Source organism: Dryas octopetala, chromosome 6 (assembly GCF_963921425.1).
Source record: "Dryas octopetala chromosome 6, drDryOcto1.1, whole genome shotgun sequence".
Taxonomy (NCBI): domain Eukaryota; kingdom Viridiplantae; phylum Streptophyta; class Magnoliopsida; order Rosales; family Rosaceae; genus Dryas; species Dryas octopetala.
Genome location: NC_141371.1, coordinates 21,614,080 through 21,686,168, shown reverse-complemented (window position 1 = coordinate 21,686,168; position 72,089 = coordinate 21,614,080). Strand labels below are relative to the sequence as shown.

Below are 72,089 nucleotides of genomic sequence, written 5' to 3'. Positions count from 1 at the left end.
TAAAACCACAACAAGTAACAGATGGATAAGAAAATGATGAAAAATAAAAGTCATGATAAAAACAAAATGAATGTGATAAGGCATTTTGAGACCAGCCTGAGAAGCATGATGAAAATAAGCAAAAATTAGAAACCCCTAATGATCCCCGATGGGCTTGATATATCCATTGAGATATTAGGAATTTTATTTTTGAGAAAAATATTCAAACTTACTTTCAGATCGGCTTGGCATGCACGATGAGAGTTTTAGTTTGAGGGTATATTTTCCATTTAGAAATTTCATGTCGAACGTTAGGACTGTAGTAAGTCGCTTCGGCTCGGCCAAGGGTTTTTATAGACCTGATAAGTCTGTACTGTGTCGAGTATCGGGCCGAATATGGCACGCCTGCTCGGCGTAGGAGTTTATAGACCTGATGAATCTGTACTGTGTCGAGCATTGAGCCGAATATGGCACGCCAGCTCGGGACAAGAGTTTATAGACCGGATGAGTCTGTACTGTGTCGAGTATCGGGCCGAATATGGCACGCCAGCTCGGCACATGAGTTTATAGACCTGATGAGTCTGTACTATGTCGAGCATCGGGCTGAATATGACACGCTAGCTCGGTACAGGAGTTTATAGACCTGATGAGTTTGTAAGTTTGTTATTTTTTTTTTTGAAGGAGAGACTTAGATCTATTTTTTTTGTTTGGGGTGTATAGGGGTAGAGTCCCCAGTGTCTGCTTCAAAAATGAGAAGAAGATGGGTACAAAGGGGTGTTCATTTTTTCATTGATTGGAAAAAATGATAGGTCGGACAGTCCCTGATCCTAGCCACATTTAGTGGTAATAAATCTTCAAGTGTTCAGCATTCCAGCTATGCTTGAGGGGTTTCCCTTCCAGAGTGGCTAAGTTGTAGGTGCCAGGCTTGACTATGCCTGTGATCCTGTAGGGTCCGGTTCAGTTAGGATCGAATGAGCTCTCCTGGATGGCCAGAGGGTTCTTCTTCATGATGAGGTCGCCCAGTCTGAAACTTCTTGGTCTGACCCTTTTGTTGTAGTATTTGGCTACCTTCTGTTGGTAGGCAGCTCGGCAGAGACTGGCATTGGTTCGCCTTTCTTCGATTAGGTCCAGGCCGAGCGGAAGTCCGGTGTCGTTCGCCTCTGGGTTGTATGTGCCGGTCCCGAATGAAGGAGTCCCCATTTCGACCGGAATAACAGCATCGACACCGAATGCCAATGTGTAGGGTGTTTCCTTTGTAGAAGTGCGGTAGGAAGTTCAGTAGGACCATAACACTTCTGGTAAGAGTTCTAGCCAGTCCCCCTTAGCATTATCAAGTTTGGACTTCAAGGTCTTCTTCATTATCTTGTTGACTGCTTCGACCTGTCCGTTTGATTACGGATGGTAAGGTGCGGCGAAGCGTAAGTTGATGATCAGACGTGAACAAAAACTCCTGAATTTTTTGCAGTCGAACTGTTTGCCATTGTCCGCGATGATGGTGTGTGGGATGCCGAACCGACATATGATGTTCTTCCACACAAAAGTCTCCATCCGTTCGGCTGTAGTGGTAGCTAGGGGTTCAGCTTCGACCCATTTGGTGAAGTAGTCGACTGCTACTACGGCCATGGTGACTTGCCCCTTTACCTTCGGCATTGGGCCGATTAGATCCAGTCCCCACTGCGCGAACAGCCAGGGGCTGGATATAGAGGTCAGCAATTGAGGAGGCTGATGGGAGATCACGGCGAACTGTTGGCATTTGAGACAAGTGCGAGACAGATGATCCGCATCCTTGTTCAGCGTAGGCCAAAAGTAACCCTGTCTGATCGTCTTGTAGGCGAGGGCTCTTCCTCCAGAGTGGTTCCTAGGTGGATCTCTTTTAGCACATCCTGACCTTCTTGAGGGGTTACGCACCATAAGTAAGGTAGAGAGAAGCTCCTCTTGTAAAGCTGACCATCGATAATGCTGAACCGAGCCGATCTCGTTTTGATGAGACGTGCCTTGTCCTTTTCCGGGGGAAGAATCCCGGAGACCAAGTAGTCGGTGATCGGCGTCATCCAGTTCGGTTCGGCGTTGGTATGCATGACGGCGACCTCTTCTTCGGAGGTACTAGGTCTGTCCAGTATTTCGACTGGGACATTCCTGGCCGATCCGGTATCTGTAGATGAGGCCAGACGTGCTAGAGCGTCGGCTCTGCAGTTTTCTGCCCTCGGGATTTGGGATACCTTGTATTCTCGAAATTTCCTGAGCAGTGACCGGGTTTTCTCGAGATAAGCCGTCATGCTTGGTTCTCGAGTCTCGTATTCTCCTAAAATTTGGTTGACAACGAGTTGGGAGTCGCTGAAGATGTTCAGTTCAGATGCTCCAAGCTTCCTTACCAGTCTGAACCCGGCGATGAGTGCCTCATACTCTGCTTTATTGTTGGAGGCTTGAAATCTGAAGTGAAGAGCGTACTCCATTACGACTTGTTCTGGGGAGATCAAAACAAGTCCGGCCCCGCTTCCCATAGCGTTGGAAGATCTGTCCACGTACAAGGTCCAAGTGAGGAGGTCAGCTTGAGTACGAACACCGTTCGCGTTTGGATAAGAGGGCTGATGGCTGATTGCTAAAGAAAAATTGTGGGGACGCGGTGGGGATGACGGCGGTGCCGAGCGGATCTTTCGTTGTGATTGTAGATTCACAGATGAAGTCTGACATGGCTTGGCCCTTGATGGCCATTCTGGGACGATAAGTGATGTCAAACTCACCGAGCTCGATCGACCATTTGATGAGCCGACCTGACATCTCAGGCTTTGCCAGAATCTGTCTGAGTGGTTGGTCAGTCAAAACGATGATCGAATGGGCCTGGAAGTACGACCTTAGTTTTCGAGCCGAGCTGACCAGGGTGAGGGCCATTTTCTCGAACTTGGGATATCTGGTTTCGGTGCCGACGAGAGCTCGGCTCGTGTAGAAGACTAGTTGTTGTACCCCGTCGGCCTCTCTTACTAGAACCGAGCTGAGCGCCGAGTCAAAGACAGACAGGTAAAGAAAAAGTTCTTCACCTTCCTTGGGTTTGGATAAGATGGGAGGTTCCCCCATGTGTCTCTTCAGATCTTGAAAGGCCTGCTCGCATTGGGAGGTCCATTCTATGCTCTTCCCTGCTCCCTTCAAAGCTTTGAAGAAAGGGAGGCACCGGTCTGTCAACTTTGATATGAACCGGTTCAGGGCTGCGACTCTTCTAGTCAGAATCTAGATTTCCTTGCGTGTCTTTGGGGACTTCATGTTAATTAAGGTCTGGATCTTCTCTGGATTGGCCTCGATCCCCCGTTGGCTGACCAGGTACCCAAGGAATTTGCCTGACCGAACCCCAAAAACACATTTGGCTAGGTTCAGTCGCATCTGATACTCTATTAGGACTCCGAACATGTCTGAGAGGTCCTTGACGTGTTCCTCCGCCTTGATGCTTTTGACCAGCATGTCGTCCACATGGACCTCCACCGATTTGCCTATGGACAATCTGAACATGTGGTTGACCAGCCTTTGATAGGTGGCTCCGGCGTTTTTGAGACCAAAGGGCATGACCTTGTAGCAGTACATGCCGCGATCGGTTATGAAGGATGTGTTCTCCTGATTAGGTTTGTGCATGAGGATCTGATTATACCCAGAATAGGCGTCACTACACCAAAATTGAGCTTTCACGGCGTGCAATTTACGGCGTGCACTTGCTGATCACCGTAAATAATTATGTTTTACAGCGTGCTTGGGTAGCGCGCCGTGTATTTTATTTCTATGTATCAATTTACGGCATGTATTAACCACATGCCATAATGGCATATAAATCATGGCAAACATATTTTGCGTCGTTAAATGTGAGACAATTTACGACGTGCATTTTTATTATTAATGGCGTGCATACTTTATGCCATAATTAAAACTGATTTTTTTATTTTACCCGCGAAACCAAAAAAAGAATGAAAAATTCCCTCGCGTATTTTCATTTTGGCTCTTCAGTTTCTGGAACTTCACAACACTCACTCCCTCTTTCTCTGTCTCTCTGTCCCTTTGTCTCTCCTACTCTTTCTCTCTCGCTCTCTCTCGCCAAAACACTCGATCAGTCTATCCATTCTCTCTCTCTCTCTCTCTCTCTCTCTCTCTCTCTCTCTCTCTCTCTCTCTCTGTGGATCCTCCCTCTTTACTTTTCTGGGCGTTGGTGCTGGATTTTTTTTAAGAAACACCCAAATGGTGTAAGGTACTAGTATTCCCCTTTTGTAATTTGCTCATTCTCTACTTTACTTAACTAATTTCATTTTCTACTCACCTAATTTTATGGGTTATGAGTTATATTTTCTTATTCAAATTTTATACATTTTATGGGTTTTCTATTTTTTCAATTTATGGGGTTAATGGGTCGTTTATGTTTTGCCAATTTAATGGGTTCTATTGCCTTTTGGAAATCAAGATAACCAATCTTGATCCCTTTCAATATTTCAGGAATGTAATATATTGGGTAGCTTATTTGTTGAAAACCTTGGTTTCAATTTCAGGTTGGCAATGATAAAAATGCGAAATTGACACTTGCTTTGGTTAGTTATGATGCGGAAGTGAAGGTATGTTTGAAACAGGCCCATGTGTTGTGTTAAAAACTTTAACTTGATGTTAATATATTATACATATATCCTGAAGTGTAGAGTTCTCTTGTTTTCTTTCCAATGTTATGCAAATAATCATGATAAGTTTTTGTTTTCTTAAAGCAGTCTTTGAAAACGACATAAACTCTAAATGTAATGTACACTTTCACGAACCAGAATGTATCTGCAACCATTTTATAATATTGAAGATACTGTAACTGCTAAAGCTCATAAACGTAGAAAATTGGTTTACTGGTGTTTGCTACAGAACATTTGACTAATATTTGCTTAATTTGTTTCTTGCTACAACTTAAAAATTAAGTAGTTTTGAAATCTGTACAGTATATGTTTCCTATGTTTGATGAATTGAAAGCTTTCTCATTTCCCTTCAGCATTTTCCTCATTTCATGATACACTAAAATTCGATTGAGGCCGTGCAAAGTTTGTTAGCAATTTATTGTCGTGTAGAAAAAATTTTGTTTTCTGGTGTGACCGTGTGATGCAGAAACTTTGCAAGTACTGAACCATATCTATAACCATGTCTATAATTCCTGAGTTCTGGGAGTATTGAACCATTAGGTAGCAAGTACATTAGCTTTAAGGGGAAAATGTCTTATCTTTTTATCCATCAAAGTAAAACTGAGTTCTATACCAAAAGAAAAAACAGAGGTTAAAAATTTGCACATTTTTCATTGTTATAATTGTTCTTTTAATTAAAATTCAATGTTTATTGCAGAGGGCTATGGAAAACGTTTTTTCCTCAAGCTTTGTTTGCAAAACTATTGAGCTTGCAAGACAGGTAGGCACACCTTTGCTACTTTGTTCATGTCAACTGAAGATATAGTAAAAACTAGAACATTAAAGTAAAAATCTAGCACTAAAATAAAAAAGAAAATACAATATATTTGTACTTCTCTGATTTCTCCCACACTTCAATATGAGAATCTAGAGATAAACAGAAACTGCATTTTCTAATTTCAACTTCAATTATATTACCTTCATTTACATTACCTTTTTTATTGCTTGGTAGGCTTGAAAGAGTATATGAATGATAGAATTGGATTTCTTATGTATGTGTGGATTATATTCATTTGCTTTATGGAGTGAATACATACATAGCTGTGTGTGCATTTATACATGTATTGGTTTGCTGCACTACTTTATATTGTTTTCCTTGTGTGTTTTTTTTTTTTTTTTTGTGTAAGAATCATTTAATTCTTTTATTGACAAATATATTGTATAATTTTAAATTGGAAAGGTGTCTAGACATTAATTAGAGAGCAACACCAAGGAAAGACAGAGACCATGGATAAAGAATGGGTAAACTATGCAAGGTTAGTTTTAAGGCCCTACCTATACATATTTAGATAGTTTATATGCATGTAGTACTTATTAAAAATAAGATTTTTTTTTTCCTTTAGAAATTCTAAAGTGTATCGTGATGGAGCACGAAGGTTTGTTGATGTTGTAACAACCCGATCCAAATTTTCACTAGAAATTTAAATTTTTATTTAACTATGTTTTTATGAGGTTTATAAAAGATGTTGGATTGTATTTTAAAGATTTTGAGATTTATTTGGAAAATAAAAAGAGTTTTGATTTAAAGTTTTGATTTATTTATTTTTTTGTTTTAATTTAAGCATGACCAAAAGTTGACTTTTAAAATGAATGGGTTTTCGATTTTGACTTTGGGTCCGTTAGATAGGTTTTGATCCCACGATTTCATAGACACGTAGCACGCTTCGATCTGAGTTACGGTTTGAAAGATATAGGCGTTTAAAGTGAGGGGCAATGTTGTAAATTTATAAAAGTGGGTTTTAAAAATCAGATTTTCTCTCTCTCTAGATTTTTCTAGAAATTTCTCTCTCTAGAACTCTCTCTCCCTCTATTTATTCTCTCTCCCCGCACTCTCTCTCTCGGTTTTCCCTCTCCTCCGCACCCTCTCCCCTGCGCGCACCACCCAGCCACCCCCACTCACCATCACCGGCCAGCCCCTGGCTCCGGCAAACACCCCCCAGCGCCGACCAGCTTCCCCGAGCCTATTCTCTCTCTCCTCGTGTTTTCTCTCTCTCCCCTTTCTCTGTGCGCACCCAACCTCTGCACCCAGCCACCCAAAACCCATGCCGCCGGCCATTCCGGCCACCTAAGACCTCCGGCGAGCCTTCCCGACGCCGACCATCTCTCCTGGCCACTCCTCCAGCCAACCCAGCCACCCCCTGCGCGCGGTTGCTGTCAGAAGAGCTCCACTGGCCGCCGGCTTCTCTCCCAACCAGTTTTCCGGCGCCAATCACCTCCATACCAGGTGGGTTTTCCTCCATTTTTCTGGGCTTTAATTCTCCTTACTCTGTCTTGACCAATTTGAGCATTTGGAAATTGGATTTTTGGAGGATTGAAGGGCCATTTCGGGTTCCTATGTAGATTTCAAATTGATGGCTTTTCTCTTTGTTTTCTGAGATGATTTACATCCCTAAAGTACCCATTGGTCATTTAGAACCTGAAATTTAGAATAATTTAGAGACATTTGAGTTTTGGGAAGTTTGATTTACAAGTTGGAACCCATTTCGGGTTTGCTGAGGATTGGCTCAGTCTTGGGGTAATTTTGGTGTGGTTTGGACAATCTCATGTTTAGGAAACCCGAAATTGGATGTTAGATGTGAATGTATATGAAGATTGAGAAATTTTTGTATATTTAGTTAATTTTTGGGCTTGAAACAGCCACATTGGGCAGCAACCTCTATGGTTTCGAAACCCCCACTGATAATTCATAATTTTAGAGTATTTATGATAATTGGTTGATTGGGTTATCATTAATAGTCATAGTGATTGTGGTTAGGTCGAACCGGGAAACCTTAGGGGCGTTTGTGGAAGTGTTATTGGTCAATTCGTGTAGATCGTAAACCAATCGCGTAGGAACGAAGTCGAGTGGGACGTTAGACTCCACACACATATCCTTTAAAGGGCGTAGAACCGAGACTAATCTCTGTTTTTGTTGTTCATTTTATAGGCGAGACGACCGTGGCTCATGACGATCCGGCGGAGGATCGAAGCTAGGGCTATCACTGTGAGTGGACTAGCTTTTAATCTTTCTAAAATGTTTTATATGTTGATGATTAAATTCCATTACTTAGCTATATTGAGTTTAAATTTAAGCTAAAGGATTTTAAGTTAAAATTTGGTTTTTAAATTCTTCTTTCTTAAATTTAAAATTGATATTTATGGTTTTTGCATTTCAAAGTTTCATGGATTTATGAATTTAGATATTTTGAGTTGAACAAATGTATATTCGATGAGTTTGGTTTTGTTAAGAAGAGTTTTGGAAGAAAAATGAAAGGATTGAGATTTGAATTATGTGTTTGTAAGTTATCGGTTTTCAAACCACCTTTGCAGTACCCTCCAGGTTATCAGATTTAATAGGTCTTTGGGACCCATCACGGCACACACATAGGCTTTGGGCCGTGTGTTGGGATGCTTCGCCCTTTGGGGGCTGCTCTGCGTGCACGTACGACAGAATTTGTGGCTCTGCATGCGTATGACAGATTCTCGGCTCTGCGCATGTATGACAGATTATTTATGGCTCTGCATGCGTATGACAGATCCTCGGCTCTGCGCATGTATGACAGATTCTATGGGTATCTGACTGGTGTGTGTTTTTAACTGTTAAGTATTTTAAGTGATGAGTTTATGGCAGCAAAAGGTTTTTAAGTAAGACGGTTTCAGTTGAACAGTTTATTGATTTTCAATATGTTGAGAATGTTTGAGAAGAAAGTTTTCAGCTCAAGTTATTTATTTATAAATTGACAATATCGATTTCAGTTTGAGAACTTGGACTTTCAAAGTTTGATTTTCAGCTCTAGATTTTATTATTTCACTGAGAAATGGTTTTAAAAACTGGGGGATTTCAAAGGACATTCTAAGGTTTTAGAGTTAAACGTGTGTAAAAGGGTTTTCTGAAAAGATATTAAATCTTTGATTTTCATTTCCATTTGACTGTCCACTCACTGAGCCTATCTCACCGTTTTCTCGTTTTGTCTTCAATTGTCCCCCAGGTAGTAGCATTGGTGGAGGTCGAGCCAAACGCGTCGAGGCATAGCATCCATTTTTCATTCCTGGACCCTGTAGGCGCCATGTTTATTTTTGTAAAAACTTATTGTAAATGATTAGTGGCTCTGATAACAACTCCTAAGGTTTAAGTGGGTCCGAGACCCTTTATTTGCTTGTGGTAGAGGTGGCTGAAAGATTTAGAAGTGCTTTTTAACATGTTTGAAATTTCTGGGTTAGTCCATTTTCAGGGGAGGTTCTGCCGAATTTTCGGTAGGATTTTCAGCTGATTTTGGATTCCCACAGGACCTCTCCGGATTTGAGGGTGGAATCCGGGGGCGGTCCTGTCAGATGTGGTCCAAGCGAGTAAGGGGAATCCAGCAAAGATCCAATGTCCTTGCAGTCGTTGTATAAACCTCCAATACCAGCATTTTAATATAGTATATGAGCATTTGGTCATGAATGAGATGGATTCTACATACACTACATGGGTGTTTCATGGAGAAAATCCAAGTTCATCTGTACAAGAGAGAACTGATGAATTGCCAGAGACATATAGAATGTATAGGGATGCATTCTACCAAGATGATGATGATGATGATATTGCAGAACCACCACAAGAAAGAAGAGAGCCAAATTTTGAAAATTTAGTGGAGGATGCAGAACTTCCTTTATATACAGATTCTACTTACACAAGGATGTCTGCGCGCAACTGTTGTTTTATATAAGTATAAAGCTAGATATAGTCTAACTGACAAAGCTTTTGATGAGCTTCTTGAGATTTTTGGTGATATGCTACCACGTGATAATAGGCTTCCAGATTCCTTGTATTTAACAAAAAAATTACTCAAGACATTTGATTTAGGCTATGAAAAGATACACGCATGTGTAAATGACTGTTGTTTATTTAGAAAAGAGTTTGAGCACATGGAGACATGTCCGAAATGTGGTTGTTCCCGATGGAAAATGAATGACCGAACAAAAAAATTATACATTAGAGTCCCTGCAAAGGTCTTGCGGTACTTTCCAATCATACCGAGATTTAGGAGAATGTTTAAGTCACCGGAAATGGCAGAACAATTAACATGGCATTACACTCATAGAAGTCAGGATGGAAAAATGAGGCATCCAGTAGACTCGTTGGCATGGAATATAATTGATAATAAGTGGCCCTTTTTTGCTTCAGATCCACGTAACCTCAAGCTTGGCCTTTCTTTTGATGGATTCAATCCGTTTGGTGATCTTAGTTCAAGATATAGTTGTTGGCCAGTGATTTTGGTTACTTATAATCTTCAGCCATCTCTATGCATGTCCAAGGAAAATTTAATGTTGACTTTACTTATCCCAGGGCCAAAGCAACCTGGAAATGATATAGATATATACTTGGAACCACTTATAGAAGATTTAAAAGAATTATGGATCAACGGTGTAAGTGTTTATGATGCATTCAGTAAGTCCACATTTAATTTGAAAGCTGTATTTATGTGGACAATAAATGACTTCCCTGCTTATGGGAATTTATCTGGATACTCCACAGAGGGTGAAAAAGCATGTCCAGTATGTGGTGTTGACACATGTTCAAAATGGTTGAATTGTAGTAAAAAATTTGCATATATGGGTCACAGAAGGTTTCTTCCACACAATCACCCATTTCGGGTTAAAAAAGATTGGTTTGATGGAACTAAAGAACATGGACGGAAGCCTAGAATATTAACAGGTTCAGATATTCATCAGTTTGTCGAGAATTTTGAAAATGATTGGGGAAAGTCGAAGAATAAGAGAAACAAAAAGAGGAAGAAAGATAGAAGTCCTATTTGGCCATGGAAGAAGAAGTCGATTTTCTTTGAGTTACCATATTGGGAGGTTTGTCGCTTTCCCCTTTTTTTTACTAGCCTCTCCGCACTCGCGAGAGCGAGTGCGAAGCGGCTCTTTCTATTGCGCATACGTTAATTTTGGGGCATACATTCTATTTATTAATGTGCACCTTTGAAGTTTTTTTTGTTTCTAGTGTGAGAATGTTTCATTTTTTTTTTTGTAGATTGGCATCAAACTTTTTACGCATACACCGTTGATTTATTACAATAGTTGTTGTTATGAGTCTAAGTATCGGGTTCATCTAAAGTAATACATGCGAGATGCCGGATTTTCCCTTCTAACCAAATTGTCGTCGCACTTTGTAGTAAATGTTATCACTTTTTGAGGCATGGATTAACTGAGAATGCAATTACTATATTTATTGAAATAGTTCTCAAAATATATGTGCAAATGAGCAATAAAGTTGTAGGGAAAACCACCCTAATCCATATGATTAGGTTGCTTATAAGAGACACGTCATACGTTATCGGGTTGGAGCAAAACTTCTTTGTACACCACATTTTTGGTAAAATTGCCACTTTCACCGGCTATTGAGCCTTTGTTTACAATTGATGATTACACTTGAGTATTATATAATTTTAATTTTACTTTTCATGCTTAAAAAATTATAACTAAAGAAGAAGAATAATAAAAATGCTACTTAATTGTGTAAACAATTATGAACTTATTTTAAATAAGAACCCTAAAAATGTATAAATATTAGTTAAGCGTACAAAAAATATCAGGGGATGACTGATCTCTATTACTGGTGTCCGCCTCAATTCGATCATCACAAATATTATCAACCATTGGTCACTTTCCTCGAGATGCCTCACACCGTCGAGTCAAATAATTGTGAGATTGTGAAGAACTCAATGATTGTGAAAAAATAAAGATGTGTGAAAAAATTAGGGTTCATTTTATTTTCAAGGAAAATTATCAGTTAAGTTTTTTATATCATGGTGCACTTTAAAATTAGCATAACGACAACCATGTTGATTGACTACAATCCCAAATATTTATGGTGGGCTGCGCTCAGAGAAGGAAATGATATATAAAATATATTACATTATTCAGCTTAAATTTTATTTCCTTGTAGCACCTTCAAAGTTAGCACTGCCACGTATTCTCTACTCGATCAATGCCTCTTTTTTTATTTTAGAAACAGTGATTTACAGAGTTAGAGCAACGTAACACATTAGCAATTTTCAGGTTGCCATCTCCCCTTGGTATAAACACTAAAAGTCCCCTAAATAAATATATGAACATCCCCATTATTGCTCAAATTTATCCCCAAATTATATGTAACAACATCATACTAACACTTGCCTCATTTGAAATTGTTAAGAGAGAGATATAGAGCATTCATTCTAATAAGTTTCTCAATTTTTTTTAGCAAACCAAAAAGCTCATTACCAAGAAAGAAGCATACCAATTCTAAGTTCAAAAAAATCATGCACAACTTGATGAGCAATGCCAAAACAACCTCTCTTTTTTTTTTTTTTTTTTTTTTTTTCAATTAACGCTAGGAATTTAAATACTCTAATTTCACAATCTAAAGAATCATATAGTCTTCTCTAGCTGTTGGTCCTATTGCTTACTTCTGTTTTGCTTGCTTTTGTTCTTCAATACATTATTTCTCTTCGTAAATATGTAATGGGCCAAAAGAGATTATTGCTTTGGTTACTCAAAGTCTCAAATTACATGCAAAAGAGATTATGAACAAATTACAATATGGCCAGACATATATAGTGGCTCACAAACAGATAGAGGAGTATGATGCCTTTAAAAAATTAAATAAAATAAAAATGAATTTGGGAAGCTGTTTCAAAGTGATGAAACTGTGAGAAACTATATGTTGTCTCACAAACAGTAGTGCACAGATCTATTCTAAGAGATTACACAGTTATATGACAAAATTAAATGAAAGAAAAAATATGTAAACAAATAGAACCGTACAATCAAAGGAGCCACATTATATAGCTAGAGATCGATTTTAATCATTGTTGAAACTTTTTATAACATTATTACATAGACAGCAACTTGATAGGGATTAGGGATTACGTAAAGATATCATGCTGCAATATGTAAGAATCTCTCTTCACCTTTTTGTTTTCTTTTATTGTTTTCATGATTTCTAACCAAGACTTTCATTTAGTCTTTAGGTTTCATAAACAAAAAGTAAAATGCAGAACAGTAATTTATTATGTAACAGATACGAAATCCAAAATTTTAGTCTTTATAACCCAAATCCACATATACCCTAAAACCCAATTTTCAATTCTCTTCCACTATTTCTCTCATTTTGTAGGGAAACAAACAGAAAGTTAAAAGGGGGTAATTCTCATACCTCATGTTGCTGCAGACAGTAAGGCATGAAAGTGAAAGAAGGGCTATGATTGTAAGGTCTAGAACCGCAAATGCGGCAGAGCTTTGCGTAGGATTTTGGGTACACGACGCCCTCCTCGACTGCCATGTCAAAAACAGAATCTGTAGTTAAAGCAAAATATGAGAATTCCAAGATTACTCAAGAAACTACATTTTGTTCTCCTCTTCCATCAATTGCGTTCCAAATTTTATGAACAAAATCCAAAACATACCAAAGCTAAAATCCAACAAACAGAAAGTTTTTGGTAATTCAAAATTTTTCAATTCTCTTCCACTATTTCTCTCATTTTGTAGGGAAACAAACAAAATGCTTAAAAGGGGTCATTCTCATACCTTAAAGTGAAAGGAGGGGCATGATTGTAAGGTTCAGAATCGAGATCGAGGCAGAGCTTACTGGACACCCTTGTAATACAGAAGCAAAAAATATAACCTATAGTTAGATATATATATATGGGGATTTCAAGAGAATTCATGAGGTGAGCAGTTTCCACAGAATTCTCATGAATAAAAACAAATCATATATAGCTAAAAGTATACAAATAAAACATATTGATGATGAAAATAGTACTTATAATATCAATGCAAGTAGATTATTAAATGAAATTTGATAATATCAAAGTGAAACCCCATCAATACTTTTTCCGCCCCACACATACTTTTTCATCAACCAAATAGATGGTGCTATTTACTTAATTTGCTCAAACCCACACTTCTCCAAAGTTCCACCAAATATACAAATGGAACTTAATAGATGTGTACAAAAGGTTAACATAAATACACCAGATCAACATAAACCCATATGTGCATATGCCCATATGCATAAACAGGAATAACTTAAAATGGTAATTAAAAATTGAAAAGTGATACATGTCACAACAACAACTTAAAATGGTAATTAAAAATTGAAAAGTGATACATGTCACAACAACAACTTAAAATGGTAATTAAAAATTTAAAAGTGATACATATATGTCATAATTGATTTCACGTGCACTTTCCTCACCAACCAAACAGAATAGTGGGTTCGCCCAAAAAAAGAAAAAAAGAAAACAGATCCCAGAAAATTCAAAAAGAAAACAAAGCAAAGCAAAAAATTAGAACTATTCAACACACCCTATACAATGAAATTCTTATAAACGGCAATTCTCATTTTGATTTGTTTCCCTTTTCCTCACTTTCTCATCAACCGATTACAACCATATAATAAACTCCTGTAAAAATTGAAAAAAAAAAAAAAAAAAGGAAGGTCTGCAACCATGAATTGAAGTACTAAAAGAAAGAGATGGAATTAAATGATCCATAGCCTAGAACCCCAGGACACACATGAAAAATATGTAAAATAAATTCAAAACTGAAACTTTAGTCTCAAAGACAATAATGTAAAATTAAAAAGGAAAAAGACAAAAATGATAGTAAATTACCAATTTAGAGGCATATGTTACTCTACTCTGGCAAGCGACTCTTAATTGTCTATGATCTCAAATATTGAATTAAAATGAAAAAAATAAAAAGAGTGATGAGGAAGAAACAAATTAAAATGAAACATATATCAAATAGGAAAAACATTACCAAACACATTACATAACTTAAATATGTTGAAACCATCATGAGATGAATGATTACCTAATAGTAAGCCAGACTTAAGAAAATCTACTTCTTCTGTTTTATTGTTCTTTTTCTCCTGTATTTGTTTGCATTTGGCTTTGGACTGGGTTTCTTCCCTTCTCTGCCTTTGCCTCTGGGCTTAATGAATTCAGATTCGACCAAAAAAAAAAGCCAGACTTCAGAACCCTAAATTGTAACAAAAAAAAAAAAGCTTGGGAATACGTCGAGCATTCTAATTAGTCTATAATTTAATTAAATAAAAGAATCATGGAATTAATAAATTGAAATAATATAAAAAGGAAGTTGGAGACAGAAAGAAACTTACAGGGAAAATTGGATTTTCCCTAATCAAAGGTGGAAAGAACCTTGAATCCTTTACTTTTGAGCTTCACTCAAAAATGGATGAAGGTGAGGTCTTGGTGGAGAGAATAAATTCAGGGAAGTGGAGTGGGAGTGCAATACGTTAACGTGAGGAGAAGAAAACTGCCATATGCTAACCTGGACGTTGTTTTTCTTTTAAATTTTTAATTTTAACTAATTGTTTGTTTGACCGTTTTACCCTTGTTTATTAAGGTAATCTCTGTTTTAATACTCTGAAGCACAATATGGTGTTTATTATTCCGCAAGAGACAATAACGTTGTTTATTTTCTTTGATGCTGATCCAAATACTAACTCATCCTAATATAGGCATGAGTTACACCAGCTTGCAGTAAAATAGCTCACTTCTAACGTTAACAAGCGTCTGATTAGGAGAGATAACCCACTAATTAGCCCACTAACCAACTTATCCTAATAGTACTAACCCACTTATCCAAGACTTAATCAAACACTAATTTAAAGATTACAAATTATTTAACGTAAAAAGATATAAAGCTAATTGGCCTTTTTACATGTCAATTGGCCTTTTTACATGCAAATTGAATGATTCAGATAAAATAAAAAGATATAAAGCTAATTAATAATTGTTAAAACATGATTTCAAAAAAATATATATATATATGTAGTTCATATATGGTTCCTCTTTTTTAGGAGCATGTTCTCTTTTTACTTTTCATTTTGGTTTTTCAATTTTTTAATTAGTTGTTTGTTTTACCATTGTACCCTCTATTGATAACATTTGTTTAGATTGACATTTGAATATAAGCATGGGCATTTTTTGGTATTTTCAAAATTTCACCTAGCAACCCTGTTTGCTTTATATATATAGATTAAATTTTAAAAATACTTCATAGTTTTTGTTGTTGAAGTTTAGATAACTTTGGATAATATTGCAGACATTACTATTACGCCACAATTTGGACATGATGCATGTGGAGAAAAATATTTGTGAGAGCATTATTGGTACTCTCTTGAATATGAAAGGCAAGACAAAAGATAGCTTAAATTCTCGTAAAGATTTGGAAGAGATGGGTATAAGAAAAGAACTACATCCAAAAAATGATGGGGCTGGTTTTCTTTGTGCAATTGCATCATATGTCTTATCCAAAAAAGAGAAACAAGTTTTCTGTAAAACGCTATTAAATTTGACATTACCAGATGGTTATAGCTCCAACATTTCAAATCGTGTGTCATTGCAAGATTGCAAGATTTTAAGTCTCAAGTCTCATGATTGTCATGTCCTAATACAACAAGTGTTGTCAGTAGCATTAAGAGGACTTTTGCCAAAGGGACCAAGGGTTGCAATATTCAGATTATGTGCATTTTTCAATGAAGTATGTCAAAGGGTGATTGATAAAAATAAATTAGAAATACTTGAAGATGATGTTGCAGAGACTTTGTGCATGTTTGAAAGGTTTTCTCCTCCATCCTTCTTTGACATTATGGTTCATTTAGTCATTCACCTTGGACAAGAAGCTAGGATTGGTGGCCCTGTTCATTTTCGTTGGATGTACTCATTTGAAAGGTGACATTCGCAATGTACTTTATTAATTATAACCGAAGTTAATATTAATTATAATTTTTAGTATGACTTTTTCTTGTGATTTAGGTTTATGAAGGTACTAAAAAGCTATGTTAAAAATCGTTCAAGACCTGAGGGATGCATAGCTGAAAAATATTTAGCTGAAGAGATCACACGGTTTTGTAGTGGGTACATGAAACAAGCAGCTGGAATAGGTGTTCAACATAGACGCAATGAGGATTTTGAAGATGAAAAAATAGTAGAAGGACGCCCAATTGGTTATGGAAAGTTGAAGACAATGAATTCTGACATGCTAGAAATTGCTCATTGTTATGTTTTGTTCAATATTTCAGAAGTAAAACCATACAAAGAGTAAGTAAAATTAACATTTGTGGCAGTGAGTTGTATTGGTTTATATTGCTGTTACTCACACTCTAAATTTCCTGTACAGCATGCATTTAGAGGAACTTAAGCGTTCAGATATGCGTCTTTTGAAAAATGAAAGCCTTTTACAAAAGAGACATAGAGATACTTTCAGTGCATGGCTATCAAATAAAGTGAAAAAAAGTGGTAGTAGTGAAATGTCACATATGCTGAGGTGGATTGCATGTGGGCCTCTGAACTATGTTGAATCATTTTCTGGTTATATTGTTAATGGAAATCGATTTCACACAAGGAATGCTGAGAAAAGCACACAGAATAGTGAGGTTTCCATTGAAGCAGATACAATGTGTCGAGCAAGTGCAAGAGACACTTCACATGTTCTTGGAAAAATACCGTACTTTGGTGTTATAAATGAAATTATTTTGCTAAACTATAGCCATTATAAATTCCCTATCTTTCATTGTGATTGGGCAAATATAAGAAATGGTGTCAAGGTTGAAGATGGGTTTACATTGGTTAATCTCCACCAAGGGCAACATCAATTTGAGAAAGATCCATTTATATTGGCGTCACAAGCAAAGCAAGTGTTTTACTCAAGAGAGAATGATACGTCCAACTGGTATGTTGTACTAAAGGCACCACCAAGAGGTTTTTATGAGTTTGAAAATGCTGATGAGAATGATTACACGCCATCTGCACCAGTAGATGTCTCTCAACTTGACCTAAACCTTGATGATGAAGATTATGTTAGACATGATTGTGAGGACATGACTTATAATTCGGTAATTATAATCGTGAATTATTGGTCAATTGGTTTCATTTGCATATATTATTGTTTTACAAATTTTTGTTTATATACCTCTAATAATTTTTGTTTGCTTAACAGAGTGATAATGAAGAGTGACACTAGTAACAGAGCGTGAATGAGCTACTTCCTATAGCTTTCTTTCTGGGTTCCCTGTAGCTTTCTTTCATTTGTATATATACTTCCCTGTAGCTTTCTTTCATTTGCATATATACCTCTAATAATTTTTGTTTATATCACATTTGCCATTGCTAATTGGACCTACATTGTGCACTGCAGGTCAGACTTGTTTAAGGTCTTAAGTAATGGCTGGGGAAGTAAGCTTCGACCTATTTCTCATTTAATATGTCATATACATTTCAAATTATGTTTTTTAAAAACAATTTTTTTATTTGTTGTGCTTGTTATTCTTATAAACTTTTTTATTTGTTGGGCTTGTTATTCTTATAAATTTTTTTTTGTATGTTCTATGAAGTCTTCAAAAAAAGGAGCTAAGAGAGGGAAAAAGCAACAGTTAGCTGCTATAGTTGCAGCCATGCAACAAGTGAATGAACCCTTACGAATATCAGGTGGAGGGTCTAATTCTCCACTAAGGGTTTCACCTAATGAAGTACCTAATTCAAGATGAATCTAACCCTGAAATATCAAAGAAAAAGCCTAGCGGAAAGACAAAAATGGTGAATCTTAGCAAAGAAAAAGCAAAAACGTCTCGTCTTATAGTGGAGTTCAATTATTCTGGCCAACCATATAGAGGTGATGTAGCAAAATTTGCTTCATTCCTTGGTACCACAGCAAGAGAGCTACTGCCAGTGACATTGGAGAATTGGAAGGACCTTTCACAAGAATTTAGAAATCAAATATGGGAGCACATCACGGTATTGTAGAGAAATATATTTCCCACATACACATTGAATAATTTATCTATAATTTCACTATAATTTTACTTTGTATACATCACTACAACAAAAATGTCGATAGATATCAGTCCACGACTGATATCTATTTGGGTAGCCGTCTGATATAGCGCGTCGTGATATCTAATGTTCACATTTTAGATATCAGTTTTAAACTGATATGTAAACATTGTTTATATATCATTTTTGATATTATTTCTGATATCTATAAAATCCGAATATCAATAGTTCTGATCAATACATATCGTATTTGAGATAGAATATGATATAAAACCATGATATCAATATCAGGTTTGAGGTAGAATATGATTTAAAATCTTGATATAAATATCAGGTATATGATAAAATCTAATATGTAATCTCGATATCAATATCAGGTATGGAACATACTTTGATATCTAAATATTGTTTATATATCAGGTCTGAGAGAGAATCTGATATCAAAATGATATAACATTTCAGTTTTTAGACCAAAACTGATATTGTTTATTATTTCAAGTTTTAAAAAAAAATTTGAAATGTATGATATATATTAGTTTTTTTTTTCACCTAAAAAGAATATCAATGAATTAAATATACAATTGTGCCTGTAATTTGAAATGGCCTGAAATTTGTGCAAGTATAAAATCTTTCATTCCCATTTATTTCATATTTTAAGCACCAATAACATTCAAAGTACCCAAAAAGGGATTACAATATAATATCCAAAAAGTAGTTCTATAGTTAAGGAAATACATAAAGAATTACTAAGGTATGACTGATGGTACTAATTTGAAGATACAAAAGATGACAACTTCATCTCCATAGTGGAGTAGAATCATTCACATCTTAAAGTTGTGTTGATTGAGACTAAATATACATAAACTCTTCTCATGAACACTAGACCTGCAAAAGCATAATGCAACGGTCTTCAATATTATTGGCTAATATACTGAACAAATGGTCCAAGATTTATGAACAAAATCACAACAATACACACAAGGAAAGAATCTATTCCCAATGTTGTACATAAAAAATAAAAAAGTTGGTAGTGATGAATATAAGGCAATTAAAGGCAAACTGCAAAGGCAACCTGCGCCCAATTAAAGGCAAAAGCAAAGACAATTTTCCCAAGTATCAAAATAAGAGATATCTTCCAAGTGTTAGTAACTGAGCAAAGCATCACCACCAAATCAGAAAAAGAACCAGTTCATAACAAAATAACAAAATGCAATAGCCAGACCAAAGAACTCAATAATGAAAACAACAATGCAATTTCAAAACCTCCAAAATTGATGAACTGGCATCCAAACTCAAATAAAATCATAACCATATAAGCAAGCAGCTCAAAACTAAAATAAAATCCTCACCTTGTCTGGAAATCATTAACCAACTAGAAATAAAATCCAGAAAACAACCCAAAAATCAAGATAGAAAAAAAAAATAAACAGCATATGAAATAAACCAACATATGAACTGACCAAAAGCAGGTAAGACACAAGTATATTGAACCCAAAAAAAAAAAAAAACAATTGGACATGAATAACTAAATGGTCTATATACGAGGGATAAGCATAACATGGTTGAACTTGTAAGAATGGTTGGGAAATTAATATTGAAATGCTGATACAATATTCCTACAATATACCATAAGGACTCGTGTCATAATTAAGGGCAGTCTACTCAACTGACACTAAAAAACCATATAACCAACAAAATTAAAGAAATACAAAAAGCTAGAAGAAAAAGGCTGTAAAACTTTAACATACCTTGGGCGTACAGACTCTGCAATATACTTGGTCATGTATGTGTAGACAGCCCTACTTAGACAATATATCTGGTATACATACCTACGAAGACAATATATACATGAGAAACACTTAAAAAATGTAAAACAGAGCAGCTAAGTTGTGCCGAGCAAATCAATCCACAACCAAGCTCAGCAAGTGTCTTGTCCTTAAAAATAGAGTCTGGATGTCTATTGAGTCCTTCAAAAAAAGTGAAGGACCAATCTTCTAGAACAAAAAAGCTAGGGATCATCATTGTCAATTTCTTCCTAACCTGGTAACCAGTAGCCCAAGAACATGGTCAAACCAGCTAATATAACAAGAAACTCGACTATTAGTGACTAATACCACTAGGCCTTTTGTCATTAAGTTCCATCATTAAATTCTTGGTAGTTCATCATTAGTGTTCTAATACATAAGTGTTTCAAACTCAAAAAAGAGTCTGGCAACCTTGGGTCAAGGACAAACAATGGCATCCATATATACCTTCAAGTTTTACTGATGTCATTCAAGTCCTTACATTTGTAAGCTATCTTAAATTCAACATTTGTTAAACCATATTAAAGTAATTCACCATCACAATATTTGATATTGAGGATGTTAATAGTGCAAGGGAACAGTTACTACCAAGACATCTAGACATATCAAATTAATCTACTATGGCATATGTTGTCATCTGAAGTCCCTAACAAATACTTGGTTCACTTGTTTAATTAATTATAAAACTTCTTTGTGATGTAAATGGAGGATGTATGTGCAGATTGGTGAACTTCAAGAAATCATAATACTGATAATGTTAATATGTTAATCAATTTATTTTAGGGGAACCTCAACTATTTGCAAACATCCATAAGAAAAATTCTTCATTTACAGACAAATTGAATAGCCCTGAGTTTGTCCAAAAGGCAAAGTAATATATATTACCTGTATCAAATTAACCGCTTTCTTAATTGACTGCCCATCCAAATAAACTCAAACCAATTAACAAGAACAAAAGGAGGTGTAATAGGATTTGCAAGATCCATGAAAACCTAAAAGAAGGAAAAATTCAGAAACCAAATTATCCTTTTTACATCTGAGAAAAACTGCAGCACTTAATCAAATTATTAGTTTCGTTCTTTGCAATAAGAAATAGATTATATAAAGCACCTACTGAGTAAACAATCAAATCAAGTTAAGAGCAGGAACTACACCTATTGAAAAATTTCTATAAGTAGATAGACAAACCATGTTACAATTATCTCACATCAGTAAACCATAAACATCTAATTCCCATAGTATGCTTTAGAAAGCCAATTAGTGTTGTCTTTCACATCTTTGTAACTAGCCTTGCCTGACAGCAAAGTACTGCAAATAAATGCATTGAAGTGTAAGCATAATATATTTAGTGGATCAAATAACCAAATATGTCAAATAGATTAACTAAAAAATGTAAGAAAATTACCTATACATCTAAAGCCAGTGGCTGCCAATATCTAAGGCAAGCAATTAATTAGAGAATAACTAAGCCAGGTCTGCATTAATATGCAAGAAAACTTACCTGACTGAGCATTCGGGGAGCAAAGCTCTGTTTCCATCAGTGCTATCCACTACAAATATAAGACCTTGGTGGAAGCCATATGTATACACACCACATAAGTATTAAGTACCCATTTATCAATAACAAGACAGAGAAGAAAATATTTTCCATTCATAATTGGGGCATATATCAACATCTCATTGTGTTCACACACATTCATGTACATGCTTTTGATCGAAATTCATCACCAGCGAGTGAGTTACCACTTGTACATGTCTAGTAATTATCTGAAGATTCCAAGGAAAAGAAAGAAAGAAAGAATTCAGATGATGGTTACCACTTTTGCTTTTTCTTTCTTTTTTACTGCATAAACAAAGAATCTGACTTATAGAAATTGATGCAGAATAATTATGCGAGGAAATGTAGTTGTATGTAAAAACCATGTCACTTAGTATATTCTTTGTTAGTCTGCTCCTTAAGTTGTTGCAATAATCAAATAAACTTTGTTTCTAAAGAAGACTGAGAATTAGAAGACTAATAGAACACAGTTAAAACAACTAGGAAATAGGTAAGTCAAGGTAAATCTCGTGCATCATCAGTAACCCAAAACCTTTGCAAATATATATAGAGGTAGGATTCTAGTAAAAAAAAAACATCCAGAATGGTTATGAAAAGTAATATCACATTCTTTTAAAAGCAAATTAAATGGTATTCTGCTATCTGTCTAACCAAAAGCAAGATATAATATCATCTACATCATTCTCCAACCACAAGGAATATCCTCTCACAGCTATGAGGAGGCAAAGATAGAGCACATTCATTGCCTGCCTCTAGCTTTCCTTAGATTGAAAACATTGATCATAAGCAATTGTATAAAAAGCAGAAATCTGATAGACTCACCAGGAAAATCAGATGACCCACATCCTTTTCTCTTTCATGGTGAAAATTTTATGAATAAAAGACTGGATCAAATGGGTAACACAAAATCCCATTAATTAACAAAATTTGATTAAAAAATAGGTTATATTTTGTTTGCTATAAGATAAAGATTTAGAGAGGTAGAATAATCCAATTTCGTAAAAAGATATTAATTAAGAACAAAACCCCTACCCAAACCATAACCCATCATTGACAAAGTCACAAAACCCCAATTCCCAAATATAAAAAAAATCCTAACTCCCAAAATTTCAGAGACAGTAAGCTAAGCCACCAATCAGAAATATAGATAAATGAATAAGCTAAAATCAGTAATTGAAGACCCTAAATCAAACCCCTAACCCGTGAGTCATTGAATCCCCAAATAAAAACCCTAACCCTAAATCCCTAATTTGAAATTTCAGAGATGAGACATGCCTTTTGATTTTGGGAGAGATGAGAGTGAGAGATGAGATCGAGAGTGAGATCGAGCCTCGTGGGTGTGGGTGTGGGTGGTCTCGAGACTGGGAGAGAGGCGAGATCTAGACTTCGACAGTGAGATCGAGAGAGATCGCGACTGGGTACTGGCTGGGTGTTTCTGGAAATGGGAGATCGCGACTCGCGAGTGAGTAAGTGAGAGCTGAGAGTAAGAGTACGTCTTTGACTTGACTCATATATGCTGTGATGATGAGAGAGAGGAGGGAGAGAGGAAGCTTTTGGGAGTGGTCCTGTCGCCATCGGTCGCCGGACGAGAGAGTTCTCGCCGGAGAAGAAGATCGGTGGGAGAGGGAAGAGAGAGATCGCGGAGAGAGCTAGATCGAGAAGAGAGAAATGTGAGAGTCAGGAGAGAGAAAAAATTTAAGTAGGAAAAAAAAAACATATCAGGTGTGTTTGAGTGTTGGGACAAAAAAATTATAAATGGTTTGTTAAGATATCAGTTAACAGTTTAGACTGATCTCTTTATAAATTTTTTTAAAAAGGAAAATATTATATATCAGGTGATAAAAACCATGTGATTTCTAATAGAGTTTAGAAATCAGCTAAAAAATTATCTGATATTATAATTTTTATAATATCAGTCAACTTCAAATCTGATATAAAATTGGTGATATCTATTAACAATTTTGTTGTAGTGCATTTTTTTTTGTGCAGCAAAAAGTCGCTATTTAGGAATGCCACAAGAAATATACATTTCAAAAGTTGAAGAAGCATTGGAGAGATTTTCGATCCTTATTAATTAAAGAAGTGATGCAGCAAGCTAAAGTGGTCGGCCTACAACGTGCTACTGCCCTCCTCAAACCAGATAACATTCACTCCATGGAGGAATGGCAATCTTTTGTCAAAAAACGAACCTCTACAACATTCAGGGTAATGGTTTTTGACATTTTCTTTCAAGTATACTTGTGGGCTATCTACTATTTTCAGCCAATATTCTCCAACATTCTATTTGTTTTTTTATACTAACTAGTTATTTATATATTTTTTTCATAGGAAAAATGTGAAAGATTCAAAAGGATGAGGGCAAAACAAACTTTAGTGCATAGGACAAGCCGTAAAAGCTTTGCTTGTTTGGAAGAGGAAATGGTAAAATCTTTTTTAATTTCTTATGAATTTTGTCCTGTGAGAAAGTCTGCAATATAATATTAGCATTAGTTGATCTCTACTTGTTATTTTATAGCGACAAGAAAGTGAAACACTAGATGCAATTTCAAGGGTTGATGTCTGGATCTGTGGTTATGAAACGAAGAAAAATAATGAGGATGAAGAAGTTGAGGATCCAGAGATAGTGGTAAAAAATTATCTGCTGTATCCTTTTATGTTTATGGTTAAATTTTTATTTTTCTATTTATATTTATATTTTCAATTATGTACTTGAAGCAAAAAGTGAAAAAAATACAAGGCAGCAGACTCGGAGAAATGCTCTATTAAAGATGATGCCCTTACAAAAGTACTTGGTCCTGACCCACGAGGAAGACTAAGAGGGCTTGGATTTGGGGCAACCATTTCAAAGGTGGAAGGTCAAACACATATGAGTGATAAGTTCAATAAATTGGAGAATGAGATGCAGGACTTGAAAAACCAGATGCAAGATCTTATTTCTAAGTTAGACAAAGGGGGGATTAACACTGTAAGTAATGAGGATAAACATAATGATAATTTCATTTTGTTCATATTAGATTTGTGTTAAAATTTGGTTTAATTGATGTCTTAAGCATTGTTACAGCAAAAAGAAAACACAAGTGTTCAACATTCTGCTAATGAGACATCACAAAGAAAACAGACAACAAATCCAAGTGTTCAACATTCTGCAAATAATACAGCACAAAGCAAACAAAAGGAAAATGCAGCTGTTCTATGTTATGATCATCCTGAGAATACAAAGTGCAAGTTGTTAAGTTGGCTTGGGACAAATGAAGTTGTTGCAATTGGTGAAATTGCATCCAAGGATCCCACTATATTGGTCCATCATGTGCCTCTTGGCCATGAGTGCTGGAAAGTTTGGGTAAATGATGTGTTAGATGATAGTGTGGCTCTATATCGACCAACACGTGAGTTCTTTCTTCTTCGTGAAGCATTAGGAAGTACAATTGCGTGGCCAATAAAGTATATCAAAGTATATTAGTCTCACATTTTCGAGGTACATTCCTTTTTCTTTACTTAATTTACTTAATAGCTTTATGGAATGTTGTAAGATAGGATGATATGTGATAATACCAAGCTTTAGCTTTTGCATACACATGCATTAATTATTGCGTACAGACTTTGAACCAATTCCATTTCACCATACCCATATAATTTTGCAATTTAAAACAGTAATTTAACACCAAAGTTTATAATTTCAATTTTATTTATAAACTCCAATCCAATTGAGTAATCTTTCAATAATAGGATCTCTATAAAATCCAAAAAATCACCCCTTCACAAACTATTGGTCAATTTTATTTTATTTTTAAAAGTAGAGCTTAATTCATTTTCTTATAAATGCATTTGGCAAAACTCCTTGCCCCAAACGCTTGCTCAGATTCTTGTCAATTCTCACTGCAATTCAAATAATAAAGTACCATGTTCATCTCATTGTCTCTTATTGCATCCTCTACCTACTTCAAAACCTGAGCTAATGATTGCATGGAGGCAAAGTGAATGGGCGATGAAGGGGGCTGCATATTTGAGAAGTAAACACAAGTTCATGTATTATTGAAGCTAAATATCAATTTCATCTGTTTTCCTATATTACATTCATCTGTTTTTTGTGTATCAGGGGATGCATGCCAAATTGATATTTAGCTTCAGTGAAACTAAATACAAGTCCTTGTATTACATTCATATGTTTTTACTTGGGCTGATGTCCAGGAGATGGAAGCAATAATTTCAACTTTCTATTTGAGTTGCTTGTAGATTTGGTTGTAATTACACTTAATTTTGAGTTTGGCTACTAGTTCATCAATTCTGGGTTTTCTTCTTTTGCCTTATCTTTTTGTTTTCTATCTTTCTTGGGTTTGGCTGCATAATCTTTGACTTTTGTTTTGAATGGATTGTTTTTTCTGATTGTTATGCATATTTGCTCATGCTGTGGTGTATTTGGTTGAGATGCTGTTCTTACTAACTACTGGAACATCTTTCTTTCATTTATAGGATCCATTACTGATAAAATATCAAGTACCACAATGATATGTTTCTAGATTAGCCTATTTTCTTTTTGGCACTGCATTTGTTTCCAAATGTATTAATCATAACTGAGTACTACAGCTAATTGGGGTTGGAGCATGGATTTACTTAATTTTTCCTTTCAAGTCTAAACTTAATTTTTATTACATGCTGTCATACATTATGCTAAGCTTCTCACTATTCTAATAATTATTTTCAGGTACGAGATGAGGTTCCTAGAGTAGTTAAAGGGAATGTCAACATTTTTTTGGTGGATCCAATATATGGCTGTATGGGAGGCTAGCTAGTTTATTGCACATTTTTTTATATCAATCAAGGCAGCATATATAGTTAGGAACTCTTGGTACTTATGAAATATATCTTGTTTTGGCTTGCATTTTGTTATTTACTCTTTAATTTCTAACTCTTAAAAATGTGACTTTGTATTTGGAATTGATTACCATAATTTCAATGAAGTGTGTATTTCTCTTACATTTATTTTGATGCAGTATTTTATTTGGTAAAATTAAATGGCAGGTGTATGAAGCTAGATAGAAATTAAGTTGCATATGTATAAATAAGCAAAATAAATAAATAAATAACTCAAAGACGGCGTGCAAAATGTAAGCCGTAATATGTAGAATAATTACGGCGTGCAGATCATGTCGTAAATAACTCAAAGACGGCATGCAAATGTAAGCCATAATATGTAGACTAATTACGGCGTGCAGATCATGTCGTAAATAGTAATCTTAAACGTGAAAGATCGTTATTTATGACGTGTTTTGTTTATATTTAGGGCGTATATTGCACGCCATTATAAGTATAGACTTTTCACGGCATGCGCTTCAACGGCACACAGCGGCACGCCGTAAATATCAATTTACGGCATGCAACGCCCGCCGTGGAAGCTCCGGCCATTTTGGTGTAGTGCGTCCATAAAGCTAAGAAGCTTATGTCTTGCCGTCGCATCGACCAGTTGATCTATTCTGGGCAAGGGGAAACTGTCTTTGGGACATGCCTTGTTCAGATCGGTGAAATACACACACATCCTCCACTTCCCATTGTTCTTTCTTACCATGACTACGTTGGTGAGCCAATTGAGATAGTCGACTTCCCGGATGAACCCGTTCTTTTGTAATTTGGTCACCTCTTCGGCCATGGCTGCGTATCGAACTGGATCGTATGACCTCCTCTTTTGACGGACCGGTTTGCATCCGGGATCAATATTCAGCCTGTGGGTGATCACGTCAGACGATATGCCTGACATGTCATCGTAAGACCAGGCAAACACTTCCGTATTTGCACGGAGGAAGTCAAGTATGGCCAACCGCTGGGCTGGGGTGAGCTGAGTCCCCACTCGGACGAGCCGATCCGGGCTGTCCTCTGAGATCGGCACCTCTTCCCAAGTCTCGGCTGGGAGAGGTCGGGCATCTGAGTTCGGCTCGACGTTGAAGTCGAACGTCTCTGCCCTCGGCCATCTGTCGGAATCGACGATGGAGTCAAGTTCCTGGGAGTTCGGCAGTTGGCCCTTCTGTTTTATAGAGGTGGAATAGCAAGACCGAGCCAAACACTAATCTCCCTGAATGACAATGCACTCGTCGCCCATCAAACATTTGATGAGTAGGTTGGCGTAATGGACGATGCAGTCCAGATTGACCAAAGCTAGCCTTCCTATGATGTTGTTGTAAGCTGACGGTCGCTTGACGACGATGAAATACGTCATGCAAGTCTTCTTGATCGGCCATTTCCCAAGCGAAAGAGAAAGGTAAATGTGTCCGAGGGGTCGGACCACTTCACCCCCGAATCCGACCAGAGCTGCTGTGTCAGTCTCCAGCTTGTCTTCGCCGATGCCCATCTGCTCAAACGCAGAGTGGAAGAGGATGTTGACCGAGCTTCCTCCGTCGACGAAGGAGCGCGCGATGGTGGTTCCGTCCACTTCGACAACTAAGACCACCGGATCATAGTGTGGGAAGATGATCTTATTCGACTCGTTTGGCTCGAAGGTGACCGATGCCCAGTTCTTCTGTTGTCTTTTGGAAGTGCTAGGCTGACCCGCTTGAATTGACAGGGATTCATGGGCTTGGGTGGCCTGTCTGATGTACTCCTTCTGAGACTGGTTCGAACTCCCAACAAAGGTCGGTCCCCCTTCGATTGATCCGATGGCGGCGTCCCGAACATCGATGGTGTTGGTGGGCTTCTTCAGAGCGGCCTTCGGTACTTTCAGACCGCCGATCAGGAATTGATTAATCTTCGAAGAGCATAGCAGTTGTCCGTCACGTGACCATGGTTGGAGTGATATTTGCAGAAGATGCCCTCTTTGATCTGATCCGGAGGTGGACCTTTGATCTCCCTAGGAGCCGGGAGCTGATCCTTGATTTTGGAGAAAATGGTTTCTAGACTGGCATTGAGAGGGGTGTATTCCGTGTATTGGATATGCTTAGGCCCCTTGCTCAGAAGTTGACGTGGCTCATTAGTTCGGCCCTTTTTGGTCTGGACCTGAGGCTTAAGGCTCGCGACCTCTCCCTCCTTTCTCTTGACCGAGATTGGCTTGGAATTTAGGGCCTCCACCTGAGCGTCTCATTCTTCTGCTCGCACCCACTTCGTGGCTTCGGCAGAAAGCTCATCATAAGTAGAGGAAGGATTCCTCATCAGATGGGAGCGAAGTCCCCCGGCGAGCAGACCTTGCATGAGGGCGTTCTTGGCCGAACGGTCGTCGCAATCATCGCACTTCGTGTATTCAATGTTGAAGCGGATCAGATAGGTCTTGAGGCTTTCTCCTTCCTGTTGTTTGATCAGCAACATATCGTTCAAGTTGTAGAGTCGTTCGGATACAACCCGATATCTCGTCAGGAAGACCCTTCTAAGGTCGGAGAAAGAGTCTATGGAGTTCGGCTGGAGAATTCGGAACCATCCCCGCACCGATCCCTTCAAGGTTGAAGAGAAGATCCTGCATTTCGTGGCTTCAGACGCCTGGCGGGCTTACATGGCGTATCTGAAGCTGTCGAGATGATCATAGGGATCCTTGGCCCCGTCGTATTGATCCATCTTAGGGAGTTTGGAATCCCAAGAGACCTCAGCATTCATGATCCTGCTGGTATATGGGAGGGGGAGTTCTTCTCCGTGATCAGTTCTGCCGAGGTATCCCCTGGAAACTTCGACCTGGCCGAGCCGATCATTGACACTCTGAATTTGGTTTTAGACCAAAGTTCAGACAAGATTTTCCACGTTGGGTATGGTCGGCTCAGGTGTAGTCTCTGTTGAGCACTCGGTTCAGTCACCGAGTCTCTCATTCATCGGCTGACGAGTGATCCTCTCACCTGCCGGACGCCGGTCAGACATGACCATGGTGGGTCCTAGTCGATCCCCCGCGAATCGTCTTCCCGAGTGTGTTCCCGACGTGGAAGGGTCTTGGCTGGTCCCAGCAATGTGGTCGGTGACAGAGCCGAGCCTGCTCCTGGCTGGGACCCGGTTCAGTCTACCCGGTCGGATTAGCGGCCCCCAGAAAGGCGTCTGGGAGCCTGTTCAATGACCGGTTCAGCTCGGTCTTCCCCCAAGGTTTCGGGAGAGCATCTTCTGAAGGCCATCTGCTTTTGTTGAAGAAGACGGTGGGCGTTCAGGAACTCCAATTGTTCGGCCGGGGGCATGTCCTTGATGCCCGGAAAGGCGTAATCCGTGCTCTGCCGAGCGGGGTGGTCATCCACATCGGCCTGAGTATTCTGCCGAGAAGAAGACGGTGAAAAAGTCTCATGTTCGGTTCGGGTTTGTCTTGACCGGAAGCCCGATCTTCTGCTGACGTCGAGCTGAGCACGATGGCGTGCGAACTCCTCAGCATACTCGGCTTGTTTAGCGAGCAGCTCATTATTTTGCTTGAGAAGTGCGTTCTCAGCGGCCAAGTGGCGTTGGTTCTCCCTGAGGAGTTTGTGAGCAGCCTTGATCTTCAGGGGGACCTTAGACCTGGCTATTTTGGCGAGATGTGCTCTTCTCGTTTTGTCAGGTGTCTCAGGCTCATGTTGTTGATTATCCTGGGACCCTGAAGAAGAGCTGATGTCACGAAAGATGGTAGTCATGACGTAGGGATTGTGATAGGGATTTGTTGAAGGAAGAGCTCAACACTTGTGAGGATGAACACAATGGCTGAAGATGATCTTCTCACAGACGGTGCCAATCTGTTGATGCAAATTTTCGTAAGAGAGATGCAACAACTTAGAGATGGTGATCTGGCTGATCAGAAGCCCTGCTGAATGATGAAGTGGATGTTGATTCGAGATCTTCCTGCACGAACACAAAATCAAAGGAGATGGACCGGTGTAGTACCAGCCAAATACGCTCCGATGATGAAGTCAGTGATATGTATTTGGAGGTGTTTATGTAAGAACAAGGAAGAACAGATGGTGAACTTGGGAAAATGAGGAAGAACAAGGTAAGATCTTCTGGGTTTATTCTTAGCAAGTAGGAGGTATTCTGATAGGCTTTTTGTGAGTGAAGTTGTGTATTAGATGATCCCTCTTTTTATGCACATAAGTTAGCTTATATAGGCAGATCGAGGAAATGGTGAATGGTAAGTTACCTGCATGAGGGTGAATGGTTGAGAGGAGGTCACGCGTTCGGTCATAAATAGTGGCATGCACAGCTACCCACCTCCTTTACATTCAATGCTGCATTGAATGCAAGGATGAAAGATCAAGTGGGATGAAAGATCAAGTGGGATGCCCAAATAATCATGACTGTGAGCTGGGAAGTCTCATCTGTCAGAGAACTATGTCAGAGATATTCGAGTGAGGCGGTTCGTCCAAACTCCAACCTTCTAGAATGGCGGTGGGATCCGAGCCGAACCGATCATAAATATCATATACGCGGGTATAGAATACATCTATGTTCGGATCGGGCATGGATGGACTAGTTCAGACTGGCTCGACGTATGACATGACAGTCATCATCTGACGATAATCTGTTGATCTGAGAAGACGGTCACCAAGGGCCGAACCGAACCGAGCTGAGATAACTAAGAAGAGATGAACACTCAATTCTTAAGAGGATCTCCAGATCGGGTCGGATCGGACATGGAGGTCCACCGAGATGAGCTGATCCAAACTGGGAATGAAAACTGTGTCGAGCTGGCATGGTGACGTGGAGGTCCAAGTCTGACCGTTGAAAAGTCAAAGCCTGAAGTTTGATCTGACTTGCCACGTGTCGATCCACGATTGGTTGTTAAATCCATGTAGATTTATACACAACCACACATAAACATAAATAAATACATTTCTTTCAAATAAAACATTTATCTAAAACCTCTGTATAAAAACGTTTAAACATATCAAAGTGGGTCCCACTGCCTCGTCTTCTCCTCATTGCCTCATCAGCCTGCTTAACCTGCCAAACACAAATAACCACACTGCAGCATATCTATGGTACACCGGGTCATTCAAACAAACAAACAACCCGGTAAGCTCACTAGAGCTCGTATGAGTGAAATGACGAAATAATTATCCTCAATAAATAATCACATGGCCTCAAAATACTTTTCTTCAATTATTACTATTACAATCCACAATATATTCACAATAATACCTAGACAAATAATTAATCCTCATAAGTCCATAATCCAAGAGATAATTAATCAACTAAATCCAACAACTTAAATATTCTAAACATCAACATCAATAATTCTCATGACATCTCAAGAATCCTCAAATAAACCTTTAACTTCAAAATCCTCTTCTACTTTCTTAAACTCAAACTCATCATCAATTCCATCCTCAAGATTCAAGCCTAAACTTAACAAAATCCTAACATACAATTCATACAAGCACACAAAACAAACAATCATCTATCTAATTTCACTCACTATTTAACCACGTAAAAAGACCGAAATGCCCTTCGACGACAACACGCTCGGATAAAAAATTCAGCAGCATGACGACATCGGGAATGAGATTTTCTGAGCCCGTGTACTGTTAAGACCAGACAACCAAATAAATACCAATCATAAACACAAATGGCAGTTAAACGACCGAAACGAGCAGCCGCCACCACACACGGTGGCTGCCCCGCCCCAAACAACACACAAAAATCACTGAATTCTCACCAAATAGAACTAGAAGGGTTCCTAGGACTTCAATTGGGCGGAATCGGGTTAAACGATCATTAACCCGCCGCCAAAAGTGGTGGTTCCGATGGTGGCAGCGGCGACACGAACCTAGAAATACCCACAATCAACTCCAATTAATCATAATTCCACAATAGAATCTTCAAGTGCACAAAAACAACTCGAATTCAAGTCCAATTTCAAGAAATTCGAAATAGGCATAAATCCTAAAATCGAATTTCCAATTTCTCAAAATTAGACGTGCCCACCTTAGGGGAAACATTACCCATACCTCGAGGATCAATTCTCGTAACAGGGTTGATGGTCAAAAGTCGCCAAAAACGGTAAAAAACGGCTGCGGAAGCCGGTGGCTGGCTTGGCTTCTCTGAGTTGTTTCTGTGCGCAGGGGGCACTGGCTGACGGAGGGAAGCACAGGGGAGGACGACCGGCCCACGGGGGTCAAGCCAGTGGCCTCGTGCAGCCGGGACAGTGGCCAAAGGCTGTCCTCCGGTGGTGGTGGTGCATGCACAGAGGGGAAGAGAGATAACAGAGTCTTTAGGGGGAGAGAGAAATACCGGGGGAGGAGAGAGAGAGAGAAGGGGGAGGCTGAGGTGGTGTCGTCGCCGCCTCCTGGCTGGACGGCAAGGGAGGGAGGCCGAGAGACGCAGGGAGAGAGAACAGAGAGGGAGAGTGAGTGCGTGAGAGGGGAGAGAGAAACTATATAAAAACTAAATTTTTTAATTTAAAAACTCTTCCACGCGAAATTACAAAAATGCCCCTCAATTTGAACATCCGTAAAACCCAAACCGTAACTCTGATTTACGCATGCTTCGTGTTTACGAACACGTGGACCCAAAACTTATCCAACGTACCCAAAGTCAAAGACAAAAGCCCACTAATTTTAAAAGTCAACTTTGGGTCATGCCCAATTTAAAACAAAAATTAAAAATTACATCAAAACCCTTTTTATTTTCCAAATAAATTCTCAAGATGATCAAAAAAAATTCTCAAAATATTTAAAATAAATCTTTGAAAAAAATACGGAGTCTCACAATCTATCCCGCTTAAACGAATTTCGTCCTCGAAATTCTAAAGGGAAAGTAAAAGCATAACAACTTCACACAAACACAACAAGCACAAGTAACAAAAAATCACACTTCAAAGAAACTCTTTAATTTTTTTTTTTTTAAAAAAAAAAAAAAACCTTAGAATAACGCAAGCAAGAAGGAAAATAAAAATAAAATAACAACCGAATCCTTCACTTGAGAGCTGTAGGTAACGAGCTTGTCGTGCTCCATCCGTATCCGTTTTCCAAGATCTTTCGAGTGCATCCAGCTTGGTCATCAATTTCTTCGAGTAGTTTGCCGCGGTTCTCGATAACTCTGGATTCTCCTTCTTCAGAACTTTCATCTGTATGTGCGAGTTGCTCAACCATTCCTGAAGCGTGGCCACTTGAGATTGTGAAACTGTAACCGCTAAGTTCTGGCAAACAAACAATAGCCTAGATCCTACCTAGCTACTACCTCGAAAACCCTACTTACTAGATGAACTAACTCTTCAACCAACTAAAAATACTACTCCACTATTTCCCTTGAACCTTTGTTATCTACCTAATAAACTTACTTAAACCTTCCAACTTTTCTAACTTCAAACTTCATACTAAGTCTCAAACTTCCAACTTTCCTGAACTTGCTGAGGAGTAGAGAGGCGATGGCAGTGCAGCGGACATTTCTCAAAACTTTCTCAAACATTTTCATGGTTCAAATAAAATACTTTTCTGAAATCACTTGAAAATCATTTTCTTTCTCAAACTGGCTTTCTCAAACATTTTCTTAAACTGGTTTCTCAAACCTACTGTAACATCACCATTCCTCACCCGAGCAGTGTGGGATCACTCACTTCTCCTCACCTGGTAGCTCACCACTGCCTCGCACAGTCGCCCACTTAGGGTCTTGGTCCCTGGGTCTTGCAATACACACACCTCCGGCCGGGTCTAACTCTGATACCATTCTGTAACGCCCCGAACCTCGGGCCCATAAACACACTGAAACTTTGCCATTTAAACCCCTTTTCAAAGAATGAGCCATGCACATAAACATAAATAAATACATTTCTTTCAAATAAAACATTTATGTAAAACCTCTGTATAAAAACGTTTAAACAAATCAAAGTGGGTCCAACTACCTCGTCTTCTCCTCACTGCCTCCTCAGCTTGCTTAACATGCAAAACACAAATAACCACACTGCACCATATCCATAGTACACCGGGTCATTCAAACAAACAACCTGGTAAGCTCACTAGAGCTCGTATGAGTGAAATGACGAAATAATTATCCTCAATAAATAATCACATGTCCTCAAAATATTTTTCCTCAATTATCACAATTTACAATCCATAATATATTCACAATAATACCAAGACATAAATAATTAATCCTCATAAGTCCATAATCCAAGAGATAATCAATCAACTAAATCCATCAACTTAAATATTCTAAAGATCAACATCAATAATTCTCATGACATCTCAAGAATCCTCAAATAAACCTTTAATCTCAAAATCCTCTTTTAGTTTCTTAAACTCAAACTCATCATCAATTCCATCCTCAAGACTCAAGCCTAAACTTAACCAAATCCTAGCATACAATTCATACAAGCACACGAAACAAATAATCATCTATTTAATTTCACTCACTGTTTAAATTCCCAAGATGATCAAAATAAATTCTCAAAATATTTAAAATAAATCTTTGAAAAAAATAAAGGGTCTCAAAAGTATGCCATACAAAATCCATGCAATACTTGCAAACAATTCCATAATATATAGTATTATCAAAATACGGGAAAACCCAATAACCGGGTCGTGGTGTTTTCCCCCTACCTGTTACCAATGTGGAAGCCCTGCACTACAAGAAAAACTTGAATAGACATCACTATTTTAATATCAGTTTTTATATAAACTGATATTGTAAAGTTTTAGATATCGGTTAATTTTTTGAACGATGTCTTAATTTATTAACATATCACTAATTTTTTTTTTCGATATCTTAATTTTGTACGTTCGATTAACTTAAAACAAAAACTGTGTAACGCCCCGATCCTAAGGCCCAAAAATACACTGAAACTTTGTCCTTTAAACCTCTTTTCAAAGAATGAGCCATGCACTTAACATAATAAATAAATACATTTGATAAATCAGAGTGTGAGCCCAAAAACATGTGTGTAAAAATCACTGTATAAAATCAGTTAAATCAAAACAAAGTAGGTCCCACTGCCTCAACTTCTCCTCACTGCCTCCTCAGCCTGCTTAACCTGCAAAACATTAACCACACTGCACCATATCCATGGTACACCGGGTCATTCAAACAAATAACCCGGTAAGCTCACTAGAGCTCGTATGAGTGAAATAACAAAATAATTATCCTCAATAAAATTCTCAACTTCCATACTTAATAATAATTCACAGTAATATCCATAAATATTCAATCACACAATAATTTCATCACCAATCATCCAAGCATCAAAATAAATCATAAATCCTCGAATTCACATCTTAAATCCCATCAATAAATAATGATCCTCATTCTGGCAAATCAATTGCCTAAACGTCAGCTATTAACCTCAATCTCGAATCATTCACATCCTAACTCATAACCTCAATGCATAATCCATTCATCAATTCCATCCTTAAGATTCACGCCTAGACTTACCAAGTCCTAGTCAAATCAAGTCCTAGCAAACAAATGCACACAAGAAATCAAGCAACAGTTAAACTAACTAATTTCACTCACGTCGCTTTTTGAAATCCTCTAGCTTTCAAACTACCTTCAAGATCTCTTCCTTCAGATCCATTTTTCAATCCCCTAAAAATTGTAAATCGACCTCTGAAGAACAATTTATACTCCACAACCAAAACCTCACTCCACAAACTGTAAATCGCTCGCCACTTCCCGTGCAGAGCGGATCGATGCACGGGCAGGCAGGTATGCTCGCCACTTCTCGTGCAGAGCGAATCTATACACGAGCAGGCAGGAATGCTCGCCACTTCTCGTGCAGAGCTAATCAATGCACGAGCAGGCAGGATGCTCGCCACTTCTCGTGCAGAGCGAATCTATACACGAGCAGGCAGGAATGCTCGCCACTTCTCGTGCAGAGCGAATCAATGCACGAGCAGGCAGGATGCTCGCCACTTCTCGTGCAGAGCGAATCAATGCACGAGCAGGCAGGATTTCTCACACAACCTCAATCACAACATTCTCAGAACCATCTCATAGCCATCCTTGTATCACAATGTATAAATGCCTCATGTATTTCTCCTCACATTCATCTCTACATATGCATCATCATCAACACTTGTTGTCAGACAATTTATTCTTTAAACATTTACTCCCAGTTTACTCCGAGCTATGCCGAATCAAGGAATCCCTTCCGAAATTGATTCTTGCTCATGACCTTTCACTTGTCTGTCACTTGATACATACCGACACTTCCTCAATAATTAATTTGATCGTTTGTATATGATAACTGCCTAATCATCAATCATTAACCTCGACAATAAACAATCATTCTCTAATTCAGTGACTCTCCTTAAAGCCACTCTATAATTCCCCAATTAATTTCTTAGCCTCAAATCTTCGTCAATTCATTCTCCTAATTCAAATCCTACACCTAGTCTTCTCTAACGTAAAGCAGCAAATCCATAAAACAGACAATTAACAATTTAATAACCAGATATCACAAGTTGGCCGTTCAACAGCCGAAATGGGCGGTAACCACCCCACACGGTGGCTGCCCAGTCCCAAACAACACACGAAAATTCACAGAACTCACCCACGGGCATCGGTTGACTGGTCAGAAGTCAAAAACTAACAATTCCAACCATCGGCACGGCCAAACGCGGCGGGACCCGCGGTGGTCCGTGGTGGTCAATCTGCACAACTTTCAAAACTGAAAATTAATGTAAACAAATTACACCGGCACGGAGGGGACGTTGTGAGGATCAACTTTTATACCTGGGTCAACGGCCAAAAGTCGCCGGAATCACTCGAAACTGGCCGGAGAAGCCGCCGGCCAAAATTCTTCGATCCGCCGCCATAGGGGGTCGTCGGAGCCAGGGAAGGTTGGTGCTGAACTCGCCGGGGCCTGGGGAAGAAAACCCAGGTGGTCCGGTGTCCCGTCGTCGCCGGAAAAGGAGATCGCCGGCGAGAGCCTCTCTCGGTCTTCGCGTCGATCCGTCGCGATGGTGGCTCAAGTGGATGATCGGCGGCCAGGGGAAGGGAGAGGGGAGGACGGCGAGCACGGTGGACCAAACACCAAGCCCAGCCGCCGCCGGACGCGCCGCCACGCGCCGGCGACAGGGGCGGAGAATGTGAGGGGCGAGAGACAGACAGACGCGCGGGGAGGGAGAGAGAGAGAGACCGAAAATGAGGAGAGAGAGAGAAAATCTGACTTTTGGGTATTTAAAACCCACTTTCATAAAAATTACAAGTTTGCCACTCGCTTCAAAAGCTCGTATCTTTCAAACCGTAGCTCCGATTGACGCGTGCCGCGTGTCTACGAACTCGTGGACTCAAGACCTTTCCAACGTGCCCAAAGTCAAAGACGAAAGTCCATTATTTTTAAAAGTCAACTTTGGGTCAGACCCAGTTTAAAACAAAAATCAAAAATTAAACCAAAAACTTTTAAATTTCTAAATAAATTCCCAAAATCCTTAAAATAAATTCGCAAAATATTTAAAATAACTCCTTGAAAAATACGGGGTCTTACAATCTACCCCCCTTAAAAAATTTCGTCCTCGAAATTCTCAAAGGAAAGTAAAAACAAACAGTCTCACACAAACACAAGCAAGCACAACCAATAACAATTCACACTTCAGAGAAACTCCTTTAGTTCAAAGAAAACTGAGAATAACGCAAGCAAGACGAAAAGTAAAATACGATGACGAATTGAAACCTTCACTTGAAAACTATAGGTAACGAGCTTGTCGTGTTCCATCCGCATCCGTTTTGCAAGATCTTCGAGTGCATCCAGCTTGATCTTCGATTCTTTCGAGTAGCTTGCCTCAATTCTCGATGACTCTGAATTCTCCATCTTCAGAACTTTCATCTTCATGTGCGAGTCCCTCAACCACTTATGAAGCGTTGCCACTTAAGATCGCAAAACTGTAACCGCTGAGTTCTGGCAAACAAACAACAGCCAAGTCCTACCTAGCTACTACCTCGAAAACCCTACTTACTCGGTGAACTAACTCTTCAACCAACTAAAGATACTACTCCACTATTTCCCCTGAACCTTTGTTCTCTAACTAATAAACTTACTCCAACTTCAAACTCTTCTAAATTCAAACCTCTTATTAAGTCTCCAACTTCCAACTTTCCTGAACTTGCTGAGGAGCAGAGAGGCGATGGCAGTGCAGGGGACATTTCTCAAAACTTTCTCAAACATTTTCATGGCTCAAATAAAATACATTTATGAAATCACTTGAAAATCATTTTCTTTCTCAACCTAGCTTTCACAAACATTTTCTGAACTGATTTTCCCAGACTGATTTCTCAACTGATTTTCTCAAACTGGTTTCTCAAACATTTTCTCAACTGATTTCCTCAAACTTTCTGTAACATCACCATTCCTCACCCGGGCAGTGTGGGATCACTCACTTCTCCTCACCTGGTAGCTCGCCACTGCCTCGCGCAGCCGCCCACTCAGGGTCTTGGTCCCTGGGTCTTGCAATCCACACACTTCCGGCCGGGTCTAGCTCTGATACCAATTTGTAACGCCCCGATCCTAAGGCCCAAAAATACACTGAAACTTTGTCCTTTAAACCTCTTTTCAAAGAATGAGCCATGCACTTAACATAATAAATAAATACATTTGATAAATCAGAGTGTGAGCCCAAAAACATGTGTGTAAAAATCACTGTATAAAATCAGTTAAATCAAAACAAAGTAGGTCCCACTGCCTCAACTTCTCCTCACTGCCTCCTCAGCCTGCTTAACCTGCAAAACATTAACCACACTGCACCATATCCATGGTACACCGGGTCATTCAAACAAATAACCCGGTAAGCTCACTAGAGCTCGTATGAGTGAAATAACAAAATAATTATCCTCAATAAAATTCTCAACTTCCATACTTAATAATAATTCACAGTAATATCCATAAATATTCAATCACACAATAATTTCATCACCAATCATCCAAGCATCAAAATAAATCATAAATCCTCGAATTCACATCTTAAATCCCATCAATAAATAATGATCCTCATTCTGGCAAATCAATTGCCTAAACGTCAGCTATTAACCTCAATCTCGAATCATTCACATCCTAACTCATAACCTCAATGCATAATCCATTCATCAATTCCATCCTTAAGATTCACGCCTAGACTTACCAAGTCCTAGTCAAATCAAGTCCTAGTCAAATCAAGTCCTAGCAAACAAATGCACACAAGAAATCAAGCAACAGTTAAACTAACTAATTTCACTCACGTCGCTTTTTGAAATCCTCTAGCTTTCAAACTACCTTCAAGATCTCTTCCTTCAGATCCATTTTTCAATCCCCTAAAAATTGTAAATCGACCTCTGAAGAACAATTTATACTCCACAACCAAAACCTCACTCCACAAACTGTAAATCGCTCGCCACTTCCCGTGCAGAGCGGATCGATGCACGGGCAGGCAGGTATGCTCGCCACTTCTCGTGCAGAGCGAATCTATACACGAGCAGGCAGGAATGCTCGCCACTTCTCGTGCAGAGCTAATCAATGCACGAGCAGGCAGGATGCTCGCCACTTCTCGTGCAGAGCGAATCTATACACGAGCAGGCAGGAATGCTCGCCACTTCTCGTGCAGAGCGAATCAATGCACGAGCAGGCAGGATGCTCGCCACTTCTCGTGCAGAGCGAATCAATGCACGAGCAGGCAGGATTTCTCACACAACCTCAATCACAACATTCTCAGAACCATCTCATAGCCATCCTTGTATCACAATGTATAAATGCCTCATGTATTTCTCCTCACATTCATCTCTACATATGCATCATCATCAACACTTGTTGTCAGACAATTTATTCTTTAAACATTTACTCCCAGTTTACTCCGAGCTATGCCGAATCAAGGAATCCCTTCCGAAATTGATTCTTGCTCATGACCTTTCACTTGTCTGTCACTTGATACATACCGACACTTCCTCAATAATTAATTTGATCGTTTGTATATGATAACTGCCTAATCATCAATCATTAACCTCGACAATAAACAATCATTCTCTAATTCAGTGACTCTCCTTAAAGCCACTCTATAATTCCCCAATTAATTTCTTAGCCTCAAATCTTCGTCAATTCATTCTCCTAATTCAAATCCTACACCTAGTCTTCTCTAACGTAAAGCAGCAAATCCATAAAACAGACAATTAACAATTTAATAACCAGATATCACAAGTTGGCCGTTCAACAGCCGAAATGGGCGGTAACCACCCCACACGGTGGCTGCCCAGTCCCAAACAACACACGAAAATTCACAGAACTCACCCACGGGCATCGGTTGACTGGTCAGAAGTCAAAAACTAACAATTCCAACCATCGGCACGGCCAAACGCGGCGGGACCCGCGGTGGTCCGTGGTGGTCAATCTGCACAACTTTCAAAACTGAAAATTAATGTAAACAAATTACACCGGCACGGAGGGGACGTTGTGAGGATCAACTTTTATACCTGGGTCAACGGCCAAAAGTCGCCGGAATCACTCGAAACTGGCCGGAGAAGCCGCCGGCCAAAATTCTTCGATCCGCCGCCATAGGGGGTCGTCGGAGCCAGGGAAGGTTGGTGCTGAACTCGCCGGGGCCTGGGGAAGAAAACCCAGGTGGTCCGGTGTCCCGTCGTCGCCGGAAAAGGAGATCGCCGGCGAGAGCCTCTCTCGGTCTTCGCGTCGATCCGTCGCGATGGTGGCTCAAGTGGATGATCGGCGGCCAGGGGAAGGGAGAGGGGAGGACGGCGAGCACGGTGGACCAAACACCAAGCCCAGCCGCCGCCGGACGCGCCGCCACGCGCCGGCGACAGGGGCGGAGAATGTGAGGGGCGAGAGACAGACAGACGCGCGGGGAGGGAGAGAGAGAGAGACCGAAAATGAGGAGAGAGAGAGAAAATCTGACTTTTGGGTATTTAAAACCCACTTTCATAAAAATTACAAGTTTGCCACTCGCTTCAAAAGCTCGTATCTTTCAAACCGTAGCTCCGATTGACGCGTGCCGCGTGTCTACGAACTCGTGGACTCAAGACCTTTCCAACGTGCCCAAAGTCAAAGACGAAAGTCCATTATTTTTAAAAGTCAACTTTGGGTCAGACCCAGTTTAAAACAAAAATCAAAAATTAAACCAAAACCTTTTAAATTTCTAAATAAATTCCCAAAATCCTTAAAATAAATTCGCAAAATATTTAAAATAACTCCTTGAAAAATACGGGGTCTTACAAACTGATATGTAAAAGTCATATCTGATATGTATATTTCACCTGAAGAAACACGGGGTCCCAACTTAAAAATCTTAGCAGGTTTCCTAACACGACACACATATTCCTCAGACCCTTTTGTTTCTTCTTTGGCTCGGACACTCTCCTTCTCTCTCACTCACTCGATCAATAACCCAGCTCAATCCTTCTCTCTCGTTCTCCTTCTCAGTCGATCCTGGCGTCGCCGCTGCCAAAAGTCCTTGGTGTCGGTGGCTCTCATTCTCCCTCCTCTCTTTCGCGTCGATGGCGTCCTTTGGTTACGGCGTCGATCAACTGGAGTGTGGAAATTGTAAGCTCAATCCCTCATCTCTTTCGCTTTTTCCCCTTCTCTGTACCTTCTCCCCGTGGGTTTCTTCTTTCTAAAAATAGGGTTTCAAATTAGGGGTTTTTTGTGGTTTCTGTTTTTGTTCAAATTTGGGTTTTTTTTAGTTCGTTTTTAGTTCTGAAACTCATTTCCTCTTAGATCTGTGACGATCTACGAGGTTCATCCATGGCTTTAAAGCGGATCTTGAAGGAGCTCAAAGACCTCCAGAAATACCTCCCAACCTCTTGCAGCGCAGGTACCATCTTCTTCTTCGATTTTCCATGTTCTTATTCCTCTTTTTTGTTGGTTTTAGCGTTTACTTTCCAATTTCAGCTTCCTAAGCTTCTTTTGAAGCTGGATCTATGAATTTTTATTTGTTAGCGGACATGGGTCGTTATAAATTTTTTATATTTTGTTATATATTTTGTCTGCGTGTTAGCTTGAGCTTGTTTAGTTGTTTTTTTTATTTCTTTTTAATTTTGGGTTTTGTGGAGATTCTCATTTTTTGATTTGTAAGAAATGAAAGCATGTGTTCGAGTACGATTTACATGACCATGAGCTGGTCAGCTGGTGTGTCTGTGTTATAAAGGCAATGAAAGTATTTCTGATGCATAGACTACATTTTTCTGAGCATTCTATTATCCTCTGACAAAAAACACAGAATAGTTTACCACCACACCCCCATTGTACTAATCTTTCCTCTGTTGAGATCACATTTCTTAATTCTATTGCCAAATCAGTTTCCTCTGTTTGCATCTTCATAACAGCACACATATGATTGCTATAAAATCAGTAAATCTGAAGATTTACCATCAAAATATGAAACATGGGTAGTAATTAACAGTTGCATTTAAATAACTAGTGCACAATGAAAATTGAAATCCATACATTAAAAAGAAAAGACCGCAGAAAAATTCGTCAAAATTGGTTTGTTACTCAATCTCCATCTGCGTAAAACATAATGTGTAAACAATATACAGAGACGCATAAAAGATAAATGATAGATGCTTAATACACTGAGATGCCCTTCCTTTCCACATGACATCAGAACAGTACAGGTTCAAGCTCATATGACCCCTGTTGTGATTTACAGACCAATTTAGACAGAGGGATTGAGAAAGCTAGAGAGAGAATTAAAAGCAATAAGCATACCAGGTCCCAAGGAGGCTGCAATGGCAACACCAACTGCGACCAGCCAAATTCCCAAGCTCTTGTAGTTGTAGTAACCTTGGCTTGGCTTTGAGCTCTTTTTTTTTTGTACACCATAAACGGATATCTCTTCATGAATCTCCTCAATAGCCTTGAAATTCAGTCCAAGTCTTCAACCATATTTAGTAATTAATTAGTATACTATTTTTCACCCTCATGACTCATTGCCATCAAATAATTTCATCATACCTTCTCCCTACTACACAGTGACACAGTGCCTAGTGACTGTTGTGCTGTGCTGTGTTGTGCTGCAAATATGGAAATATATTGGTTAATTACTTAATTGTTTAGTATTCCTGCTAATTATAATTGTTTTAATTTTGATAAAAAAAATATTTAAGTTTTTAACTGCCAACCATATTTTCATGTTTTGTTTGTTTGAATTCAAATGTGCTAGTCAATGAATTCACGATTCTAACTAGCTATTACCTTAATGGGGCCCTCATAATAAGGATGTTATTCATTACTAACGGCTCTCCAAAACACTTTACTTCCTGACTATTTATAGCCATATTCATAAATCTTACTATAACTCATCAACTCCAATGCAAAAGAAAAAATAAAAACACAAACAAAAGTTTATCCAAAAAATTACTCACTCTACCAACATCTATTATCAAACTGAGTGCCACCCAGTGTTTTTTTTGCCAAACTGGGTATATTGAGACATTGGGTTGTGTGTTGAGTGATTTCATTTGTGAAGATATACAGGCCTTGAATATGAAATATAGGGTCTTTGTTTATGGCTTTGGGTGTCTTGTAAGGTTGTTTTTTTATTTGTTCTTCTCATAATGCAATTTTCTTGAAAAAAAAATTGTTGAAAACTTGTGAAATTTTGGTTTTCTAATGTGCTAATAGAAATTTGACTTGAGCTTATGTGGACAGTTTTCTACTTGGTGTTTCATAATATGGTCATATACTAATTAATTTAGTTGCTAAGGAATAAGTATATAGGTTTGGGTTTGATTATGATTGTGCTATCTTCCATAGGTTATTTATTCTTTACTTTGGCTATTTATGTGAAACGAAAAAGTATTAGCATAAAGCTCCTTGTATCCATGCATACTTATAGAACTATATATATGTATATATATCAAAAAAAGCATGCTCATTATTTTCATATAAAGCAGAGAGAGGCAGAAGGAGAGAGAGAGAGAGAGAGAGAGAGAGAGAGAGAGAGAGAGAGAGAGAGAGAGAACATTTTTGGATATGGGCATCAGATGCTGGTATATGCCTAAGTGTTTGATCTGTTTGTTCTCCCGAGGTTCTAGTGTCCTGTAGCATATCCATACACAATTACAAGTGCCATGTCCTATTGATGTAGGCACGGAAAACTTCTAAGATCCAATTGAATTCCAAAGAAGTTCATATGGAGTTGTATTGTCTTTAAAATTTATTGTCTATGAGATTAGGGATTACAACTTGTCACACTTAAAGGCACATAATTTGTTCCTTATGATGATTGTGCAAGTTTTTGATTTTGAGATTTGATAATTAATGTTGCAGTTATAGATAATAGATTCATGACTTGATAATCTTTGAAGATATGATATAATCATGAACAAGAGACCAGACCGGGTGGGTACTATTAATTTAACCTTGTGATGCATGCATTTAGGTATGTGCCCAAGGTTTGTGTCTGAATGTTTTCTGAAGGTTTAGGTTCCAGTAACCAGAGACTTACCAGTCTTATGTCCTACTGAGACAAGGACATTAGGTGATAAGTCCATGGAACATAGTTTTAATCCAAAACTTGAACTTGGTTCCAATAAAATTTTGTACTGCTAAACCTTCTTTAGGAGCCACTATACAGTCTTTGAATCTATTTCAGATGCTCCCTTTAAGTGAGTTGCAGCCTGCAAATAAAAAGTATTAGTGCATGATGTGACATTAACGTGGGTACGAGTATGATTGTAAAAAGACATTAGTGAAGGTTGTATCAAGATATGGAAATCTTGACACATTTGTGGTGTTGATGGCTCCATTCATTTATATAATACTTAATACCCCTCTTTCCCTTCCTTTTTATTTTCTTGCTCATAAGTAGTGCTTGCTATGAACATTAAAAAAACCCAAAGAATATAGTTTTATTTTTCATTGGCCTCTAAATGAATGACTTTATGTATGTCGATTAAAGATGTAAAATTATTTTGGAATCTCTTCCTGTTTGCTTATTCTATATTTGTGTTTATTTATCCTTGCATGTATTTCTGTTTTCATCTGAGGACTTAATATCTCTATTCTTAGGGCTCTATACTTGAGTATAACCTATTCTTATTGTTCTAGCCATGCTTCTTTAGGCAAGAACTATGAGAAGGTATGTAAGATGTGCCACATTACTCTCAACTAGATTGCAATTTCTGGTGACAATGTAACTATTACTTCTGCAGGAGTAAGGGTTGGTGAGTGATGTTAATTACATGTCAATTTGCTGTATTTTAAGTTTCAAAGGTTGTTGTGACGGTTTTTAATAGATTTCCATGTTGACCACTCAGGTACCCCTGCTATGACGTTAAGTGGTTGTCTGGAGGCTGATTTTCTCCTTAGAGCTGCACAAATTGCAACTATAGTGCAAAGAGAGCATGGAAAGCTGCAAAAGGCTTTTCTGAAGGGTCTCCAGAGCAATAAGGATATTGTTGAGCTCCGGATAGAATGATATCTGAAATTTGACTTAAAATATGAATACATGCAGGTTTGTTTCTAAAATTTAATTTATTATAGTTTGGTTGCACTTCCCATAGGTGTCATGTATTAATCATATCATTCATTTTGTATCAATATTTCAATTAAGTATGTCAATGAATTGAAGCTTTTGAATGAGTGCTCACTAAAAAAGGATTAGTAGCAATGTCCTGCTGCAGTGTTGTTAACAAGTAATTTTATATGCAGATGTGGAGCCATGGACATTTGAGCAATACCTTGGTGAGGCAGTTTTTATTCCAGCAGGATGTCCTCATCAAGTGAGAAATTCTTAGACAAGTAATTATACAACTGAACAATTTATTCAATTACGAAAGCTAGGCATTAATGTTCTATGTATATTAGAAATATTTGTGGCTTTCTTCTAGACCTGTTTGGTATGGTTAAATTCTTGTTTGATATTTAAAAAGAACTTGTATGCTTTTCTATAGATTTGTTTCATTGTACTTCTTATATGACTGATCCATCTATATTCTACTGCATGAGTTTCTTTGAGTTCTTATGGTTATGAATAATCTTTTAGAGAGTTTGCAAAACAGAGAGAAAAGAAAAGAGAGTTTTAAGACTTTAGACCCTTAATTTTAAGTACCTTGGTAAAAACAATACTAACTTAATAGAACTAAAGGATTTAAATTTAGGACTTCCAGCTTAAAAAACTCTCATTTATACTTGCATGATCCATTTTTGAATCATATATATGTGCAGCCATTTGAAAGCCCTTGCTGAATGCACGAAATGTAGGCCATCTGAAAGCCATCTGAATCATATATATGTGCAGCCATCTAAATTCAATACTTGATGCAATCTTATTAATGCTTTTGGCCTCTATTTTCTTAATGCCCTTTGGGATCCTTGCTGAATGCACTTTTCAATACTTTGGGATCCTTGCTGCAATCTTATTAATTAATGCACTTTTCTTTCTTGTTTTCAGTGGAGTCACCTGAAGAACAAGAGGAGCAATTACACACAGAAACAAATAGATGAAGTCCGGGTTGAATGGGGAGATTATATTTCCATGAATTTTATGTAGACTAACATGCATGTTTTTGGTACCTTTTTGAGCATTTTGTTGTAGATATGAAGATATATACTAGCTAGTTCACATTCAAATGTTTTGTATAGGCAGAATTTAGGCCTAGCTAAATTGCACTGTCATGCCTTTATTATTTTTGTACATGTTGGCATGTATTTAATTAGGATCTAGCTAGCTAGAGATGGATTTTGTGAAGGTTATGGAGATAGGATAGTGATTTTGGGGTATACATGATGAGGGCTATCCATATTTTTATATGGATTTGTAATCTTATTTTGTTAACTTCATTACTGAGTTTGGATGTTGGATTCATTTATATGAATGGAAGAATTTAAGTTGGATTACTTTAGAAGCTTAATAATTGTTGTGGATGCATATTTACCAATTAATTTTTATTAATATGAGAAGCCTATTGCATATCAGATTATGTAAAAATGCAACGATAAGGAATAAAGTTTCAACATCATTTAAAAAACAAAAAACCGATATCTAAAGTATACTTTTATATCAAATTTTAAGTACCAAACCCATATGTTATCCACCTTTTATATCCGATTTTAAGTACAAAATCGATATGTTATACACTTTTTTTATCATATTTTAAGTACAAAACCGATATGTGATACACCATTTATATCCAATTTTAATTACAAAACCGATATGCTATACTCATTTTATATCTGATTTTAAGTACCAAGACGATATTGAATACATTTTTTATATCGGTTTCAAAATTTCTAACGATATCATAAGTATCTTACATATCGGAATGCAGTTTTTAAGATATCAGAAATCATTAATATCTGATAATGATGGTGGTATATCATATCGGATTATCAAACAAATACGATATCTAATATAGTATAGACATCAGTGAATAACCGATATGTAATAGGGGGAGAATAGATATCAGCACTCAATATATCGGTTGGAAACCTAAATAGATATCGGTTTATCACTGATATATATTAAGGTTTTTCTTGTAGTGCTGCATGTATCCATGTATACTCTGTCCTTATGTACCTGTTGGGAAAACTAGAGTTCCAAATCCGACGATAGCTATTAGGAACGTACAAACCGTACCCCCAACCTTGTATGTTAAGACTAAGTAAAATTCAGAGGTTTGACACTGGTGTAATAGTTAGGCTTCTCTGAATTCTTAATTCGGCATGACCCTGCTCCCCGAGGTAGACAGCTATGTCAGACCGTTTGGTTTCTACTTAGGTTTATTTTACTTTAAATGGATCGGAGGAGGTTGATCATTGTTAACCTACAACGTGTCCAGGTCAGTGCATGGGGAAACTGAGGGAGCTCTGGCTCAATCCCCTACGCTTGTATGCTTATTGACTACTCTTAGACAACACGTTGTTGAGTTTACCACAGATATGGGCTAAATATATTATTTAATCTATTTTCAGTTAAACAGTTAGGCAGCGTTTTGCCTAAAACCAAAACTTAAATAAATAACTGTTAAAGAAGTTGGGTTACGAGTTTACCTGTAGAAGATGGTGCACGGGCAGAACCTCAGTACAACTAGACTAGCAAAACAACGGAATAAAATAATCTAATTAACAAGAGTACAAAATTTAATAGAATTTCAGCAAAATTTCAACAGGGGTTGAAGAGGTTACCGAAGGCTAAAAATGGAAATTCTAATTTCTGCAGAACTTCAACTCTAGAAAGTGGGGCTTGGCTCCACAAACACTTAGGTGAAAATGGCTCGCCAATCAGACCTCTAAAACTCCACTAATGATCGAAATAGAAAAATTTATATTTGATCTCTAAAGAGAGAAAGAAAGCAACTACAGAGAGAGCGATAATTTATAGAGAGAGAAGCTCTAGAATTCAATGTTTAGGAGTGAATGTAAGTGATGGTTTTGGGGAGTATTTATAGGTGAGCAAGGGTAGATTAATGACTAGGATGAATTTAGAATGGATGGCTAGAATCAATTGGAAGGATCTAGATACATAATTAAAAATAAAATAAATATTAGAATGGATGGCTACAACATCCTAGAAAATGGGCTTTGTGGGATAGACTTTCAAAACTTGAAATAAGTAATTTAGTGGAAAGGTGCAGCCCAAAAGATAGAGATATAAGCTGGGCTTAGGGTCAAAGCATGTCGTCCAATCATGGTGCGCTACGTGTTACCAAGTTTTCCACCTTTTATCCTTTCTTCTAAAATTCGCAAAAAATAGCTCAGGACTCGAAAAAATTCCCTGAAAAATTCTACGAACTCGTCTAAGTGAGTAGTAATTATCTAAAGGGTCAAAACACTAATTTTTTCCTTTGATATTTTCCAGAAAATTTGGGAACTCCAAATTAAATTCTAGAAAATTAAAATACTAAAGACTCTTTGAAAATTCATAGAATAATTTCTCAAATTCCGAAAAATACGAGTGTTAGTTTCTAGGATTTGTTATATTGGCTATTTTCCTTGTCAAAACCATTGTATTTATTTTTATTTAATCACTCACAAGCTCAAGGCTAGATTAAGGACAAGTTCAGCTGTATTGAAGAAGTCAAGAATGAACAAGACTCAAGGTATACTGCACTTCATTCAATTCATGAAAATATCATTTTTGTGTCCATTTGACTAGTCATAAAGAACAATGTTTTTCACGTACAGTGGTTGATACAGTGACAGACACTGCAGTGGGGCCATTTCGGGTTTTACTTATTAAAGCCCATTTCATTGAAAGCCCATTCTCTGTTTTTTACTAAACATACATGTGCATTGCACATGACTTGGTTCCCCCACTGTATCAATCAGATCTGATTGCATCTTAGTCATTCACGCCACACACTTACACACACATCAGCACTATTCATCATCTTCTTCATTTCTGATTTTTGCAAAATAAAGCAATATTGGTTTTTACAGCTCCTCATTCCTATCCTTAGTAATACTAGGAAAAAGTAATATGCCCCTTATTCGTCTCTTGTGCACAGCCATTGATTGGCTTCCACGTGGCTCGGGCAAACACGGAAATGGTGTGTGTGTGTGTACGGTATATGATGTATTCCGTTCAGACTTTTCAGTGTGTGTCTATGAGCATTTTCAGTGGGTATTTTCGTGGTTTTATGCCTGGGTATTTTTCAGGGTGAGTGCTCATTTTTATCAAGTCAGAAAATGTTCATTTAATTCTTAAAAATCAAAATGATTTTCTGAACTTGTTTGTTTCATCTAAAATTCTAAATGGGTTTGAGTGTTTAAATCTTTTTATATATTTTTCAAACACATTCATTTTAGATTTTAGTTGAAGGATTCAGTATCAACCGTTTCATGCCTCTAGCTTGAGAAGGTTGATCTTCTTTTTAAGAATCCAACATTGGCATATCATGTTCATACATTGATGAATCTACTGGGCTTGGTGTGAATTGGTGTCATGGGTTGATGAGCTTAGAGTTGGAGCTGCCTTCTTCATGAATGACTGATTGCCTTGCTTATGAAAGTTGCACAAAGGGGTAAGAAAGCTACCACTTAGTCTAGGACTTAGTGATTGAGCTTGTGTGCTGTGTGCTCCCTTTGTATTGAACTTCTTCTTTAGTGGATTGCTTGGTCAGCTGGAAAGACCCCCAGTTTTTAACCGTTAGTGGTTTTCTGGGTGAACAATTATGTGGCTTGTTTGTGATCTGTTTTCCTATGTGTTGCTGATTATTGATTCTAAAATATCTTCACAAGATCACACACTTCACTTTAGCATGTTAACTTAGACCATGAATGTTAAATGAACGTTTGTTAAATCTGTCCACACACCACTTTAGTTGTTGATAGCACTGGGATGCCTACATTGATGGATCCTTTGAGTGCATAGGGTGTCACTAAATTCTCTGGTGTGTTCTGACTTGTGGTATTTACTGAAGTTGATTTGATTTTACAAGTAAATCTGGAGGTTCAGATTTTAGTTACTGCATCGTCAGAGTTGTGTCTGTTTGACTAGTTCATGAATGATCATATAAAATTAAAATTGGGGTCCGATCACTGAAAGTGAATTTAATCAAGTTAATTAAGTGAATAGATCACCTAAATTAAACTTTCAATTGGTATCAGAGCGCTACTCTAAAAGCAAATAGAGAGGTCCTAGGGTATTGTTTGTTTTCTAGGTGTGTCTAGATGGACAGAGATCGAGTCGCAGGATCTTGCAACTCTCCTCCATTCTTTGATGGCAGCAACTACGCTGCTTGGAGAGAGAAATTTGAAATTTTTCTTGATGCCTATGACGAGTTGGCATATGAGTATCTCACTGTTGAGTGGATTCCTCCCACACGAACTGTTGATGGGATTGAAACTCCTAAGCCTAGGTCCGAATGGTCTTTAGCCGAAGTCACGGCCTCTAACTCCAACAAGAAGGCTAGAAATGCTATTGTCACTGCACTATCTTCCTCACAATTTGCACACATACAACATTGTGTCACGGCTAGGCAAGCTTGGAACAAACTTAGGGTTGTTCATGAAGGGGACAAACAAGTTAAGTCACTTAAGCTTCAAATGGTACATGCCAAATTTGAAGAAATTAGGATGAAAGAGTCCGAGTCATTTTTCGAGTTCTATGAAAGGTTGGAAGCCCTCACAAATGAAGCCATGTCCCTAGGTAAACCTTATGAGGAGTCTACCATTGTCCAAAAGGTTCTTAGCTAGATCTCTACCTAAGAGATTTCAATCTAAAAAACATGCAATACAAGAAGTACAAAATTTGGATGAACTCAAAATTGGTAAATTGGTAGGAAAGCTTAAAACTTTTGAGATGGAGCTTGAAATGGATGAAAGGGACAGCAAGAAGTCAAAGGATATTGCTTTGCAAAGTGTCAAAGAGATGAGTGAAAACTTGAGTGAAAAATCATCCATGTCCGATGATGAGGTTGCCCTTTTTGTCAAAAGATTTAGACGAATTCTTAGAAATAAAGGGAGAGAAGCTAGGACTAGTGGTAACAACTTTAAGGAGTTCAAATTCAAACCTCAAGGAGAGAATTCATTTGAGAGAAAACAAGAGAGGAAGTCTAACTTTAAGGAAGGAAGAACAACCAAGAGAGATGTGAAATGTTACACTTGTGGTGGAATAGGTCACATAGCAATTGAATGTGCAAATAATAGAAAGAATTATTCTTCAAGTAAGAATAAAGCCATGAAAATCACTTGGAGTGATAGTGAGAGTGAGGACTCAAATGATTGTGAGTCTTCTTCCGATATTGAGGGTGATGAAGTTGCATTTGTTGCATCAATCAAGGAGATTGAATAAGTTGATGGTGGGTCTGACTCAGAATCTGCTCTTGATGATGAGTCTTACACAGCACTTTGTGATAAGTATGACTTACTTTTCACCGAAACTCTTAGCATAAAGGAAGAAAATCAGAAACTTCAAAAAGAAGTACATGAAGCAAATGAGAGCATTGTTGAGCTCACCATTGGGGCTGAAAAGGTTGATAGGATGCTTAGGATTGGAAAGCATCATGGTGACAAGACCGGTTTGGGTTTTAATGAAAAGAGTCCTAGTATGTCCAACACAAAGACCATTTTTGTCAAGTCAAAATCTGATCATGGTGTCAAAAAGGGTCTAGGTTTCATTGACATTGGTCAAAATGCATCTCATTCTAAGTCAAGTCAAGCTACATCAAGTGTCACACAAATTGATTGTTCTACTTCACTTAGAAAAATAAAGTTTGTCCCGGTTTGTCATTATTGTCATGTCAAGGGTCACATTAAACCAAATTGCAACAAACTTAGAGGAAAGAAATCAAGTGAACCAAAGAGAAATATTTCTCTACAAGAGCAAGTGAACAATCTACTCAAAGAGGTAACCAAAATTGCCTTACTTGTCACCCCACCTCCCAAAAATAAGCCAAGTCTACATCAAAGATGGGTTGTGAAGAGCTCCACTAAATGTCTAGTAACCTTGAATGTTTTTTCAGCCACCAAGAGGAACATTTGGTACCTAGATAGTGGGTGTTCCAAACATATGACGGGAGATAAGGAGGTCTTTACCTCACTTGCTCCTTATGATGGTGGTAGTGTGACTTTTGGAGGAGGAGAGAAGTCCTATGTGTGTGGAAAATGGGTTGTACACATTCCCGGTATACCCGAATTGAAAAATGTAAGATTTGTTGATGGGCTGAATTCTAATTTGCTTAGTATTAGCCAACTTTGTGATGAATGGGGTGGTGAAGAGTGTATGTCCAAGAGTGGATGTAGAATTGTTGACTCCCAAGGAAGGGAGATCTTGAATGCGCCTAGGTCTAGGGATGATTGCTATGTGTTTGATGGCAATGTTGGAAAAATTGAGAATACTTGCAATAGAGCTATTGATGACACTAGCTCTCTTTGGCATCAAAGACTTGGTCACATTAATGTTCATGACCTTTACAAGTTGTCTGAGCATGAGGTTGTTAGAGGTCTACCAAAGATAGGAAAGCCCGAAACTTTTATTTGTGGTCCATGTCAAATGGGGAAACAAACCAAAGAACCATACAAAAGAGTCAAAGACATAGGCACCTCTAGGACACTTGAACTAATTCACTTGGATTTAGTTGGTCCTGTCCAAACCTTGTCAATAGGTGGAAAGAAATACATTCTAGTCATGGTAGATGATTTTTCTAGGTACACTTGGGTGTCATTTCTTAAGGACAAGTCGGAGACATTTCATCATTTTGTCAAGATTGTAAAACTGCTGAAAAGTGAAGGTATGTCAAGTATGTCAACCCTGTCCAGAATTAGATCAGACCATGGAATTAAGTTTGAAAACTCTCAATTCGATGAGTTTTGTTGTCAAATGGGTATTAAACATGAATTCTCAGCTCCAATAACACCCCAACAAAATGGAATCGTTGAGAGAAAGAATAGGGTTTTGATTGAGATGGCAAGAGTGATGTTGAATAGCAAAAATCTTGCTAAACATTTCTGGGCTGAGGCGGTCAACACAGCATGTTACATCATAAATAGAGTCGACCTTAGGCCGGGAACCAAAAAGACTCCCTATGAACTGTGGAAGGGTAGGAAACCTAAGGTTACACACTTTAGAGTGTTTGGGAGTGCATGTTACATCCTTAGGGATAGAGAACATTTGGGGAAATTTGATTCTAAGAGTGATGAGGGTCTGTTTTTAGGCTATTCATCCAACAGTAGAGCTTTCAGAGTTTTCAATTTGCGAACAAATTCTATGATGGAGTCCATAAATGTGAAAATAGATGATCATGATGCATCTATTGAAATGGCTGCAGATAAGGATGGATTGTTCCCTCAATCTGATCCTAAAGAGGATAATTTGGTTAAAGAAGAGTCCAAGTCAGGCAGTGATGAACCTACTGATGACTCAAAAAATGTTGAGTTTGATAAGTCAGAGAGCGAACAAAATGACAAAACCTTGAGTGAAGATCTGAAAAACCAAGATGGGTGAGGTGTAACCATGGTGAAGATGTAATTCTAGGTTCTTTAGACCAGCCAGTTAGGACTAGAAAACAAATGGCAAATGAACTTGCTCATGTGTGCTATGTGTCCATTGTTGAACCTAAGAATGTCAAAGAAGCACTCAATCATGAGGAATGGGTGAGTGCAATGCATGAGGAATTGAACCAATTTGAGAGAAACCAAGTGTGGACTCTTGTAGAAAGACCAGCCAACACAAATGTCATTGGAACCAAATGGATCTTCAAAAATAAATCTGATGAATTTGGGAATGTAGTTAGAAACAAGGCTAGGCTTGTTGCTCAAGGGTACTCTCAATTAGAGGGTATTGATTTTGATGAGACTTTTGCACCCGTTGCTAGACTTGAGTCCGTTAGGTTACTTTGTGCCATTGCATGTCATCTTAAGTTCAAATTGTATCAAATGGATGTTAAAACGGCATTTTTAAATGGTTACTTGAATGAGGAAGTTTTTGTGGAACAACCAAAAGGTTTTGAGGATCCTCACATGAGAGATGGTGTTTATAAATTGAGGAAAGCCTTGTATGGGCTGAAGCAAGCTCCAAGAGCTTGGTATGAGAGACTCTCTCATCACTTGTTGTCCAATGGGTATCAAAGAGGGTCGGTTGACAAGACCCTATTTGTAAAAAGGTTAAAAAATGATGTCTTGATTGCTCAAGTTTATGTAGATGATATTGTCTTTGGTTCAACTTCAAATTTTCATGTTAAGAGATTCATTGATGTAATGTCTAGTGAATTTGAAATGAGTCTAGTTGGTGAAATGAATTTCTTTTTAGGGCTGCAAGTTAAGCAAGTAGATAGTAGGATATTTATCTCCCAATCTAAGTATGCTAGAAACTTGGTCAAAAAGTTTGGGCTTGAGTCTTCCAAAGTGGCTACTACTCCAATGAGTAAAAGCTCCAAACTTCATAGGGATCCAAGTGGTAAGCAAGTGGACCAAACCTTGTATAGAAGCATAATAGGAAGTCTCCTCTACCTCACAGCTAGTAGACCGGACATATCGTTTGCGGTAGGAGTGTGTGCTAGGTTCCAAAGTGATCCCAAAGAATCTCATTTGTTTGCAACAAAGAGGATCATCAAATATGTAAGTGGGACTCTTGACTATGGGTTGTGGTATACCCATGATACCAACACTAAATTGGTTGGATTTAGTGACTCTGATTGGGCTGGGTGTAGTGATGATTTGAAGAGCACCTCGAGTGGTGCTTTCTATGTTGGGAATAACTTAGTGTCTTGGCATAGCAAGAAGCAGAATTCTGTCTCTTTGTCGACTGCTGAAGCTGAATACATAGCAGTAGGGAGTTGTTGTACACAACTCATTTGGATGAGACAAATGTTAGCCGATTATGGAATTGATGAGAAAACCTTTCTTATCTATTGTGATAACATGAGTGCTATAGATATCTCCAAGAACCCGGTGCAACATACTCGAACCAAGCATATTGACAAAAGACATCATTTCATTCGAGATCTTGTGGAGAGTGGAACTCTTACTTTGACTTTTGTTCCTTCCGAACAGCAACTTGCAGACATCTTTACAAAGGCTTTAGAGAATCCAAAGCACATTAGTCTTCGGAAGTCAATTGGCATTTGTACACATGCATGATTCTTTGTAGTTAAATGTGCTTCATTGTTTAAGTTTCCTTTCTTTGGTTTAATTAGTTTCGTTTTTTTTAATAACCATTTTGAAAGGTCTTAACATTGCTTGTCACACTCTCTTTGATATTCAAAAAGGTTCTTGCATCACATGTGTCATGTCAATAAGCATAATCCTTTCTTCTTGTCCAATGTTAGCTTTGAGATCTCTTCTATTTAACACTTTGTCATGGTCAATCAAACTTGTTAAATACTTTTCAAAGACAATTTGTTTGAGGATGCAATTTAGCCCTTCAATATAATTCCTCCTTTGTGACCCATCTTCAGCTAAACTTTCCTCATTTGAACAAATGTGCACCAAACAAAAATAACAAAAAAAAAAAAAAGTGTGACCAAAGAAGTCACGGCCCTAGGGAGAAATAAGGTGTTTTTGTGGTGTTCTAGGGTAAAGAGTCGCAAAATTGGACCAAATCATTGCACTTAACTTGGGATGTGCCTAAACAAAACAAATGAAAATAATTTTCTCATAGCCATTGTCATGAGTTGAAAAACTTTTTTTTCAAGATTTGTTCCCAAAGTAGAAATTCTCTTGAGTGGCCAAATTCTAATCTCTTTTTGTGGATGAAACTTATTCAGCCTCTTCGGTTGTCTTTGACATTGTTTTCCATCTAGAACAAGTCTTGAATGCTAGCATTGACCTCCATATTTCCCAAATATGTTTATTTTCTTGCACAAAATTTGCAATCTTCATTTTCCATATCTATTAGAGTGTTGACTTTGGTGGTTAATTCTTTTCAATTGTGTTTGTTGTTTTGTCAAACTTTTTTTTTTTTGTCAAAAATAAAATTCCTGAAGCACATCTAACTCATAGATTTATTCCTTGTGTGTCATTGCTTCCAACTCTTCCAGGATTCCTCTATCTCTTTTCGTCAAATTCCATGACTGCTTTATGTCCCAGTTCTGTTCAGTACGAACTTTGTCCATTTTGACTGGTCTGCAGTCGTCACATACAGTCATTTTAACACGACCATTCAGCTCTTTGGGTTACTGTTCATTGAAGGGCATTTCAATCTTTTTTGCATGCCTATTTTCTTCTCTAGCTGCCCCTCATATTATATGTCTATATTCTGCAAGCCCGGTACAGAGACGCTGCTACTGCTGCTGCCGGTTATCAGTCCTAGGGGGAGTTCGAATTTAGGGGGAGTTAGTCTTTTGTGGAAGTTACTTTTTAAGCATGTATTTTTCTCTTGAATATTTCTCCAACTTTCTGTGCTCTTTAACTTCACTCCTATTTTTTATGTATGTCCTTTTGTCTTTCCATGACAAAAAGGGGGAGAATGTATTTGTTTACTCTACATTGCTTGCTGTGTTGGTTGCTGTACTATCATATTTTGTATTGTGCAAATACTTCTTCTTGCAGGTACACTATAACATAGTGTTGGGCTGAGTGTTGAGAGTCTTGTGAGGTGAATGGGTTGATGTTTTGTCAAGGAAAGCCAAAGGGGGAGATTGTTAGTTTCTAGGATTTGTTATATTGGCTATTTTCTTTGTCAAAACCATTGTATTTATTTTTATTTAATCACTCACAAGCTCTAGGCTAGATTAAGGACAAGTTCAGCTGTATTGAAGAAGTCAAGAATGAACAAGACTCAAGGTATACTGCACTTCATTCAATTTATGAAAATATCATTTTTGTGTCCATTTGACTAGTCATAAAGAACAATGTTTTTCACGTACAGTGGTTGATACAGTGACAGACACTGCAGTGGGGCCATTTCGGGTTTTACTTATTAAAGCCCATTTCATTGAAAGCCCATTCTCTGTTTTTTACTAAACATACATGTGCATTGCACATGACTTGGTTCCCCCACTGTATCAATCAGATCTGATTGCATCTTAGTCATTCACGCCACACACTTACACACACATCAGCACTATTCATCATCTTCTTCATTTCTGATTTTTGCAAAATAAAGCAATATTGGTTTTTACAGCTCCTCATTCCTATCCTTAGTAATACTAGGATACCCCTCTAGGAAAAAGTAATATGCCCCTTATTCGTCTCTTATGGACAGCCATTGATTGGCTTCCACGTGGCTCGGGCAAACACGGAAATGGTGTGTGTGTGTGTACGGGTATATGATGTATTCCGTTCAAACTTTTCAGTGTGTGTCTATGAGCATTTTCAGTGGGTATTTTCGTGGTTTTATGCCTGGGTATTTTTCAGGGTGAGTGCTCATTTTTATCAAGTCAGAAAATGTTCATTTAATTCTTAAAAATCAAAATGATTTTCTGAACTTGTTTGTTTCATCTAAAATTCTAAATGGGTTTGAGTGTTTAAATCTTTTTATATCTTTTTCAAACACATTCATTTTAGATTTTAGTTGAAGGATTCAGTATCAACCGTTTCATGCCTCTAGCTTGAGAAGGTTGATCTTCTTTTTAAGAATCCAACATTGGCATATCATGTTCATACATTGATGAATCTACTGGGCTTGGTGTGAATTGGTGCCATGGGTTGATGAGCTTAGAGTTGGAGCTGCCTTCTTCATGAATGACTGATTGCCTTGCTTATGGAAGTTGCACAAAGGGGTAAGAAAGCTGCCACTTAGTCTAGGACTTAGTGATTGAGCTTGTGTGCTGTGTGCTCCCTTTGTATTGAACTTCTTCTTTAGTGGATTGCTTGGTCAGCTGGAAAGACCCCCAGTTTTTAACCGTTAGTGGTTTTCTGGGTGAACAATTGTGTGGCTTGTTTGTGATCTGTTTTCCTATGTGTTGCTGATTATTGATTCTAAAATATCTTCACAAGATCACACACTTCACTTTAGCATGTTAACTTAGACCATGAATGTTAAATGAAAGTTTGTTAAATCTGTCCACACACCACTTTAGTTGTTGATAGCACTGGGATGCCTACATTGATGGATCCTTTGAGTGCATAGGGTGTCACTAAATTCTCTGGTGTGTTCTGACTTGTGGTATTTACTGAAGTTGATTTGATTTTACAAGTAAATCTGGAGGTTCAGATTTTAGTTACTGCATCGTCAGAGTTGTGTCTGTTTGACTAGTTCATGAATGATCATATAAAATTAAAATTGGGGTCCGATCACTGAAAGTGAATTTAATCAAGTTAATTAAGTGAATAGATCACCTAAATTAAACTTTCAACGAGGTTTACACCATTTGTCTTCTAGACACAGATAAAACATTTCCCGTGAAGGCGTATTACTCGAAAGACCTTTCAGTCTTGATGGAAAATAAATTTCCTTCACAAATAAATTCTAGAAAAACTCTAGAATTTTCGTAAAGTCTCAGGAAAATTCTCAAAATATTTTTGGGAATTCCCGAGCTTCACAGTAGCTATAGTCCAGAGAGAAAGAAAGGGGTCACGCCCGCTTGATGACAAAAAAAGGATAATTGAAATATTAACGTCAGTTTTGTAAAAAGAAAAAGTAAACCCAAAAACTTGTTGATGTGGCTTGTGGCTTTATTGAGCCATTGGATTATGTTAATGGCTAAGATAGAATAAAATGCAACTAAATGCATAGTAGTTAAATGCGGAAACCGAATCCCTTTATAATCTATTTTGATTCCTTCCTTTTTTGAGATAATTTAAAACGTTATTTCCTTATTCTAGGATCTTTTATCTTTGCCTTGAATTATTGGGTTTAGACATTACTTCGGTAATTTTTAAATTGTTTGAAAATTGTAGTAACATACCATTTTTTGTGGTTTCTTTCTTTCTAAGAATCATACAAATGGTTGTTGATACTTGAAATAAATTTGAATCAAAATTTCCAAAATCACAATGCAAGAAACAAGGCCTTCAATAACTTTCGAGCTGAGCATAAGAAATTATACCAAACTCACCCTCGTGCCACAACTAAGTCTGGTCCAACCTAGAATGGTCATGCCAAGCCCAAAATGGGTGAGCTCATGCTTGTGCCAAGGGAATCCTCAGCTTGAAGGAGACATGCCAAGCTCATGCCATCACGCAGATAAATCTAAATCCGAGCACCTCATGCCCAAAATACCAAACTAGGATCCTAGGCCAAATTAGTCTTAGACAAGTAACATTTTGTGCCTTAGGCCAGACCAAATGTGAATTACATACTCTAACCCCATGCCCAGACTCTCCTTTCTACGGCCATACATTTTATGAGTAAACACTTTTATGGTTACTCGGGAGGTGTGCCAAGCATATTCTTTCAAGCCCATGCTTCCATGCCCAAGCATTCTCCCTTCTTGTTAATATTAATATTATTTTTGTAGCTACAAGTGCATGCCATCCAAGCACAAGCCTTAGACATGCCCAATCATGGCTACCATGAAATCAATTTGATTATGTGATCATGCCAAGTCATGCAGGCCAACGCAGGTGGACCCAAGCCACAAGGGCCAAATGGGGCTTACAAGTGGGTTGTGGTGTTGAAGGATACAAAGCCTTACAAGGCCCATTGATAGCTCAAATGCTGATTGTCTTAGGCCACTTGGGAGCCCAAAGATCTAAGCCCATTATTCTGAGTTCCCATACTAGTTAGCAGCATATGTGTATTATCTTGACATTTCCTATTGGCTTGGCAGGAATCCACTCACACACTGATGATACATTCTGCGCTCCTTAAGTCTAAGAACCCCTCTGTCCTAAGGCTAGTCAAACAACGTAAACTTGTACCATGAGCCCTTATATCCATTTAGCTTAGAAGAAAAAGGTAGCCAAAGCCCAAGCAAGGCATTTGCTATAAAAAAAAATGTTTTGGGAAGACTACCCATCCGTTGAAGACGAGTAAGACATATGTTATCTCCTAGGACAATGACCTATCTGTAGCAGGCCATTTCACCTTCTCATCCTAATAGGAAAAATAATACCCAGGAATAAAGAAAAACTTTTGCTAAATGGGGATGACCATGAGAAGAGGACATGTTCATCCAAAACATGTGAGAAAAAAATGCTACATGTCCTCTCTGCACTATCTTTCACCTTATTAGCTCAGTAGAAGAGGTAGGCCTAAAAGCATAAGCAACACCTTTGCTCGAGAAGGGAACTTGAAAGGATCTCTCTTTGGACGAACCCCCAAAACATTTGACCTTTCTTTGTCCAAGAAGCTCTATAAATTGTAGTCTCCATGGCCAAGGAAGGATAAGGGAAGCAAGACCAAGTGTACCTTATTACTTACCCCTTTACTCTTCATAAGTCCCCAAGCTATCACTACTTGTAACTCTTCACCAACCATAACTCTCCTGGCCAAGTCGTCGAGAATGTCGAGCATGCTCACTTTGCTAAACTTGTGAGACTTTAACTCTCACACTTCAAGCCCACTTGCCAAACCCGATTCGTTTTGCAAAATTGAATCTTCCTCAATCTCATTCATTAAGCCTCGAGAAACACTTGGAGCCCTGGGAGCACAATTGAGTTTTCCCTAGAGTTTACGCTCTTCGGAACACTCTGGGCCTTGTCTCTCTAATTAAGAAGTGAGCCAGACTAATCTCTCCAAGCCCGTACCAGTCCTAAAAAAAAAAGGCCCCAACATAAATTGGTGACACCACTGGAGACTAGGATGTGATTCCCATTATGGCCAGAATGACGAACCTCCAAAATTCCCTATCCACAGCCAAGCCAAACGACCAAAATGAAGAACCTCCAAAATTCCCTATCCACAGCCAAGCCAAACGGCCAAAATGATGAACCTCCTCGTGAAAAGGTGTCACGCCCCGAAACCCAGGTACGTAACAGAGGCACCTATCTTGAGAATACCTGAGACTACAACAACCAATCCCCCGGTGTTATAATCCCAAATATTCACAAAATAGGTTAAGCCTTTTGGTTTAGTAAAAATGGGTTGGATCAGAGTGCTTGAGTTTGCAGCGGAAAGTTTATTCAGAAATAATTAAGTCATAATTAAACCAACCCTCGAAGCTACTATTGTTTAGAGTAACTTCAAAGAAACTGTTTATATAGACTCGATAATTCAAAAGTAGACAACCCAAGGACTCAGTGTATATACAAGATATGACCAAGGGTATATAAAGATAGTAAAAGGACACCAAAGACCTGCCCAAGGAAAATATACTGACTAAACAGGAACACAGGAGTTGACAAGCTCGAGACCGCACCACCACCCCCTCAATCGAGGCCGTCAAAGTCCACACGTGCAGCACCTGAGAGGGAGAAAAACAACAATGTAGGGGTGAGCATCACATACGTTCATTGCTCCCCCTTAGGGAACTCCCTGCTAGGTTTGAAAAATAGTTTGGGATAATTTAAAATCAAATGCACAACACAAACCAGTTGTCAAGCTTTGTAAAACGAGTAGCATGCTCACACAATTTTCAAAATACAGTTTTCCGGGCCCAAGTTCAGAATCATACCTGTTGACCAGCCGTTAGGGCTAACTACCCTCTCACAAAAACATAACAAAGTCCTGCAGTCATTTGACTGGGACAGGGTAGCGAAAGTGGCCATTTCATGGTTATACCGCCTAGACTGGCCTCCCAAGAAGGACAATCGACCAGTCCGTCCGTACAACCCCTCATGAGGTTTTGGGGATCGAAACCCAGGGTCTACCGTAAGGGACCTTTCACTCTCAAGTCAAACACAATAACAATCTCACGAGAATATGCATAACAGTCATCATTCTCATCATCATAAAACCAAGCAGATATGCCAATCAAAAAACATGCATCTTTATCACACAGTATTTATTATATAGTACATGCAGGAAATCCACTAGTCAGAGTGTGTTGTCCCCCTACCTAGCGTCCAAAGCTTTTGCCTGTTTTCGAGTACAAATCACAATTTGCCACGTCGCAACGATCTCCTTTAGGTAACTGGAGTTCCTAGTTTGACAACAACTGGTGTTAAAAACGGTCTTCACGTAAATTGATGACCTTGTCTGTTAAGACCAGGTATAATTCAGAGGTTTGGCACTAGCGTAACTGCTAGGCTTCTCTGAATTCTTAATCCGATATGACCTTGCACCCCGAGGCAAACAGTCATGTCAGACCGTGTGGTTTCTATATCTATTTTAATTTATTGTCGAGGAGGTTGATCAGATATGAACCTATAACGTGACCAGGTCAGTGCATGGGGAAACTGAGGGAGCTCTGGCTCAGTACCCAACGCCTGTATGCTCATGGACTGACCTCAGTCATCACGTTATTTGGTTACCACTGATATGGCCTCAATATTTATTAAGTTCATTTGATAACAACAGTTAAACAGCGTTCCGTCTATAACCACAACTTAAATAACTGCAGATTAAATAAGCTGGGTTAAGGGTATACCTGTTGAAGACTTCCCACGGGCAGAGTCTCGGTACTACTAGACTTGCTAAGTAATAAGATTAAAATAGCCTAATTAACAAGAGATTAATTTAACAAAATTTTAGCAGAAATTCGACAGGGATCAAAAAATTACCTATGGAGCTCATAAATGATTTTTTTAAAACTTCACCAAAACATAGCCTTCACACTACTAGAATTGAAGAGCTCGTCGCCACGATCGCGTAGGTGAAATCGGATCGTTGATCGGAGCTCCAGAACTCAAGATAAACTCAAAACAAGATTGAAGAAAAGAGAGAAAGGAGGAGAGAGGAGAGAGAAGCTCTCTCTTGGGAAGCGTGCGGCTGAATTGTGAGGAATCAGCTGGGGGGTGCGCTGCTATTTATAGGGAGAGTGAGTGAGTCAACTCGGTTGACTCATCCGAGTTGACTGGGTTGACTCAAGTCAACCGTCACAAAATGGGCCAATGAGGAAGTGACACGTGGCATGTGCACTAACACTTGGCTGCACATGCAGCCATCAGATCTTGCTGCCATGTAGCGATGGACGCTCCAGATCGTGCCACGTGGCGCGATCTGGTGATTTCCCATTTTATTTTCTTTTTCCTATATTCCCCAACTTCAAAAATTAATTAAAAATAGCTCGGGACTCAGAAAAATACCCCGAAAAATACTACGGACTCGTATTGACTAGTACTAATTAACTATGAGGTCAAATTACCAATTTGCCCTTTAGAAAAATTCGAAAATTTCAAGCTCCACAAACTAAGAAAATTTAAGAAATTTATAAAATAATCTCCCGGACTCAGAATAATACGAGACTTGCACCGTTGGGTTCGTGAGTAAAAGTACTACCTTTTAAAGTTCTAACTTGGGTCAAAACCCTAGTCAAAATTGGTCAAACAATTTAAAGCTCAAGGTGAAAAAAAATTAGATTTTCTAACAAATAAATTCTATAAAACCTTTTTGAAAATACGGAAAAATCACAAAATAAATTTGAAAATTTCCGGGTCTCACAAAAGGTCCCTTATGAAAACTCCATAACTAAAGGATCCACGCACAAAGAACGTTCTTTTGTCACCCAAGAGGATGTCCTTGCCATGCTGGACAAAGAGCTCTACAGGACTTCCGAAGATTGGAAGTACATTCATCAACTACCTTACCCATAAGCTTGCTTCAACTTCCATACCCACAGAACTATGAAACGCCTACTTTTGTCCTTTTTGATGGGAGGAAAGGTAGTCCAAAGGAACACATAAGCTGCTTTATTGGTACACTATCCTAGCACCAAGCTGCATTTGGATATGGGAAGAAATGGCAGGAAAGCTTTGCAGCAAGTACTTTCAGCATGAGTGGTCACCACAACCCAGCTTAACAATACCTGTGAAAGATCCAAAGAACATCCTATGGATTTTGTCTGTCGCTTCTAGGATCTGGCCCTTGATTGTTATGACGAGAAGGATGCTCCAAAATTGCCCTTCCAAACAGGCCTATAGCCTATCGAATATGACGGGGTTGCGAGGCCTAACTACGCTTTGTGGAAAGGAACTTGAAGGGTCCCCCACGACACAAAAACCATGTGCCCTTCAAAAGACCATGCTTGCACCAAAATGTATGCAAGACGGTTCCAGCGTTTTCACGGAGAAACTAGAAGAAATTGATCTCAGCAAAGACTCGTCTGCTCCCAAACCAATTTCTATAAGTGTGCTTTTGGGGTTTCATCTGAAGGTGCCGATAGTACAACCTGAAGATGAATAAAAAAAAGTGCTCTTTCAAGGTTGCATCTGAGAAGTTTATGGGGTTTTTGATCCATCAGCGAGGAATTGACATTGATCTTGACAAAGCCTAAGCCATAACCACACTCCCACCGTCGACAAGCCCTAAAGAGTTGAAAAGTCTCTTAGGAAGACTTTCATACATACGACGTTTCATCCTTGGACTGGCTACTCTCACTAGAATGTCATGATGGTCAAAAAGTCCAATAGAAAATGGAGAATATGTGTAGACTTCACTGACCTGAACCAAGCATGCCTGAAAGATAGTTTTCCCTTACCTTACATCGACCAGTTAGTAGATGCGACAACGGGGCATGAAGCAATGAGTTTTATGGATGCATTCTCGGGGTACAATCAGATTCGAATGTATCAACCTGATAAAGAAAAGACAACCTTTTTCACTAATGAAAGGCTATGTTGCTATACCACCATGCCTTTTGTTTTGAAGAATGCAAGAACAACCTACCAGCGTTTGGTGAATAAGATTTTCAAAGAACAAATTAGAGACACTATGGAAGTGTATGTAGATGACATGCTGACCACGTCTTTGCAAGCCTTGAATCATACAAAGCACTTGTCAAAGACATTCGAGGTACTCCGGAAATATCAAATGAAGTTAAATCTTGATAAATGTACTTTTGGAGTGACCTCAGGGAAGTTTCTGGGATACATGGTAACTAAAAGGGGAATAGAGGCAAATCTTGACAAGATCAAAGCTATTTTGGACCTACATTTCCCCAAGAATAGTTAAAGAAGTGCAGGTTTTGACTTGAAAACTCGTGTCCTTGAGCCGGTTTGTCTCGAAGGCAACTGATCGATAAGTGCCTTCCATTCTTTAAAGCAATCAAGAAGTTCAAACAATTCGAATGGACGCCAGAATGTGAAGAAGCCTTTAAAGAATTGAAAGAATACTTTCATAACTTACGTGTCATGACAAAGCCTAAGCCATATAAAACCTTACACCACTATTTAGCCGCCTCAAACTCAACTGTAAGTTCAAGCAAGGAGAAAAGGTTCAACAACCAATAGACTTTGTTAGTAAGGCTCTACTAGGCGCAGAGGCGAAGTATGAACCAATTGAAAAACTTGCATTGGCTTTAGTGGTTTCATCGAGGAGGTTAAGACCTTATTTCAAGCTCATAGCATCAAGGTACTGGCAGATCAACCGCTTCGACAAATCCTTCATAAAACAGAGACTTCGGGACAATTGATGAAATGGTCCATCAAACTTAGTCAATTCAATATCAATTATGTCTCGAGGGCCTCCATTAAAGGACATGTAGTGGTAGACTTTATCGCGGAGTTCACCACTTTAGAGGAAACGGAGAAGGTCCTGGATGAACCTTGGATTATGAATGTGGATGATTCATCAAATTCAATTGGAGGTGGGACGGGGCTGCTGTTAACCTCGCCAAAAGGAATTCAACATCCCTATGCTCTGTAATATAATTTCAATGCAACTAACAATGTTTCAGAATATGAAGTTTTGATTGCAGGATTGCGAATGACAAGAACAATGGGGATTCAAAAGATCAGGGTTTATAATGATTCCCAATTGGTGGTAAACCAAGTAAACTCGGAATATGAGGCCAAAGAGCCTAATATGATTGAATACCTCAAAGAAGTCAAAAAATTGACATGAGAGTTTGATCAAATTCAGATAGAACAAGTTTCAAGGGCCCACGACTCTTTGGTAGATGCCATGGCAAGACTTGCGTTGTAATATCCCAAAAATTCAAATTTTCTTTTATAATTTACCTTGTTTTTAGAAAGTTTTAAGTTTAGGAAATTAGGAAGTGATTGTTTTTTAAAATATTTATTTTAATTTTTTTAAGGCTTATTTGCGTCAATGCTCCCTGAAAGTAACTTCGATTTTTAACTTGCCCCCTGAAACTTTATTCCTCCCACTTTGCCCCCCAAACTTTACAAAATATCATATTTCGTTAAGTCTGTCTATGAGTCCGTCAAAAAAGCCTACGTGGCGCTTATGTGGAAGGGGCAATAAACTGCCACGTCAGCTTATTTGACGGAGCTTGTAACGGACTTGACGAAATATGATATTTTGTAAAGTTCGGGAGCTAAAATGGGAGGAATAAAGTTTCAAGGGGCAAATTGAAAACCAAAGTTACTTTCATAGGGCATTGGCGTGAATAAGCCTTTTTTAATAATAGGCTTTTGATTTTTTTATTTTTAAATAATAGGCTTTTGATTTTAATTTTGGTCTCATTGGAAAGGTCTTGTGTTCACGAGCGTGTAGACGCAAACCGTGCGTGAATCGGAGTTACGGTTGGAAAGTTATGGATGTTTTAAGATGAGGGGCATTTTGGTAATCTCAATTGAAGGGTTTTAAAAACCCAAAATCCATAAACTTCTTGGAATTCTCTCTCCTGCCCTGACACACACCCCCCAGTCTCTCTCTCCTCTCTCCTCTGTTGTGAGGTTTCTCCAGCGAGTGAGTAACCATCCGGTGGCCAACGACGATAAGCCCACCATTGATCTCTTCCTATCTCTTTCTTCTTCCTTCCCCAGCCATTAGATCACTTAGAAATTGGTAGAAAACCTAAACCCAGCTCGAAAACCCAATATGAGATCGACGACGACTTTTCTTCTCCGATGACGTCGCGATCACCTATCACCACCAACAACTTCCTCTCGACGAGCTAAGCACGCTAGTAGCCTCCGATTGCCCATCCACCCAGCCACCATTGATCCCGCCGATTCTGGTTGTAGATTGAGCTAGTTTTGGTCTTGTCCTTTTTCCCTCAAAATGTTCTCTCTCTTGGTGTGCTCGACTGAAGTCGATGGGGTCCAGAATTGAAAACCCCAATCCAACCGCCGCTGCCATAGCTCTTGCCACATTTGGCCACGGGTTTGTGTGAGTGTTACTCATATTTTTATGCTTCTGATGCTTGTTAGGTTAATTTGTGCATTTGGTTGTGAACGTTGAAATTCCAAGATGAGTACTAACTGCCACCATGAGCTCTGCCGCGTGTGGTAGCGTTGGTGGTCTTAGTTCTCCTTCTATTGGTTTTGCTTCCCTTTTTTATTATTGGGTCTATTTGTATGAATTGTTGTGAAATTTTTGAAAAACTGAGTTATCTAGAATCTACAGTCACCGTGAGCTCTACCGTGTGTACGTGGCAGCGCGGGTGCTTCGATGACCACCATTTCGGGTGTTTTTAATAGTAGAAAACGAAGAATGGACCTTCTATGACCTTAATTTCCACAATCATCGAGGCAAAGGAGGATGCTGATAGTAGAAATTAACTATTTCACCAAATAGATCGAGGCATAAGCAGTGGTTAAAACAATAGAAGAATATATCGAGAGTTTTGTGATTCAGCACATTTTGTGGGACCCAGTTTGACAATCATAAATTCAGAGAATGTTGTGGTTAGTTTGGGATCAAGAACCATTTTTCTTCTCCAGCACATTTTTCTTTGGGCATACAGAACAATTGAAAGACTCCCACTAGAGAATCCCCGTTTACTTTGGCCTATGGGACAAAAGCAGTTATACGCTAGAAATAGGCTCGCAGAGCTTAAGGATTCAACTGTTTGACCCTCAACATAATAATGAAGCACTTCTAATAAACCTCTATCTATAAGAGAAACTCAGGGAGGAGTCTCAACTTCAACAAGCAGTTTACAAACAAAATATGATTAAGTATCACTTTAAGAAAGTTAAACCCAGAAGTTTCAAGATTGGGTACCTAGTTTTAAAGGAAGTCATGCCCGACAAAAAAAATTCAACATAAGGGAAATTACGACCAACATGGGAAGGGACATATAGAGTTATTAACATGAGGAGGTCAGGTACTTATTGGTTGCAGGATTTGAACGGAAATGAAGTGCCTAGGTCATGGAATGTGGCGCACTTGAAGAACTTCTACCAATAGAAAACTTCATTTAATGTGCAATCCAATTGTTTGAATTCATAAATAGTTAAATAAAGTATCTTTTCATTTCATAAATAAAAGAGCCGAAGCTCATTACAATTTCTAAGATAAAAAAATATATATAATAAACTAATACATAATAAGTAAACATAAGATTAGAGGGCACTTTTCCTGGGGCCATACATCTAATTCATTCAACAAAAAGGGAGGTGGCAATTTCCCCTATTGTTGTTTGGGTTGTTCGAGGCTACCTTGGAGGCAGGACCGTGAGGCTCAGAAGCTTCCCAGGAGTTGATATCATCCTAGATAGCAGCATGTTCAGGGGCCACAGCCCTGACATAGCTCCTGAAGCGCTCGAAGCCCTTCTCGAAGCACTCATCCTTCTCCACCATGGTCATGTGACGTTGGCTGGAGAGAGCCACGTCCAGGTCATCCTTTAGCAAGTTGAACCGAGCGCAAAAAACTCTGAACTTAATTCTCCAAGTCATGCAATGACTGCGAAGATGGGTGGTGGTATGGCGAGCCTCATAAAGTGTCCTCTTGGTGTCCACAAGGTCGTTCTGCAACCGGTTCACCATATCGGTCCAGTTTCTTGAACACTGCAGAAATGATTCAAGTGTGGCTGCATTTTCAGCAACCAATACTCCCAGGAAGTCTTCTTCGTCAAAGTAGGAGTCTCCAGACCTCCAGGTTGGTGGTCGAGCTTCAGGTCGAGGGGGTATGTTGGCAGCAGGAATGGAAGAAAGAGAGGGAATAACAATCGTATGAGGGATACCATTGGAGGAATTAGCCATTTCTTTCAGTCTATCTTTTGAGAAAAAAGGGTAAAGGATCGCAGGATTTGAATGGGTTAAATGAGTTGTTTAAATAGTCCTATTTATAACAAAAAAAATACTCATTCATTGAAAACTAAAAGGGCACATTAAGTAAAGCCCACCATTTTTCTTGCTGAACTTGAAAATGTGGGAAAGCATTACAATTTTTGTGGAAGCCACCTTTTTTAAAATCTGGCGGTTGGAATAAAGGTGGTGTGTCAAGGTGCGTTGAGGGAGACGAAGAGTCTCTTCAACATATTTACATTATGAATCCTTAAATGGATTTACTAAAATGGGTAAAAGAAAGTCAAGTTAGAGATAAACCATTTGGGCCAGATTTAAGAAGTAATAATTCTTAAATTCAACGAGTCTAAAGGTGCGCGTTAACCCACTTTGATGGGGACCAAGGTGAATTATGTTTTAATTATTAGAACATAAAAATATGGATGCAAAAAAATTGTGTACAAAAGACATTTCTTTTAAAACTCAAAAGGATTTTGTTACAAAATAAATGAAATTCAATTCCATTACAAAAGTTCATTGCAGAAGCAAAACCACTGGGGGTCCACATCATCCTTGTCAGAAGAAATCTCATCCAACCCTAGAGGCTCGGGAAATTTTTCCTTGGTCTTCTCTTTGCAATCAGCAAATCCCTCAAAAAGCAAGTGTTGATCAAAACAGCAAACTCCGGGGTCTCTTCTTCATAAGAGTTGGCCAACCTTACCTTCAGGTTAGCAATTTTCTCCTGAGACTTGAGTAAGGTAGTCTCCTTCTCTTCGATGCAGGTGTTGAATTTTGAGAGCTGGGAAACACTTTGGTCCAGTTCGAATTTTAGCTCGGCATTCTGAGAAACGCTCTCAGCAAGGCTTCTCTCTGTGTTTTCCAAGGATATTTGCTTTCTCGATCTCTAAGAGCAATTTAGAGCTTGACAGCTCGGTGTTACACTTCTCCAAAGAATAATTCATGGCAGATAAGTCTTCTTGCAGGCTTCGGATGAAGCCTCGAAGTTGCTCATTTTCAACAACAAGAACTTCTTGAACTTGTTGCAGTTCAGCTTTTGAGGCTTGAAGAGCACAATCAACATTCTCCTTGGTCTTGGAAACATATGAATCCTTAGATGCCCTTCCCAATAAAGACTAAAGAAAACAAAGATCTTATCAGTTTCGCTTAAAAATTTAATCATACTCAGAGTAAAAGAAAATGAAGATGTATGCTGACCTTGGTTAAAGCTGTGATTCCGATGACACAAGTCTCCTCAATTGATAGGTCTTTGGCTGGTTTCTCCAGTGAAGGCATTGCATCACCTGACCATAAAATTTTTGATGTAAAGCAGACTTAAGATCCACAGGAAATTCAAGAATTTCTCAAGCTTGGTATTCTTTGGGACAGAAGGTCGAGAGGATGAGGGTCTAGATGGCTCAGGAGCTTCACTTTCTGGTACATTCGGCTGTTAGTTTGCTCTTCTTAAGAAGATTGTTCAATCTCTTCCAGGGGATTTGGAGAGAAGGATCTGCATTTAGCTCTTTCTTCCTTTTCATTGCCATTGAAACTGGAACAATGACTTTCTTCCTAATTCTTAAGGAGGAAGGTGCTCCAGTCCCTTTCTCTTCAATCTTTTATTCTCCTGAAGGATCGATTATTATGACCTCAGATGGAAGAGCCTGGTTCAAAGGTACTACATACTGGTCTTTTGCAGGGGAGTTGAATGCTCCATCATCCACTTCGACATTTTTGTCGACCCCATAGTTAGGCCTAGTGCGACTAACAACAGTTGAAGGGTCGTCTCGAACAATTACGCTCTCCTTCAAGCTTAAAAGCCAAGCGATTTTTGTTGTTTAAGCCTTAGTCAGAATGGGGCAGGCTCTTTTAGACTTCAGAATCCCTTCGAAGTTCCACTTTCGTGATATTGGGAAATCTTTAGGTTCCCCTCTTCTAAATTCTCACTCATTGTTAACGTGAACAAAATATTTTTTCCAATCGTGATTCAAGGAAGGATTTCGATAATTATCGATCAACCCTTCCTTGGACTTAGGTACCCAAAGTTTCCCGCTACTTTCTCTGTTGGGACTAGATTGTAACAATACATAATGTCCCTGAGGGTAACTTCGGGGTCATCCCTATGGTCAAAGCTCCTTGTGCGACAAATATTCCAAC

General features: G+C 38.5%; 1 protein-coding gene, 1 long non-coding RNA gene and 1 pseudogene across 3 annotated transcripts; all 3 read left to right on the top strand.

The window, feature by feature from the left end:
- The first annotated feature begins 8,980 nt into the window (after positions 1-8,980).
- Positions 8,981-17,654, top strand: LOC147283253 (uncharacterized). The gene is made up of 5 exons (XM_086248395.1): positions 8,981-10,481; positions 15,741-16,369; positions 16,454-16,738; positions 16,818-17,532; positions 17,637-17,654. The coding sequence occupies exons 1-5, from the start codon at positions 9,276-9,278 to the stop codon at positions 17,652-17,654; spliced, it is 2,853 nt and encodes a 950-aa protein (XP_086104521.1). The 5' UTR covers positions 8,981-9,275.
- Positions 17,655-17,860: 206 nt separating this feature from the next.
- Positions 17,861-25,292, top strand: LOC147283252 (uncharacterized; annotated as a pseudogene).
- A 16,596-nt stretch (positions 25,293-41,888) lies between these two features.
- Positions 41,889-47,486, top strand: LOC147283251 (uncharacterized). Of its 2 annotated transcripts, XR_015122963.1 has the most exons (6): positions 41,889-42,194; positions 42,369-42,465; positions 45,705-45,820; positions 45,914-46,110; positions 46,308-46,378; positions 47,050-47,486. It is a non-coding gene; the product is annotated as an uncharacterized LOC147283251 (long non-coding RNA). The 2 variants fall into 2 exon arrangements; XR_015122962.1 differs by having other exon boundaries at positions 41,893-42,465.
- Positions 47,487-72,089: the final 24,603 nt, after the last annotated feature.

Coding starts and splice junctions, on each gene's coding strand:
- LOC147283253 (XM_086248395.1), top strand. CDS start 9,276: ATGCAGAACTTCCTTTATATACAGATTCTACTTACACAAGGATGTCTG. Junction 16,370..16,453: donor TGGATGTACTCATTTGAAAG/GTGACATTCGCA, acceptor CTTGTGATTTAG/GTTTATGAAGGTACTAAAAA. Junction 16,739..16,817: donor GAAGTAAAACCATACAAAGA/GTAAGTAAAATT, acceptor TTTCCTGTACAG/CATGCATTTAGAGGAACTTA.